This window comes from Siphateles boraxobius, unplaced genomic scaffold (assembly GCF_051911475.1).
Source record: "Siphateles boraxobius isolate OS27281-9 unplaced genomic scaffold, OSU_SipBor_1 87, whole genome shotgun sequence".
Classification (NCBI taxonomy): domain Eukaryota; kingdom Metazoa; phylum Chordata; class Actinopteri; order Cypriniformes; family Leuciscidae; genus Siphateles; species Siphateles boraxobius.
Genome location: NW_027509216.1, coordinates 762,376 through 834,464, shown reverse-complemented (window position 1 = coordinate 834,464; position 72,089 = coordinate 762,376). Strand labels below are relative to the sequence as shown.

The window sequence follows — 72,089 nt, the reverse complement described above, 5'->3', positions numbered from 1 at the left end:
TTATTAACGCGTCTCTTCCTCCATCAGTCCATTGAAATCAGGTATGTATGTACTGGTAGTTGCTAACTTAGCAACCTTGTTCATCACAAATTGATGCTATTTTTAATCTGCCTGAAGTAACGTCAACATGGTTCTTTCACTGTTTGGATGGATTGGCTAGCTAGCTCGACTGTCATTTAGGGCTGTCAACGAATTTTCTAAATTCGAATTTATATTCGAATAGTTTTAAAAACAGAATTTCGAAAGTGAAAATTAATATTCGAATGTGGAAAAACACGCCCGCGGTAGCAGAGGCGCGGCTGTCTGCTTTCCGAATGGGTGCGCTGCCTGGGATATTGCATGAAGATAGGTTAGATACGGCAGTTTCATGCACTGCAGGCTCCCACTGGTTTGATTATTTACCGTTTCATGTCAAGAAAAAGTTACATGTTTAACGTAAAGTTACCACAGCACAGCTCGCTCGGAGCGCTCAATGTCGGTTCTATATGCTGTAAAACTTCAATTAATGTTAATAATATTTGTTTCAATCACTGAATGAAGCCTGCTATATGGGACAAGAGTCGCGACCTTAAATTGCTTGCACAAAACTCTTGATCAGCACACAACATTTGTTTATTGTTGTTGTTCGTTTAAACCAGGGGTTCTCAAAGTGTTCATAGGTGTGGGCCAATTTAGTAACCCAACATTGAACTGAGGGCCGCCAAAGGGGCGGGGGAGAAAAAGAAAAAAAACTGGAAAAAAATCCCATTTGAAATAATTTTGATGACCAGATTGCATCTCTACAGTTTACATTTATTGCAATAAACACATTTTAATTCATAACTGAGGCAAAACCTGGCGAGTTTTTTTTTAACAGAAACTTTTAAAATAGAAGCTTACCAAACAAGTCATCTTCATTCATATCTATCATTGCCTGTCAGTCGCGTTTCCATTATTGCAGATTTTCGCAAATGTTTTGCGCTATTATTATAAAACATTTTTAACCCGTAACTGAAAAACGAAAAATTAACGGTTGTTGTCTTTTTAAAACGCAAAGTTGAACACCAACATTTTAATTTGAACTGGCAACAGCAACTGCTGCGCAAAAAAGTAAATATCGACAGACTTTTGCAGATTTTTGTTTAAATTAGCCTACTTTTTGCCCCTTTATTAAACATTTAAAATATTCACAAATTAATATGGAAAACATGTCGATTTTACTGGTTTTCTAAGGCCAAATTAGAACCTGGAATTTATATTTTTCCCGCAGTGCTGAATGAGAAGAGCCATATAGGCTATAGCCTGTGTCTCTGGAACCACAGCCCACAGAAAGGTGATTTATAGGTGAGTTATAGGCGAATGATAATAAATGTGTCTGAAAAAACAGCGAGGCATTTTAATTGTTTATTAATTATTGTTTTCTAAGTGTCGGCTAAAAACATATCTCTATCTCCGCTGTTAAGCAGATGCGCTTTTAGAGAGAATGCACCTTTCATACGGATTACATAATCAGAAGGTTTTGCTTTCGATTCGAATTTGTTTAAAAGTGGACATTTCAAGCTTTCGCCTACATAGGTTATATTTTGTTTCAGTTCTCGCTAGGGCTGCAACTAACGATTATTTTGATAATCGATTAATCGGACGATTATTTTTTCGATTAATCGATTAATCGGATAAAATTTAAATTAGATTTTTTTTTATTATAACTAAATAAAACCGTAAATCAGGGTATTTATGTGTAAAAGTGTACTTTAAAAAGTGCAAAAGCCACACATTGAGTTTTACTAATATCAATATTTGCATTGTTTTTAATGATAATTGCTGATGGCAAGTTGACAAACATGATTATTGTTAAAAAAATGATATCCAACATATTATGTTTTAACACAATTTTTGTTAAAACAAATTTACACAGACATGTTGTTCAGATGTGAATATCTGAACTAAAAACAAACTAAAAACATCTAAAATATATAATTCATTTAATTTTTATTTAAAATTAATTATATATAAGGAATATAAGGATAAAGAATATAATATATATTATATATATAATATATAAAAGAATATAATATAAGGATAAATTGATTAAATAAATATAGAAAGACTGAAAACAATTGTGTGAATGTAGAGCCGCAGTAGATCGCGTTTGAAAAACAATTAAAACTTAGTAGACAAATGCTATAAAAAGAGAACGGAATGGAGGTAACGTTACCCAGCAAGCTAACAGGCTTGAGTAAAGGACAGGAGAAATTATGCATAGTGCACAAGCATTCGCTGAAAACCACTGAGTACAGTGACTAAAAAACAATATTTTACTGCTGCTGTTATTAACTGCCTTTGTATTTAATGCTTCACTTTGTAAACACCGTTTTAATTTAACCTATTTCTGCGGTAGCGCTATTTTAATCCATCACTTACGTTGCGAGCGAACTGATTGCACAACTTGATGCTCGAGACAAAATACAGACATCCCGGAAGTCCCGGGAGTCCCGGGAGTCTCCCGCATATTGATTGCGGCTCCCTGATGCCCGCGAATTAGTTCAAAATCCCGAAATCTAGAGCGCGCAAGCAAGAGCGCGCATGCGAGACTGCTCCAAACCGTGTAGCGCGCACGCTCGGCAGAGCGCCTGAGGGAGAGAGACCTTGCGTGTGTGTGCGTACCAGTAAACGCTCCCCGTGACGTAAGCAGACCAACTAATCGATAATGACATTCGTTGACAACGATTTTCATAATCGATTATAATCGATTTTATCGATTAGTTGTTGCAGCCCTAGTTCTCGCGCTCCATTTCACGGAGATCATGAAAGCGCGTAGGCTAGCTACTGATTGTTTTATTTTATTTTACAAAAGCACAATGTTTTCTTGTTATTATGAGTTTACACAAATAAAAGTAGTTGCGAATAATGTATTATTATTTTCTGTATGACCAGAAATTATTTTAAGTATTTTGAGTATTTTAAGTTGTTTCCACTGTTGATAGGAAAATGCAAGTGTTCGCGCCGGCGAAAAATTTGAAAGGTAATGGAAACGCGGCTATTGATAAGCTTGTCATTAAGTCACACTGAATATTGATTACTTGGTCAACATACCCTTTTAAATTGCAATGGGATTTGTGGTGCTGTTTTCGGCCGCTAAACACCACTAAACGGATAGATTCATTTTTTCAAAGCAATGTACAGTTTTAACAGTTTTACAGATGTTTTTCAGATGTTATCGCGGGCCGCCAGAAATGTTTCCACGAGCCGCCATTGGCCCGCGGGCCGCACTTTGAGAACCTATGCCTTAAGTAAAGAGAACAAGACGCTTGAGTCCAAGCTTAACGATCTCAAGGGGCCGATCGAACCGTAATAACATCCGGATTGTCGGTATCCCAGAAGGAGCTGAAAAAGGAAGACCAACTGAGTTCGTGGCGGAGCTGATTAAGCAACTTTTCGAAGACTTTTCCGACCCCCCAATCATTGATCGTGCACACCGAGTACCGCAGCCAAAGCCTCCGGAAGGAGCCAAGTCGCGCGCAATAATCGCACGAATCCATTACTTTCAAGACAAAGAGCGCATCCTACGCCTTCGTCAGGGCCGTCAGCTTGAATACCAGGGGCGTAAGGTGCTGTTTTTCCCGGATTACACGGCTGAGGTAATGGAACAATGCCGGAGCGTCAGCGAGGTGATGCAAAAGTTAAGAGAGCTTAATGTGTTTCATACTCTGCGCTTCCTTGCCAAGCTTTGCATCACCTATAATGGAAATACTGGAATGTTTACGTCTCCCACGGACGCAAAGCTATACATAGACAAAGAACTGAGGCAAGTCGCTGGGACGGATCAAGAATAAATTCTGATGTGTAGTGCTATGGAGTTTATAGAGACTGTAAGTGCTTATTATCTTTTTTAGATAAGATTTGGTTGTGGAGTTGCATTTTTTGTTTTGTTTTACATTTCGTTCTTTTCTACTAGCCCGTTTTACTTAGCTTAGTTGTGAGTGTTAGTGTAATTTAATACTTTGCTTCAAGCAACGCGTTCTCTAGTCACTAGGGGGAGCCATAATGCTTCGTTTGGGGAAGTCATTTGAGCCATTGGGATGGATTGGGATGGGGGGGCTTAAAGTTCGAGGCTTAAGTTTTTTTTTTGTTTTTTTTTTTGGAGGGGGAATATTATTGTGGTTTTACTTTGTGTAAATGAAAGGGAACGATGAAACTAATAGAGGAAATGCTACCTTAACCTTGGCATCTTGGAACGTTAAAGGGCTTGGCCACCCCATTAAAAGAGGCAAAGTGTTTATCTATCTCAAGTCCTTGAAAGCAGATATCTTATTTCTACAGGAAACGCATATAGCTGTCGGACAAGAACATAAATTTAGAGCGAATTGGATATCTCAGGTATATCAGGCACCTTTCAACAGTAAGGCCAGGGGGGTAGCAATTTTACTTCGCAAGGGTGTCTCATTTCAGCTTGACTCGATGGCAGATATGTCATGATTTCAGGAAAACTTAGTTCCTTGCACATCACAATGTTAAATATAAATGGTCCTAATATTGATGACCCTCAATTTTTTAATAGGGTTTTTGATCTAATACCATCTGGGTGTGTAAATGTCATTATCGGCGGTGACTTCAATTGTTATTTAGATTCGATTTTAGACCGATCATCCTCAAAGCCACCTCCTAGTATAACCTCAGTACAGATCCTCAATAGGTTGATTGAGGAAAGGAACATGGTAGATATTTGGAGGTTGCAACACCCAACAGAAAGGGAATACTCATTTTACTCGCAGGTTCATAAATCTTACACTAGGATTGACCGTTTTTTGGTTACTTCTGAACTGATACACAGAATAACTGATACACGGTACCATAACATGCTGATATCAGACCATAGTCCTGTCTCACTTCAGATTAATAAAATCCTGCCACGTCAAGGTTATCACTGGCGATTCAACCCTTACCTACTTAAAGACCCAGCTTTTGAAAGCTACCTTAATGCTAAACTGGACAATTTCGTTATGAATAATGACAATGGCCAAGTCTCTGATTCAGTCTTATGGGATACTCTTAAGGCAGTCATAAGGGGTCATATTATTGCTTTTAAAACTGCTAGCAAGAGAAATAGCAATAACAGGCTTCTGAGAATTAAAAATTTACTCACAACATTAGAACAGGCATACAGAATCTCCGGATTACAACAAGATTATAATAAGATACTGAATTTAAAATGGACTGCGTTTATATAGCGCTTTAACAGACCCAATGGCCACCAAAGCACTTTACATATTTGCCTCTCATTCACACACCGGCGGCGGTGTCAGCCATGCAATGGCCATCCAGCTCGTCGGGAGCAGCCGGGGTTAGGTGTCTTGCTCACAGACACCTCGACACTTGGTCAGGTGGAACCAGGGATCAAACCACCAACCTTTCGGTTTGTAGACAACCTACATGAACCACTGAGCCACTGCCGCCCCAGAATATGAATTTGATAAGCCAGAAACTTTATTGGCGAGACAGTTAAGGGGTGTGCAAGCAAAGCAAACAATTCATCAAATAAAGTCAAACACAGCTGAGATTGTCAAGTCAAGTCATCCTCATTTATATAGCGCTTTTAACAATGTAGATGATGATTTAATGATGTTAAGAAGAGGATCTATGACATCTGGAAGCATCTCTTTCAGTAGTTTAGTTGGTATAGGGTCTAACATACATGTTGTCGATTTAGATGATTTAACGATTTTGCAAAATTCTTCCTCTCCTATAGCAACAAATGAATCAAATTTTACCTCGGGAGACCATAATGCACTCCCTGATGCAATGATGTAGTAGACGGTTGCATAGTTATAATTTTGTCCCTAATATTATCAATCTTATAAGTGTAGAAGTTCATAAAGTCATTACTGCTGTGTTTCTTGGAAACTTCTGGGCTTGAAGCTTTCTGTTTCGTTACTGTAGCCACTTTTTCAAATAAATACCTAGGATTATGTTTATTTTCTTCTAATAGGGTTGAAAAAAAAGCAGATCTAGCAGCTTTCAAAGCCTCTCTGTAAGCAATCGAGCTCTCCTTCCATGGAATCCGAAATACCTCTAGTTTTGTTTTCTTCCAGTTGCACTCCATTTTTCTGGCTGCTCTCTTAAGGCCCTGAGTGTGTTCGCTGTACCACGGCGTTGGACTATTTTCTTTTTTATCTTCTTTAAGCGCAACGGAGCAACTGTGTCTAAAGTGCTGGAAAGGAGAGAGTTAAAAGTTTCTGTGGCAATATCAAGTTCTTCTAAGCTATCTGGGATGCTGAGATGATGAAACTGATTAGGAAGATTATTGATAAAGCAATCTTTAGTGGCAGAAGTGCTAGGTCTAACATACTTGTAACATGGAGTTGGCTTTGCAGCCTTGGCTAAATGTAATTTACATGAGACTAGATAATGATCTGAGATGTCGTCGCTCTGCTGCAGAATTTCAACAGCATCAACATTGATTCCATGTGATAATATTAGATCTAGAGTATGATTACAACAATGAGTAGGTCCTGACACGAGCTGTCTAACTCCAATAGAGTTCAGAATGTCTTTAAATGCCAATCCCATTGCATCTTTTCCATTATCTACATGTATATTAAAATCACCAACAATTAGGACTTTATCTGCAGTCAACACTAATTCTGATAGAAAGTCAGCAAATTCTTTGATAAAATCTTTATGGTGCCCTGGTGGCCTGTATACAGTTGCCAGCAGAATTCTCAAACTTGATTTATCGTTTACATTATATATTTTTACATTAAGCACCAACACTTCAAAAGAAGTATATTTAAAACTAGATTTTTTAGTGGTTTTGAAAATATTACTATAAATTACAGCAACACCTCCCCCTTTGCCTTTCAGGCGAGGTTCATGTTTATAACAGTAATCATGGGGGGTGGACTCATTTAAAGTAATGTAATCGTCTGGTTTTAGCCAGGTTTCTGTCATACACAGCACATCTAGGTTATAATCTGAAATCATATCATTAACTATGAGCGCTTTTGAAGTAAGGGATCGAATATTCAGCAACCCAAGCTTTATCGTTTGCTCATCTGTATTATATCTATTTTTTATTTGTTGAATATTTTTTATTTTTTGAATATTGAAAAATTACATTTTTAACCTTAGATCGGTTTGGACGTTTTTTGGATTTCCAAATTCGGGGAACAGACACAGTCTCTATATGATGATATCTAGGTGAAAGAGGCTCTATGTGATGGGATTTATCTGACCTTGGTGACGCGAGGCCGCTAGCAGACGGTCGGTTTAGCCAGTTTGTCTGCTTCCTGACCTGAGCCCCAGATTGTCATGTTTTGTCTCTAAGACTATGAGCCAAATTACTAGAGAGAAGAGCAGCACCATCCCAGGAGGGATGAATACCATCTCTTTTCAACAGGTCAGGTTTGCCCCAAAAACTTTTCCAATTGTCTATGAATTCTATATTATTTTGCGGACACCACTTAGACAGCCAGCCATTGAGTGATGACAATCTGCTAACTATCTCATCACTCCTTCGAACAGGAATCTCAACAATGGTGACAATCAAAGAAAATATCCAGATAATCTGTTTATCAGATATTAATGCCGCAATGCATGCTGGGAGATATCGGTGAGTTTTGATTGGTGGTACCCAGCATGCACTGCAGCATGAAGCATTTCATTGATTGTCACCATTGTTGAGAGTCATACGCTGATTCTTGATGTCTAAGTAATAATGTAGAGGAAAAAGATAAATGAACTAAATGTTTTTAAAATCCTTTTCATTGTTTGTTTAACACTGTTGGATCTCATGCTGTCTAGTCACATAACTACTATAATTAATGAATAAAATAAAAATTAAAAAAACAAATTACCCTAATAATAAAAATAATAGACACTAAGATAATTATTTCAGGCCACAACATGATGATTACATCGTCAATAAACAGCCAACATCACCTGATCTCATTTTCTCTTGTTTTTTATTTTATTTTGCCATAATAAATGTGTTTTATAAACTCTTACTTACAACAGCCAGAGAATATGTAATATGTAGAGAATGTAATATTTAATGAGTCATGGGCCAAGAGCCCAACTAAAGCAAACACTAACCACTATCATGGTGACTTAAAATACAACTATTTATTTCATTAAAACGGAAATAATTTTCCATTTAGGAAAACTAAATTTGGACAATCAGCTTTTTCATTTGCAGTGGTTGAAAAATGGAACTTAATCCCACATTACATTAGAGATTGTGCAAGCCTTAGTAGTTTTAAAAAGTCCGTAAAGACTTGGCTGAAGGCGAATCAAATATGTGATCATTGACTCTTTATTGTATATTTGTATTCTGGTTTTTATGTGAGTACTGTGTGTTTATGTTGTCTTTTTCTTTTTTTCTTTTTTTCCCTTGCCCGGGGACCACAGATGTAAATTAGCCGTATAGCTAACTCTGGTACAGGGCTTGAACTGTGCATGGTCCCTGATAAATAAACTAATAAATAAAAAATAAAAAATTAAATAAAGTAAATCTGGTTAATAATTAGTGAAGCTGGTAATGTTGTTTCTGGAGTTGGTTAATCCTCCTCTGCTGAGATCTTCAGAGATTTAATGTCTTCTTTTCTCTTCAGTTGATTTCATCTAAGGCTGTGGCTGAAGTCAGTTGTAGTTTTTTTGCACAGGTCCCAAAAAGAAATTTCTGCAATGGTCACAAACTAAAAACACAAATCAAAAAAGGCACCAAGTGAGCACAGTGGCAGTTGATACATTCATGGCTGTTGCTGAAGAGGTAAAAGGAAAGTTACAAAATGTAGAAAAATCAGTTAATAATGTCTAAGAATCTATTAACAATTGCTTATAGGTAATACATTTTTATAGCTGTGTGTATGTATGTGAATATATATATATATATATATATATATATATATATATATATATATATATATATATATATCATTGCTTTAACATAGTTCTAAAATTTCATATTCATTTGCTGATATCACAACAATCGTCAGCTGTGATGCACAAAAAACAGTCACACACCTTTGCTAATTGCTAACTGTGATTGGAAGCTTCTACTGCTACTTAGAAATATATAAAAGGCCTACATAGAATTCCAGTCTTACCATTACAAAAAACAAAGTTTTCCATTAAAAAGACAAATGAAATCAATGATGAACAATGGCAAGATCTAAAAGAGGTAAGGGAGCATTGAGTAAAGACTTGTGGGAAGCTGCTGGAGGAACAGAGGAGATAAAAAAAAAAATAGTAAATGAAGACACTACTCAGAAATCCCCTATATCTGGCACACACTATCTAAACAAATATTTGGAAAAAATACTCCAAAAAATAGGCAATGGCTTTTTATTATATGGACATTGAGGATATGGAGCCATTGACGTCCATGGTATTTATTTTTTTCTAAGTCAATGGCTCCAGTTAACTGTTTGGTTACTGACATTCTTCAAAATATCTTCCTTTGTGTTCAGCAGAAGAAAGAAATTCATACAGGATTGAAACAACTTGAGGGTGAGTATACGATGACAGAATTTTCATTTTAAAGTGAACTATCCCGTTAACTTTAAAGCACAAGTGTCTTTAATGAGTGTAGGCCTACTCCATGTTATTTATCTTATATGAAAACTCCTTAACTTTGTTTGTTATAGAATATTCATGAGGTGTCATCTATAATTTACTCCAATCAAAAATATGTTTCTTGAACAGAAAGTTCAATGTATTTGTAACAGCAAGAATATATTTTGTTTGGACAATGGAGCATAAGCAATTATTACATCCATAACTTATTTTTTTTTATCCAGCCTAAATTGGGAAGTAGCACTTCAAGTGTCTCTAAAGTTCCCTGGGAATTGCATACAATTAAATATTGGCTATTTTTTAAGTTCTATAAAACTAAAGATAACATCATCTTTGATCAATTCCTCAAGCAAAATTCCCAAACCAATTGTCATTAAAAAGACAATCCTCCTTGAGGAGGAAGAAATTATTTTTGTACAAACTAAAACCTATTTATGAGTGTACAAGTGTTATTGATATGTTATTAACATTAAAATTGCATTTTAGTAAAAACTCTGGTGCCTTTTGAAATATAGCATTTGGTTTTACAGTTATAAGACTGTAACTACTTATTTCACTGTATAACGATGATATTACAAAATCCCAATACCAAGTTCACAATTGTTATTATATTAAAAAAACAGGATGGACATTAAATCAAACTTTTGATTGTTTAACTTTTGTATGTTTTCTCAAATAAAGGGATGTCATGAGCTAACTGTCTGCACTTAATTTATTTTTCCTCTATGAAAAACATCACAAAACATGTATTTCTTAATGTGAATGGTCATTACTTGTGAAATCAAGTGAATAAATAATGGACTAATTTGATAGCTTTGTCAAAATTCCTCTTTTAATATCAATTAGAAAAAAAAAACTGTAGAAAACCTGTAAAAATGTTCCAAGGGTTAGCGAATAAATTCCAGGTGGTGTGACATCATCAGGTCACATGACCAGGAAGTTATATAGATTTGCATATTTCAAAAATTCATTAAAAATAGACTAAATGACATTTTCTAAATCCAAGTCGTGTATGATGTGTTTCAGGGGTTAGTGAATAAATTCCAGGTGGTGTGACATCATCAGGTCACATGACCAGGAAGCAGAGGTGGAAAGTAACGAATTACATTTACTCGCGTTACTGTAATTGAGTAGTTTTTTTGTGTACTTCTACTTTTTTAAGTAGTTTTTAAAATCTGTAATTTTACTTTTACTTAAGTATGTTTTGTTTGAAGTGTTGTACTTCGCTACATTTTAAAACATATCCGTTACTGAGTAAAAAAAATAATACAAAAAAAAATGCTTTGGGTGAAAACATCGCGCCCCGGAAACTACAGCATTGATTGATTGAAGGGCGGGAGAACAGACGCGCTAAAATCACAAAACCATATGGAGAAGGTGACGGACAACTTAGACAGACAGTGATGCAGACCAGCTGAACGCGAAATGCTGTCGAAATCTCACTCGCACACATGTGAAGCCCTGGTCAGTAAAAGAATACTTTGGATATAGAAAAAAAATGGAATTTACAGTAGGCTATAGACTAATGCAGATGTCGCGTAAAACACGCAAACTGGTAGATGTATGGATGAATAAATCGAAAGTAAAGCTGTACAATAAATCCAATCCCGACTTGATCTGTGAATATTAAAGCACAAAAGACTGCTATGTAAATATCTAATCTGCTTGTTCTGTGTGTCTCTGTGTGAATGAGCTCTTGCTGTTTCGTCTACTTACTACTCAAGTACGCGGCGCGCTCATGCTGTTTTCAGCATCTCACAAACAATACGAGGACATGAATACATGAACATTTCCAGAGCTGCACTGAGAGAACGCCTAATGAGCATTTTCATAATTTCATAATTTGAGAAAAACCATTGTCAAATACACTCTGAAACAGGACTTAACAACCCGTCAAAATAAAAGTTCAGTTTTACTAGAAGAAATTATGACAGATATATTACTATTTTAGGCCTACAATATAATGTACTTACTTCTCATAATAATATTAACAAAAACAATAATAATACTACAATTTATTTAAACATTATTTAAGGAATATATATTATTTGTCCATGGTTTGAGTAAATCTGTTTTGTAGCACTTTGCCAAAAACTAAAAGGATAAAACGTTTGCTAAACTTTTATTTGATTACCACAGTTTTTGATAAAATATTTGTATTAAATCATAAAAAGAACAACATTCTGAATAAGAAACATTTCATAGAACTCTATTTTTAAACATTTTAATAAGTTATCAATGATAAAAAATAAGTTGTTAATCTAATTCATAATCAATTATTGAAATTAGTTGATTATATATGTTTTATTGAACAAATGTTTTTTTTATTTAATTTTTTATCTTTATTTGATTGGGACAGTGCATTTTAATGAACATAACATAGAGTACATGCATGTAAAAATGCCGGATTTTAGCCAAAGGCTAATTTCCATCCGTAGTCCCACGGGCCAGGATCATAGAACTCACAAAACATTGCAAAGTAAAATTTTACATCTACAGTCAATTCATAAATTAGCTACATCCTATATACAATATTCACACAAGACTACATTCAATTTCACAAAAACACTCATCCATATACACGTTACAACAAAACAAATAAAAAATAACAAAATTAAAACACATAAAACCTACATACTAGTGTGTGCAGCTTTGATTTGCCCATAGCCATTTTTTCAGCTGGACTTTAAACGAGCTATATCTGGATCATTCTCTTAGTGTTCGAGGAAGACTGTTCCACAGGTTCCCACCCCGGACAGACAGGACCGTCTGACCGAAGGTGGTACGCCTGTGAGGTATTATCAAGTCTCCTCTAATAGAGGCTCGTGTGGTCCTTAGAGAATTATCTTTCGATTTAATGAAGTCCTTCAGAGATGGCGGAGCGAGGGAATGAAGGACTTTATATATCAAACAGGCCATCTTTAAATTAATCATATTTTGAAAATTTAATAATCTATGTTTTTTTAGCACTTGACAGTGGTGGTGGGACAATGTTTTTTTGTCTAATGTTTTTAATGCCTTTTTATATAGACTTTCTATGGTTTTAAGTGTTGTGGGGCAAGCAAGAGACCAGGTTGTCAAACAGTAATCAAAATGAGAAACAATCATCGAATAAAAATATGTTTTAGCAGCACCCATAGATAAATTATTTCGAATGTGCCAAAAATTGGGCATGAATTTGGTAGGTTATTGATAAAAAGAGAGAATAAAACTGGCCCAAGAACAGACCCCTGCGGGACACCAACTCCAGAATCTAAACAAGGAGACTTGACACCATCTACTACTACGTACTGTTTCCTGTGGGACAGGTAGGATTTAAACCATAAAAGTGCTTGATCAGAGATGTTAAATTGAGTCAACCTGTATATTAAGATCTGATGGTTAACAGAGTCAAAGGCTTTCTTCAAATCTAAGAAGACAGACACGACACAAGGACCCTTGTCAAGCAGACCTTTTATGTTTTCTGTTAACACACACAGGGCACTATCGGTGGAGTGATGGGTCCGAAAACCAAACTGTAATGGATGTAGTGAAGGTTGGACATTTTCCAGATGAGCTGTCAACTGTCTGACTACCCACTTCTCTGCTATTTTGGATATAGCTGGAAGTATGCAGATAGGTCTATAATTAGACATGTCTGTTGTAGCACCAGATTTAAGTATTGGTGTCACTGCAGCTACTTTCCAATCTGCAGGGACTATAGAATGGTTAAAGGACATATTAAGAAGATGGGTTATTGGATGTATTAAATAATCCTTAAACTCTTTTAAAAAATGTGTATTAAGGTCAAATGCATCAAGAGCTTTTGAATTTTTCATACCAACAATAATTTTTGTTACTTCATAGTCTGAAATGTCAGTGATTTTGAATACAGGCTGATGTGGATCAGAGACATTGTCAGAACACAGAGGTGGATCAAAATGCTGCGTAATCTCTTTCACAGAATTTATAAAGAAACTGTTAAAATTGGTGGCTATGGAAGATGGATCTTTAATAATAGAGTCATTAATTTGAAGCTCCATTTCCTTATTGTTTTTTATTTAGATGTCTACCAAGCAGTTTGTTTAGATTTTGCCATACTAATTTTCCATTGCCATTTGCATTCTCTATTATTTTAATGAAAAAATTCGCTTTGGCCTGTCTCAGACTCTGTGTTACCTTATTTCACATATGGGTAAACCTTCGACGGTCTGTTGTTAGACCTGATTTTAAAAATTGCTTTAATATCAGGTCTCTAGCTGACATTACGTTTTTGCATTCTGTGTTCAGCCATGGCAAGTGGCACCTTTTTTTACGTCTATATCTCCCTCTACTCGAATGAGTTGAGATAACATCCTTCAGAGATTTAATAAATTTACTGGTACATAATTCAGGATTGTCATCATAAAAAATTGTATCCCATTCCAGAGATGTCAGGGCTATGGCCACATTTTGTCGTTGGCTGTTAGGCATTAACTCATAAGGAGACCTGCTATTTGTGGGGTTAAGGAAATCATTATTAGCCCTCGACTTTGGCAATTTCCTAGAAAAAAGTATAATATTATGGTCTGAGAGACCAGTCAGGAAATTGTATGATCTAATTATCCTTTCGGTTCTGTTGCTGAAAAGTAGATCTATTGTAGTTTTAGAGTGTTTCGTAATCCTTGTTGGTTGCTGAACAAGTTGAGAAAAATTAAGATTATCCGTTGTATGCTTTAGTGTTTTCCTATCTTTCTTACAGTCCCAATTCACATTGAAATCTCCAATTACAATAACTTCATTGGACTTGTTGTGTGTTGTATGATGTTTAAGTAGTGCCTGCAGTTGTTCATTTATTTAACTGTCATTTTAACTGATGATAATAATAACCATAATTTAATAATACAGTTTATATAAACCGTGATATTTTCTGAGACGGTTATCATACTGTGAAACTCTCATACACCCCACCCCCAATGTTAAAAAAGTTACTCAGCAACTTTTACTCAGAGTAAATTTTAAACGAGCTACTTTTTACTTTTACTTGAGTAGATTTTTAGACCGGTACTTTTACTTGTAATTAAGTAAAATTTTATTGAAGTAATAGGACTTTTACTTGAGTAGAAAATTGTTGTACTCTTTCCACCTCTGCCAGGAAGTTATATGATTTGCGTACTTCAAATATTTATTAAAAATAGACGAAATGACGTTTTCTAAATCCAAGTCGTGTATGATGTGTTCCAGTGGTTAGCAAATAAATTCCAGGTGGTGTGACATCATCAGGTCACATGACCAGGAAGTTATATAGATTTGTATATGATTTATTTCATTTAAAACATTTATTTTAATTACATATGTATAACAGATATATAAATCATATAAAAGTTACAAATAGGCTTTATCTATTTTTAATCTATTTACTTACATCAAATACATATGTAAAAGGATCACGTTTTTAATGTTTTTGTGGAATAATGCACTTACTTATCCAACTTTGTTGTCGATTTGGCACTTTTGAGACACTCCCTAACTTGAAGTGCCCAAGTGGGGAGCGTTTTGAGGACTTTTTCACTTCCAATTCTTAAAACAATTACATCATCGAATAATATTAAAATTCACTTTTGACATTATGCTTTACAAGGTGACCTAGACGAGATACAGCATCATCCGCGACTATTAAGCCATTACATATCAATTAATGCTGCAGAAAAGATCGAATGTCTAAAGAATGTCCAACATAAAACCTACTTAACCGAACCCTTTAACTGAACTGTCAAATTCATGGGTCCACTTCATAATGCTCCACAGACCATAGATATCATATAGAGACTAGATGCCCTATTGGCCGCTGTGGCGCAAGAAATGCGGCCGCCATCTTAAACCGGTCATACTCCTATTTGCGTTGCATAGCAGCAGTAGATGCCAGAGCACTGTGCAGCATATTCCTGCTCAAATCGGCGGACCATCACTCGGGGATTACTTTTCACAAGTAAGATTTAACATTTAACATTACCGTACTATTGGTTGTATTTTGTGAACAAAATATTCAATGTGTCCTGTATCGTAGCTATGTGTATGACCTTTGCAGCAAAAAAACCCGCGTGAAAATCAGTTCGGTATTCAGTGAGATATGATTAATTAAATGCGCTGACAGCTCATTGCACCTGCCAAACAGATTACACTGAGCGGAGCGGGTGACCGGTTTAAGATGGCGGCCCCACGGCTCGTCCGCGCCAATAGGCAGTAGCGGTCGATAGGGCGTTTATCAATTTATATATATATGATGTACTATGCCACAGACTGCGCTGATCAAAAGCATGATGGGAAACGAGTTGCTGACGACACAGCTTAATGCTCATTGGTTTAATCAACCGTGATGTAGTGGTTTCTTTTCAAATGTTTGATTTTAAAACACTGATATCATGTTTAAATTATGTGTGGATATTCCTAAACTCTTTGACAGTGCGATCTCTATATGGGTTATGTTATTGCTGTCATATTTATAAAAAATTTTTGATAAAAAATATATATATGTATATATTACATCCAGTTTATCATCAACGCATGAGAGTGAATCCCGCGATATCTTCCTTTGATCCACCGCGAGAAGAGAGAAATGTCTACTTGCCTCTTCATCCCTGCACGCCTACTCTCGACCATACCTGTCAAGTATCCCGTTTTGGCCGGGAAAGTCCCGTATTTAACCCTTCGGAGTCTTGGGCTATTTTGGCCGTTTTTGAGTACTTTTATTTTTTTTAAATTTTGCAACATAAAAAAATGTTTACCATACCAATGTTTGGTATAATTTTTTTCAGCACAACATCACCTATATGATCAGACAATTAGTTTTTCACTTTGATGTACTCTTATCAACATACTGGACCCAAAATCACACAAAAAACACAAAATCCGAATAGAAAAATTATAGCTTTTCTACTACAAAAAACACAAACATGCTCAATGAAGCATTTTAAAAGGTTTAAAATGTAAGCACAAGTTGTAAATGTCAACATATACAGGTACAATTCAGATATAATCAACCTATATACAAAAAAAATATGATTTACAAAAAAAAGCGTGTGTAGCCATAGGCTTTTTTTCTTTCTTTTTAGCTCAGCCACTTTTTAAAAAATGTTGTGCACACAATTATTCAGAGAGCTATATTTAAGGCCTTGCATTCCCAGAGTATGAGGGTTCGCAAATAGTGCAAATACAACATAAAAAATTTAAAATTGAGATAAAATTAAACTATATGCAGCAAAAAGCAGGTGGGGCAATAGGCGTTTTTTCTTTTCTTTTTTGCTTAGAAACTCTACAAAACAATTCATGTACAATTACACAGATATCTACATTACAGGGATTTCATTCCTTGAGTAAGAAGGGTTCCTCAATAGTGCAAATATACCATACAATAGGTAAAATGAACACAAAATCAAATTATACATACAACTATTTACAGCAAATATCAGGTGTTTTTTATTTTTATTTTTTATCTGTGCCTCTCCTCAAAACAGTTTAGCTAAATCTACTCCTAAACTACCTAAACTACTCCTAAACTACCTAAACTATCTACACTACTCCTAAACTACTCTCAAAATCTACTCAAACTCTTCCAAAAACTAGCAATAATCTCTCTCTATATATATAACGTATATATGTCTATCTTTATCAACTCCGTAAATCCTCTGCCTTTCAATTTTGCGTCTTAGCTCAGTTGGCTCCTCCTCCATTCCCTAAAATGTGCAGCCTGAATAGCAGAGTCAGCAGATTCACACATTTTTCTCCGTTTTGTTTTATGACAAAAACCGACGAAGTTATTAGAATAAATGCAACGCCTGTCGCATCCCATCTTGCGTTCTTTTACGAACGCGTCAGTATTTTTTTATATAAAGTTTAAATGATCATATCTCCGTTTTTACTTGGTCTATCAACACAAAACAAAAAGTAAAATAGAATTTCAAGCCAGCACTTTCGACAGAAGTGGACGGCAGCGCTCAACGTGACTTTGTTTTTATGCTTCGACGTCTTAAACTGGTCATGTAACTTGATCACGCCGGCGTGATCGGCGACCCCGAAGAGTTAACCCTTCTTTCCTGCCATCCTCCCGTATTAGTATTTTCCCGTAAATCTCCCGTATTTTAACCTGCGCTATTAAAAAATAATAATGGCCCGGGCGGATAAAAAAAAAAAACATTTCCAATCTGAGCTCTGTCACTAGCCACGCGATAACTGCCAACCGCAGTAGCCTACTACAGGTACTGTAGGTAGGCCTACTGTGGGTACTGTAGGTGGCAGTTGTCGCGAGGTTAGTGTGTGAGGTCAGATGATGAGTGACAACGCGGGGGAAAATAGAAAAAAATCGGAGACGGATGATGGACGCTACGACAGAGACGGAAGGCACTCCTGCCACAAAACCAAACCCCTCATGCAAATACCGCGATTACTTTTCTGAAGAGGAGCAGGGTAGGGGACAGTCACGTGTTTTGTAACTGCGACTTTAGCATCTTAAAACCTGTTAACCATTGCCAGTGCGCCGACGCACTGAAGCGTTTTTTTTTTTTTTTTTTTAAATAGTTCAAAGTTACTATCAGATTTAATGTTATTACCTTGACAAACTATACATCATTAAAAAGATATAACACTCAAGTTTCAGTATTGGACCACTATTGTATTCTCAGAAACTTTGAAGATGTTTCATACAAAATAAATTTCTAAAAGAGTAAAGAAAAGTTATGTGACATGTAAAGAAAAACTTTAAAAGAAAAGCAATATGAAATGAAAAGAATGTGTGGAATGAAAATAAAATGTAAATGTAGAGACAAGCAATGTTAAATGAACAGAAAATATGAAAATAAGCCTTTAAAATAAATGCTCTTCATATATACCCTTTTGTGTTTTCATTTAAGCTATAACACTTGTCTGAAAATGTAAGGGATAACGTTACTGGAGCTTGGTTGCGGTGGTGGAACTGCTCGCGGTGGGCGCCGGAAAATTTCCCTTATTTTCAAATCCAAAACTTGACAGGTATGCTCTCGACTACATACAGCAGAGGCACACCTTACACAGAACTGGTCACCAGTTCACAGTGAACCAGAACGTCTCAGGTTACGACTGTAACCTATGTTCCCTGAGAACAGGGAACGAGACAATACGTCAACGACGTTATGGGGAACGCCTCAGGGTTGACAGGTGTCTGAAATCACTATCAAATCACGTCAATCATATTGACCGGCGACAGCCCGTGAATCATTAGCGTGAATGATTAACGTGCGACCTGGAAGTATAAAAGGGCGCCTTGCAAACATGACAAATCACCTTATCGTCTGAAGGGACTGTACGGTAGGCAAGCCCCGAGGCATGGCAGGGAGACGTATTGTCTCGTTCCCTGTTCTCAGGGAACATAGGTTACAGTCGTAACCTGAGACGTTCCCTTTCGAAGGGAACTCAACAATACGTCAACGACGTTATGGGGAACGATATACCAACGCCGCCATGCTAAGGGGAGTGCATGCCAAGTGGCAGTGACAACTGTCAGAACCAGCAACTTCAAATGAAACGCTAGAACCACTCACCCTCAGGTCACACTGGGCTGTCAGTGACAGCATTCCCTACGGTCATAGCCCAAGCTACAGCCTCACAGAAAAACCTTCATAAACATGGTTAAATGAAAGGTCTACCTGGGCCGGCTCCGGGCCTGGAACCTCAGCTTCCAATTAGAAGGGGTCCCTTCTAGGGAATGTGGCTAGGGAACCCAAGGGAACCCCAGCCAGTCACTATTCAGGGGAACGTACTCACCCCGAAATGCCACCAGGACGGCCTGACCTGGCGCCAGTACATAGACACTTAGTCTGGCCAAATCCTGTCTGTCTGAAGACAGAGCCTCTGGACAAATGCCTTAAGTAAGGCATCCAACCCGAGGGACTGCGAAGCTGGCAGAGAACAGCTCGGCCCGGATCTCAGAGACGGGATATCCCGGAGAGTATGACTCAGCATAGTGCTTTTCAACCCTTGCTAGCGAGGGGAGTTCTCTACTCGATCCATGGATCAACCCAGTGTCTGTGTTTCAAAACACTGAGGAGGCCTGTGAAGGCCTAAGGGCTGATCTAACTGGGAGGCCTCGCGAGAGGCCTACGACCGTCTGACCAGACTCAGGAAGCCGCATGCTCATAGAGACCCTCGGTGAGGGGAGCACAAGGTCTGCCTGGTAGGCAAACCAGGCTGTAGGCAGAAAAGGTTCCGGGAGGGAACCAATAGCAGAGAATGAACACTTTAGCGAGCCAGGGCGCAAGCTCGCCTTCAGCAGCTGCCTATTAAGGCTAGCTGAAACTGATAGCAAGTGACCACTAGCTTCATAAACCCAGCACCACTAGGGAACGTTACAGGGAGGCCCGGAGAGGCCTACTACCTGATAGCCAACGTAAGTGGGAATTCACCTTCAGGGAGGCCCGTGAGGCCTACTACCTGATAACCACAGTATGTGGGGTGCTCACCTTCAGGGAGGCCCAGAGAGGCCTACCACCTGATAACCACAGTATGTGAGATGCTCACCTTCAGAGAGGCCAAGAGAGGCCTACTACCTGATAACCACAGTACGTGGGAACTCACCTTAAGGGAGGCCCGGTGAGGCCTGCTACCTTACAACCACAGTATGTGGGGAGCTCACCTTCAGGGAGGCCTGGTGAGGCCTACTACCTGGTAACCACTATCTGTGGGAACTCGCCTTCAGGGAGGCCTGGTGAGGCCTACTACCTGACCGTTCTCATTCAAGGAGGCCTGGAGGAGCCTACTACCTGATAATCACAGCATGTGGGAACTCACCTTCAGGGAGGCCTGGTGAGGCCTACTACCTGACAGCCACAATATTTGGGAGCTCACATTCAGGGAGGCCCAGAGAGGCCTACTACCTGATAACCACAGTATGTGAGATGCTCACCTTCAGAGAGGCCAAGAGAGGCCTACTACCTGATAACCACAGTACGTGGGAACTCACCTTAAGGGAGGCCCGGTGAGGCCTGCTACCTTACAACCACAGTATGTGGGGAGCTCACCTTCAGGGAGGCCTGGTGAGGCCTACTACCTGGTAACCACTATCTGTGGGAACTCGCCTTCAGGGAGGCCTGGTGAGGCCTACTACCTGACCGTTCTCATTCAAGGAGGCCTGGAGGAGCCTACTACCTGATAATCACAGCATGTGGGAACTCACCTTAAGGGAGGCCCGGTGAGGCCTGCTACCTTACAACCACAGTATGTGGGGAGCTCACCTTCAGGGAGGCCTGGTGAGGCCTACTACCTGGTAACCACTATCTGTGGGAACTCGCCTTCAGGGAGGCCTGGTGAGGCCTACTACCTGACCGTTCTCATTCAAGGAGGCCTGGAGGAGCCTACTACCTGATAATCACAGCATGTGGGAACTCACCTTCAGGGAGGCCTGGTGAGGCCTACTACCTGACAGCCACAATATTTGGGAGCTCACATTCAGGGAGGCCCAGAGAGGCCTACTACCTGATAGCCAACGTAAGTGGGAATTCGCCTTCAGGGCGGCCGGGTGAGGCCTACTAACTGATAACCATCTTAAGTGGGAATTCACCTTCAGGGAGGCCTGAGTGGCCTACTACCTGATAACCACTGGTAGCTTTGAGCCCTGAGTCAGGGTGATAGTATAAGGTGGCCTGCTAAGGCCAGTCAGCTGGGGACTCGCCTATCAGGGAGGCCTGGTTGGGCCTACTAGCTAATAGCAAGTCATATTCTGCCATAAAGTACACTGTTGGAAACCATACTACACAGCATAATTTACTAATGGGCTTCCAGTAGCGCTATAAGGTATGTCCCACAATGTTGGGACTCACCTCCGAGGAGGCCTGTTTAAGGCCTACTACCCATCAGTGAGTCAACTGCCCGAACCACCAAGGCCAACCACGTAAAGTGAGCTGGCCTACAGTGCCCTCTGGGGGGCTGTCCAATCAAGGAGGCCTGCTGAGGCCTACTACCTAATGGCGCAGCCTTCGTTGGCAGAAAAACTGTTTACACAGCGCCTACAGCATCCTGGTGCCTAATCACATTGCCCATGGCAGTGTACTCCGCAAGAAAGCTAGCACCCTTAAAACAAGGGGAGTACAACATACGCCACTCTGCCTCAACGGAGGCCCCAGTTAGTCAGGGGCCTACCATCTATGCATGGGCGTCAGCTCAGGGCAATGCTCTGGCTTCAGGGGAGCGTACTTCGACCAAAGAAGAAGTGAAGCTTACTTCATACTCGACCCGAGCCATAGTGGTGCGAGGTAGGATAAAACAGAACTGGGAGTGAAGTGCTCAGACCTACCCTGTATCACAGGGGAATACTCACACCTCACCCTGAGGTTACCAGGGTGCGGGCCTGCCAGCGGCTCTAGGGGTGACAGAAATGTATCTGTGCCCAACCTAGGGGAGTGGGGCTTGAATGAAAGCCAACCACCTACAACCTAGCGCTCGAGCAGTAGCTCAGCGAGGTGAGTGAAGCCTAAACTGGCGGCCTAAATCCGTAGGCCAGTTCTGCATGGCAGGGTCGGGCAGGAAACCCAGTCTTCCTCGTGAAGCGAAAGACGGCCTAACCCTGCTCAATAAAGACATATATACCACGGAGGCCTGTTTGAGGCCTACCATGTCCTTACAAACCATCCTCTGCACCACGCTGCATTACTCTAGTCATCCCAGAATGCAGAGAAGGGGGCGGGCCTTGGCCTAACGACTCCCACGGGAGGAGGCTGTTTATACAGGGATGCTAGAAACCAACATTCACAAAGTGAAGGGTCAGAGGAAGAAATGCTAAATTTTTTAGCAGAGCGCCTCTATTATCCCTGGCACAGCCTAGGCCAGCTACAGAGGTGGCCCTGGTGAGGGCCAGCCTGCAAGCATAGATCAATCTGAGGGCTCGGAGGAGCCACAGCCTTACTAAAGAATATAGTCTGTATTATTCCATACAAAGGGCTGCAGAATCGCTCAGCCTAATGAAACCCAAACAGAGCTCAAGGGGCGAAATACTCAGGAAGAAGTCAACGGACCCGTGGGCCGGACATAAGATCTATCTGAAGCTCTAGCGTCAGTCAACACTCTAAGTAAAAAATTCTAAGAGAGAGACCAACTACTCTACCCTGAGGTGGCTAACAGCCCGAAGGCTAACATAGTTATCGTTCTGGCCACCTAACGGGGAACTTCAGGGCCCTAATGATCCAGGAAACTTCTCTTACCTTATTACCTTTACATGACCCCATAGCTCTATACAGGGAACGAGGTCTGTAGAGAGATACATCTCGGAATTTTAATTCACAAAAAATGACTCTTAAAAGACCAGTCAGCTCACCTGCGGCGTGCGGAGTGAAGACTCGCCAGATAGTTCTTTATGACCCTGGGGTCCACCACTTTACATGCCTGAAAGAGGCGTTTCTACTAGCCAAGCCTAGGCGGGCCATTGGAACATTGTTCTTATCATAGGCCCAGCCCCAGGCCTGATGTAATGAACGTCTGGGGAGTCAGAAGAGAGGAGAGGGCTGGATTTCTTTTTAATGAAGCCCTCCGGGGAGATTATCCATCAGCGACACTGTGTGCGCTTGTGCTGGATAACCTCCCTCAGATCCTTCTTCTTGGGGGAGTCACGTCTCTTCTGCGCCCTGTTCCTCCACGGAGGGGGCGCACGAGAGGCGACACTGGCTCTCCGGGCCTGTTACGGTCCTCGGACCGTGAAGGGCCAGGCCCTCCCGCCTGCCTGGGTGTGGAACCGGATCTCAGCGGTATGCAGGATCCTGCAGCAGGTCGGCCTGGTTTGCCTGCAGCACCGCCATAGTGTGCAGGGAAGCACCAGCCTGAACCGCTGTCGTGTATGCTCTGCCATTCAAACGTGCTGTTGACTTTAGCGGTTTGGATGGCAGGGTTGGAGCTCTCAGTGTCGACGCCTGCCCAGACACGAGATAGTTCGCAAGCGACTCGTCAAATGGCCGGCATCGACACATACCCATGCTCTGCGATCCCCTCAACATCAGCGAAATTAACCCGCTGATGTCGGTGAATACGGGCAGAGTATGGGCTCTTCCATGCCCTCTCGATCTCCGTGTGAAGATCAGGAAGGAATGGAAGGCTCACCTGAGCTGGTGGTGTATGGCAGGGGAGAAACCGATCGCCAAGCCTACCGCGAGCGGTCTCTCCTCTAGCGCGTCGCCATGGCAGCTACAGCCTGTTGGCGGCGCGCTCCACAACATCCACCAGGTCTGCATACACGGGGCAGGGTGGCTGAAAGGGTTCAGGATCTACCTGATTATAAACCTCCTCAGCCATCTCCTGCTCGTCCTGAAGAGCAGCAACTGCAGGAAACCATTGGTGCCTGCAGTTCGCCCTCGTCAGCCGTCGAATCATTTGAGAGGTTTACAAGACTCTCAAGATGATCGATGAGCTCTATCTGGAAGCCCATGATGCAAGTCGCCGCTCTGCCTCGGCACGAGCGGGACCACGCGGACCAGACGTTGAACCCCCTTCACTCGAGAAGAGGGCCAGACGAGAGCGGAGCGTTTTAAGAGAAAAACGCTCACAGTTCACACAGAGGATTCCCTCGAGAACCTCTCGTGCGCGCTCTTCTCCCAGGCAGGAAAAAACACACTCGTGTGCTGTAAATTTAATTTTCTTACCGTTTCATTGAGTAGCGTTTTCAAACAGACAGTCCCTGAAGACGATGAGATGATTTGTCATGTTTGCAAGGCGCCCTTTTATACTTCCAGGTCGCACGTTAATCATTCACGCTAATGATTCACGGGCTGTCGCCGGTTAATATGATTGACGTGATTTGATAGTGATTTCAGACACCTGTCAACCCTGAGGCGTTCCCCATAACGTCGTTGACGTATTGTTGAGTTCCCTTCGAAAGGGAACTGGTGACTTTGCCTCTCTCTCTCTCTCTCTCTCTCTCTCTCTCTCTCTCTCTCTCTCTCTCTCTCTCTCTCTCTCTCTGTTTGCTTCTCTGCGCATGTGCGAGCGTTTGCGGAGTGAGTGAGAAGAGCGTGTGGTGAGTCTGAGTCTGATTTCTAACTTTTCTTTAGTTTGTTTGTTTATGTTTTTTGTGTGTTATTTTGTGTAGAGGAGTAGTTTTCTTTAGGGAAAGTTGTGGGCTTGTTTTTTGCCGGGAGGCATGGCTGCTTCAGGAGTAGTGAGGGTCTAACTCGCGTCATGGAAATAAGATTCTGTGTAAATTCAGTGTAGAGGAATGATGTGCTTTAGCGGTTGGTAATGTAGTAACGTTAGTTGGTTACACAACGCTATTGTTCCTGCATCTAAAATGAACAACGCGATTGTTTTATTTTTAAACGAAAAAGCTAATGAGGTTGCTCAATCGGGAGTCGTGATTATTAATGATGCGCTTACACATGTACCTTTTCCAGAAATATTAATTGTCAAATGTCCCTCCTTTTGTTTCCGATGCAAGTATTGCTGAAGAATACCGGTAATTGTCTTCCTTTGGTAAGATAGTCTCTCTCTTAGCTGTAAATACAAATGTAAATGTGTCTTTTCGGAAACTGCTCTAGATGAGTAAAGTTGAATTTAAAATTGAATATTTTTCATAATAACAATCATCAAAATGATACATTTACAATTGTATATACAATTAATTTTTCTTTTTCCAAAATAAGTGTTGTAGTATAACTATCAGGACAGCAGTGATGTGTAAACTGAATTTGGCAGCAATACAGTGAATTACAGTGAAGTTATTTATTTATTTTTCATAATAAAAATCATCAAAATTATGCATTTACAATTGTACATACAATTAAAAATATATTTTTCCCAAAATAAGTGTTGTAGTATAACCATCAGGACAGCAGTGATGTGTAAACTGAATTTGGCAACAATGCACTGAATTACAGTGAATTTTCATTAGTGGTCAGTTATAATCATCAAAATTAAAAGGAATGAACACTTGAAATATATCAGTCTGTGTGTAATGAATGAATAGAATATCCAAATTTCACTTTTTGAAGGGAATTACTGAAATAAATAAAGTTTTTGATGGTATTCTAATTATATGACCAGCACCTGTATATGTCACATTGGGCTTTTATTTCTCATTTTCAAAAAATAAATACATTTAGTCAGTTTTCTTGCTAAATAACAGTTCCCTTTCGTCTCTGTACTCAGGGAACAAGGGTTACATACGTAACCGAGACGTTTTTTATGTTTATTTTGTTTTCCATAACATTTTCAAAATTACAACTTTAATGGGAAGATAAATAAAAAAAACTTTTTCAGAAGTAATGCAGTTTTTGCATTTTATTTTCTTTGCCACATATTTCAAAACCACACAACTGTGACCATTCAATTTTACAACAACTCTTTTGTAACACATCAAACTTCGACCTTTTCAGGTATACGGTTTAACCAGAAATACATTTTTAGATTATTTTTCACAACTCGAAAATGTGCAAACTGAATAAAAATAAATAACTACCTCACACTGGAGGTCAACATGTTGAACATGCATTTAGTGCAATAACATTGCAAAAATGTGTATATTGTGCAATAAAACCATAAACAAACAAACAATACAATGCTCAGTGAAAATAAAAACTTGTTAAAATAGTACCAACATATGATATCAACATATTATATCTGTTTTATTCCATATGTTGCACACCTGTTTTAGTTACAGGTATGCAAAATATTTTCAAAATACATTTCATTAACAATGTTATTAATTTGACATTTTTTTGTTTACATATGTTACAATATGCTTTGAATTGAGCAGCAGAATATATATAACACTAAAATAATTGAATCATCTAAAGTATTTGAGCAGCTCATTACCATGTTTCTTAATGTGACACATACGTCACATCACAATTCCAACGACTGTTTTAAGGTTAACAGCCCGATGTGACACAAAGTCACCACAACATTTTCAAAACTTGTTTTATATCAATTTGTACAAGACGTGTTGCAAAATCAGGTCAAGTGTAATCTAAAATATTAGAATTGTTGCATGGGTTGAAACATACCTTTAGTAACAAAAACGACTCGGTTACTAACGTAACCTCGGTTCCCTGAGAGGAGGGAACGAGTATTGCGTAAGTAGCTTACGCTATGGGAAAACTCCTTTTGTCGAGAATATTGAAGTCTTTATGTAAAACGCATTGCAGCTGCACAGCTGACAGCAATGAACGAAGGCAGCTCGGTCATTGGCTGTGCTGCGGCAACTTGCTCGAACCAATGACGGGGCGACTCTGAATGCGCGACCAATGAGCGCGCTTCGCGCCCGCGCGCGTCAGAGACCGCCAAGATGGGCGTGGCCAAGAGCTATATATTGGGCGCCCCGTCATGAGAGTTCTTTAGGTTAAAACGACTGAAGCGAACTAACCAAGCACAAGCACGGCAGCTTACGCAATACTCGTTCCCTCCTCTCAGGGAACCGAGGTTACGTTAGTAACCGAGTCGTTCCCTTTCGAGAGGTCTCTCCTATTGCGTAAGTAGCTTACGCTATGGGAACACCATGCAAAACGCCGTGCGTGCTGAACTTCGCCTTATGATAGCCAGAGGCAGGTGCCTGAGCTAAAAAAGCAAAGTTATCATCCAACTAGCCGGCAGAGGCGAGCTTTATATGTGGGAAAGAATACAGAGCGGCTAGAAGGCGCTCAGTGTGACACAAGCACATACATAATCTAGATACGAACTCGTAGTTCAACTAGCATCATGCTGATAGTACATTGGAATGCAGTGTCGGGACCTGTAGGTTGTAGAACCTGATAAATGTGGACGGTGAGGCCCAGCCTGCCGCCGCACAAATATCCTCGATCGGTATCCCGCTCGACCATGCCCAGGAAGAAGCCACACTCCTGGTGGAGTGTGCTTTGACTCCCCAGGGGCATTGAAGTCCCTTAGCTTCATAAGCCAGCGCTATAGCTTCAACTATCCAGTGAGAGATTCTCTGCTTTGAAACGGCGGAACCTTTCGTACGGCCGCCAAAGCATACAAACAGTTGTTCTGTCTGTCTGAATAGGGCAGAACGCTCCAAATACACTCTGAGAGCCCTAACGGGGCAGAGTAGATTAGCGTCGTGTTCGTCTGCTGGGGACGATAGCGCAGTTAGGGAGATAACCTGTGCTCTGAAGGGAGTGGTGAGCACTTTAGGAATATACCCATGTTTCGGTCTAAGGACGACCCTGCAGTCGTTAGGTCCGAATTCTAGGCAGGCAGCGCTTGTCGAAAGCGCGTGCAGGTCGCCCACTCTCTTGACCGAGGCGAGTGCCAGCAAGAGCGCAGTCTTGAGCGAGAGCTGTTTAAGGTGCACGGTTCGGAGTGGCTCGAACGGAGGCCCTTTAAGAGCGTCTAGGACAGTAGCTAGGTCCCAGATCGGCACTGAGGGGGGGCGTGAAGGGTTCATCCTCCTAGCGCCCCTTAGGAAACGAATAATTAGGTCGTTTCTTCCCAATGGACGTTCCATTACAGGGTCGTGTGATGCTGTGATGGCCGCCACATATACTTTGAGCGTGGAGGGGGCGCGGCCCGCCTCCAGAAGCCCTTGTAGAAAAGCGAGTACGTTCGTAATCTCGCATGTTTCAGGGTTCAGGCCCTTGGCATTACACCAGACACTGAACACTTTCCATTTCTGGGCATATAAGCGTCTCGTGGAGGGCGCCCGCGCCTCAGCGATGGTTTTTAGTGCTCCGCTCGTGAGGTTCCTGGGAACCCGTTGAGGGGCCATGCATGAAGGGCCCACAGATCGGGGCGGGGATGAAATATCATCCCGTTGGCCTGACTGAGGAGGTCTGGCCTCAGTGGAATCGGCCGTGGTGCAGATTGCATTTGCATCAGATCTGGAAACCATGTTTGGTTCTTCCAGAGTGGGGCTATCAGCAGCACTGCGTTTTTCTCCTCTCTGACCCGACTGATGACCTGCGGTAGCATCGCGATCGGGGGAAAGGCATATAAGGGACGGCTCGGCCAGCTCTGGGCGAGCGCATCCATGCTTTTCGTGAAGAAAAGAGGGCAGTGCGCGTTCTCCTTGGAGGCGAAGAGGTCGATCTCCGCTTTGCCAAAGGTTTTCCATAACCAGTGAATCGTCAGCGGGTAGAGAGCCCATTCTCCTGGGAGAATTTTGTCTCTGGATAGCATGTCCGCCCCCTGGTTCAGGGCACCTGGCACATGCGCTGCTCTCAGCGAGCGCAAGTTGTGCTGGGACCATAAAATGAGTCTCCTGGCCATTGAATGCATGGAGCTCGACCTGAGTCCACCCTGGCGATTTATGTACGATACTACCGTCATGTTGTCCGTTCGGACCAAGACGTGTTCGTTTCTCAGCTGTGGGAGCAGGGCTCTGAGAGCCAAAGCGACCGCTTTCATTTCCAGACAGTTTATGTGTAGGCGCTTCTCCGGGTTTGACCAAAAGCCGGAGACAGGCCTGCCCTCGTAAAGGGCCCCCCAACCTATTTTGGAGGCATCTGTCGTTATCATCTTTCTCCTTGTGTTCACACCCAGACTCACGCCTGACTGGTACCAGTCGGCGGCTTTCCAGTGCGTCAGGGCTTTTATACAGCCGTGGTTCGCTCTGATTAAAAGGTGGCCCGAACGCCACGCGTGAGTAGGTACGCGGCTCTTGAGCCAGCGTTGGAGAGGGCGCATATGCAACAATCCTAGCTGGAGTACGGCCGATGCTGAGGCCATGAGACCGAGCATCCTCTGAAACCGCTTGACGGGGGCGAGCGCGCCCGCCCTGAATGATGTTGCAAGGCGCCGGATGGTGAGCGCGCGCTCTGATGAGAGACGCGCTGTCATTTGCATCGAGTCTAGAACTATTCCCAGGAAAGAAATCCTCTGGCTGGGAGATAGTATGCTTTTTGCAAAATTGATTCTTAGACCCAGGCCTTCTAAATGGCTGATAATCCAAGATCTGTGTGTTATTAACTGACTCTCTGATTGTGCTAGAATCAGCCAATCGTCGAGATAATTCAGTATTCGCACTCCCCTTCGCCTTAGGGGGGAAAGTGCTGCATCCATACATTTCGTGAATGTACGGGGAGCCAGGGACAGGCCGAACGGAAGTACTGTGTACTGGTACGACTGTCCCTCGAAAGCGAATCTCAGAAACGGCCTGTGATGAGGCGCTATTGGAATGTGAAAGTAAGCATCTTTCAGATCCACTGAGAGAAACCAATCTCCTGGGCGTACTTGCGCGAGGATATGCTTGGTTGTTAACATTCTGAACGAGCGAATCATTAGTGCTTTGTTCAGGTGTCTGAGATCTAGGATGGGGCGGAGACCGCCATCCTTTTTCGGGACGAGAAAATAGCGGCTGTAAAAACCTGCCTCGCTCAGAGAGGGGGGAACAGTTTCCACAGCGCCCTTTTCTATTAGTTTGCGCACCTCGGTGCGTAGAACATGTGAGCACTCTTTTCTCACTTTCGTCTCGACCACAGTCGTAAAACGTGGTGGTCTGCGAGCGAACTGGAGCGAGTATCCGTGCTTTACTATATTCAATACCCATTTCGGCATATCTGGAATATTTTCCCATGCCGCTGCGTGTACAGATATGGGCTGAATACAGGCTAGGGGCGGGCCGCTGTGACGCAGGGACCCGGCCAGCGAATCGCCTGAGCTCATAGCTCTCAGAGGCGCGGGCGCGCGCTGAGCAGCTGAGTGAATGGGCGCGTGTGTGATTACAGCAGCGCGCGCTGTGTCTGTAAAACTCGCAGCCTGGGCTGGGGTTGTGTTTGACACTGTAAGGACAGTGTTTATAAGTGGGGGTGCATAAACAGTGGTAGGCACACGCGTCACTTTTATAATGTTTCCCGCTTTTACTGGGGATGAATTTATAACTGTGTGAACAGTGCTTGTGTGTAGTGGTGCGTACATGACCGTAGGCACGTGATCTACATTCATGGGGTGCGCAGCTTGAGCTGGGAATGAATTTGGCACTGTTTTGACAGTATCTGGGAATGCACACTTTGTGGACATGTGAACCCTTAGTGACACAGGCAGAAAAAGACTCTTTTTGTGTTTTCTGTGCGTCGCCGTAAAAACGGCGTTTGTTTGCAGGTGAGCGAGCTCTGTGACTGGCCCATTGACTGCTGTATGAACATATCCAGCCGCCTGTAAGGGGACTGGGTAATGCTTGAGCTTTTGCAGAGAGAGTGGTCCGGCTTTTGCGAGACACGCACTCTCTCTTTTCATTCTTGTGGCTAGGACGGCTTTCGAGGCTCGGGGTTCAGCACAATCTTGGGCCGAGGACCCCGTCGCTCAGAAGGCGGCTTGCAGTTGTGAGAGCGCGAGCGGCGTCGAGCGTCAGCCTGAGGCGCGGGCTGAGAGGCGGTGGGGGCTGTTCTAGCCCGCTGCGGCTGCGGCGGCCTCTGTCTGCTCTGCGATGAGCTGGAGCGCTTGGGCAGGAAATGCCGCATAGCTTGTGAAGCATTCTGGGCCTCAGTGAAGCGTTCGGCGAAACCCTTAACCGCCGGTCCAAACAGCCGCGTCCTTCATCTCAGTCAGAGTCAACCACAGATGGCGCTCGAGAACAGTCAAATTAGCCATGGCACGGCCGATAGACTGGGCGGTGGCCTTCGTGGCTCGCAGGGCTATGTCAGTCGCGCTGCGTAGGTCCTTAAAGGCTTCGGGTTCGGGGCCAGACTCGTCCATAGAGCGGAGAAGCTTGGCTTGGAACACTTGAAGTACCGCCATAGAGTGAAGCGCTGATGCAGCTTGGCCGGCGGCGGCGTAGGCGCGACCGGCGAGAGCTGAAGTAGTGCGGCAGGGCTTCGAGGGGTGGGAAGCTTTGGCTTTCCATCCGGTGGTGGAGGGCGGGCAGAGATGATTGGCCACGGCCTCCTCGAGGGGCGGTGTTCCCTCGTAGCCTCTTTCCTTCGCGCCGTCCACAGAGGAGAGCGAGGAAGAAAAAGAAGGCTTTAGGCGCGCAGAGTGGGGGGCTTTCCACGACTTGGTGAGTTCGTCGTGAACTTCCGGGAAGAAGGGAGAAGGCCTTTGCCGAGGGGCCTGCTGGCGCCCCTGCAGAAACCACTCATCCAGTCGGCTCCGGGTTGGTTCTTCGGGAGAAGACCAATCGAGCCCGAGGTGTTCCACGGCCTTAGAGAGAACGCGGATAATCTCGCTATCCATGGTGGATCCCCCGCTCGCGCTAGCTAGCGTCGACGGGGCGGGGTCGAGAGTGGAGCCCGGCCAGTCGTCCGATGCAGCGTCGATTGACAAGCTGTCATCCATTCCCCCGTCGTCCTCGGACGCGCCGAAAGTCACGAGGCCCACCGCTCTGCTAGAGGGGTGTGGGTCCGGCTGGGTGAACTGAACCGGCGGTGGGGAAGGCAAGAGCGGCGGTGAAGCACGCGGAGACTGGCTCGGCGTGACGTCACTGAGCTCAGGTTCAGGAAGCCTCTGTGAGCGGCGCTTTTTCTTAGTGCGCGGCTCGAACAGAGGGATGGCGGCGATGGGCTCGCTCACTGCGAAAGCGGCGAGGCGAGCCCGCAGTGCGGAGAGACCCAGGTCGTCACATTCGGGGCATCCGCCCTTGGTCAAAGCAGCTTCTGCGTGGTCCCGGCCCAGGCAGCGAGCGCAGATGATGTGACGATCCCCGTCCGGGAGAAGGTCTCTGCACGACGCGCAGGAAGGCATTTGAAACAACGCCTTGGAAAATTTGCTCTTTTACAAGTGTCGCAGAGCGAACAGATGTAAATACTTGCGTGAGCAGTACGCCGGATGGCTCAGTAGGATCGCGTTAGAAGGCGGCTGAAGGTGCCGACGTCCTCGTAGCAAATCCCGCTGGTATGCTTTTCGACGGCGAAGCTTCAATAATCCGGAGGATCCAGCGAAGAAGGTGTTCGCTGAAGGAGATTAAATCTAAAGAACTCTCATGACGGGGCGCCCAATATATAACTCTTGGCCACGCCCATCTTGGCGGGCTCTGACGCGCGCGGGCGCGAAGCGCACTCATTGGTCGCGCATTCAGAGTCGCCCCGTCATTGGTTCGAGCAAGTTGCCGCAGCACAGCCAATGACCGAGCTGCCTTCGTTCATTGCTGTCAGCTGTGCAGCTGCAATGCGTTTTACATAAAGACTTCAATATTCTCGAGAAAAGGAGTTTTCCCATAGCGTAAGCTACTTACGCAATAGGAGAGACCTCTCGAAAGGGAACAAGTGTTTTTAAAAATTGCTGACACTGCAACATGTGCACACCAGACAGGCCACCATTTTGGAAATGTTACCATGGCAACACAAATGCACACATTGTCACATGACTGAACCTGGGTGTTCCTTAAATGTCACTTAGGGACTTCCTGGGTTGAAAGTGAGGTATAATGCTTTAAAAAGACCTTTCCAGATAATCACCAGTGTTTGTGACACGCACGTCACAGCGGGCTCTCATGGGATAAAATATTTACTTCCAAAATAAGTGTTGTAGTATAACCATCAGGAGCAGTGATGTGTAAACTGAATTTGGCAGCAATACATTGAAGTAATTGAATATTTTTCATAATAAAAATCATCAAAATTATACATTTACAATTGTACAATTAATTTTTTTTTTCAAAATAAGTGTAGTATAACCATCAGGACAGCAGTGATGTGTAAACTGAATTTGTCAACAATACAGTGAATTACAGTGAAGTTATTGAATATGTTTCATAAACATTATAAATTTACAATTGTATACAATTAAAAAATATTTTCTTCCAAAATAAGTGTTGTAGTATAACGATCAGGACAGCAGTGATGTGTAAACTGAATTTGGCAACAATGCACTGAATTACAGTGAAGTTATTGAATATGTTTATTGTTTAATAAATAAAAATCATAAAAAATATGCTAACCCATAAGAACCCGGACCAATTTCCCCTTATAGGAAAATTATGGGGCATATAAAACAGACTAAATGGACCACTAAAAACTTGTTTCTGCAGTTGTTTTTTAAATACTACCAAAGATTGTCAAATCTTGTCAAAGATCTGTAATGTTACATATATGTGACATTGGGCGTTTATGATACATTTTTAATGTTACATACAGGTGCTGGTCATATAATTAGAATATCATCAAAAAGTGGATTTATTTCAGTAAATTTCATTCAAAAAGTGAAATTTGGATACTATATTCATTCATTACACACAGACTGATATATTTCAAATGTTTATTTCATTTAATTGTGATGATTAAAACTGACAACTAATTCAGTATCTCCTAAAATTACAATATTACTTAAGACCAATACAAAATAAGTATTTTTAGAAATGTTGGCCACCTGAAAAGTATGAACATGTAAAGTATGAGTATGTACAGTACTCAATACTTAGTTGGGTCTCCTTTTGCCTGAATCACTGCAGCAATGCGGCGTGGCATGGAGTCGATCAGTCTGTGGCACTGCTCAGGTGTTATGAGCCCAGCTTGCTCTGATAGTGGCCTTCAGCTCAGTAGTTTTCATTAGTTGTCAGTTATAATCATCAAAATTAAAAGGAATGAACACTTGAAATATATCAGTCTGTGTGTAATGAATGAATAGAATATCCAAATTTCACTTTTTGAATGAAATTACTGAAATAAATAAAGTTTTTGATGATATTCTAATTATATGACCAGCACCTGTATATGTCACATTGGGCTTTTATTTCTCATTTGAAAAATAAATTTAAAAAATTTCAGTTTTCTTGCTATATAACAGTTTTTTATGTTTATTTTCTTTTCCACAACATTTTCAAAATTACAGCTTTAATGGGAAGATAAATAAAAAAAACTTTTTCAGAAGTAATACAGTTTTTGCATTTTATTTTCTTTGCCACATATTTCAAAACCACACAACTGTGACCATTCAATTTTACAACAACTCTTTTGTAACGCATCAAACTTCGACCTTTTCAGGTATACGGTTTAACCAGAAATACATTTTTAGATTATTTTTTTAACTCGAAAATGTGCAAACTGAATAAAAATAAATAACTACCTCACACTGGAGGTCAACATGTTGAACATGCATGTAGTGCAATAACATTGCAAAAATTTTTTATTTTGTGCAATAAAACTGTAAACAAACAAACAATACAATGCTCAGTGAAAATAAAAACTTGTTAAAATAGTACCAACATATGAAATCAACATATATTATATCTGTTTTATACGATATGTTGCACACCTGTTTTAGTTACATTTAAATGTTCAATTGTGTATACAATTAAAAATATATTTTCCCCAAAATAAGTGTTGTAGTATAACCATCAGGACAGCAGTGATGTGTAAACTGAATTTGGCAGCAATACAGTGAAGTTACAGTGTATTAGATTGAAGTAATTGAGTATTTTTCATAATAAAAATCATCAAAATTAGACATTAACAATTGTATATACAATTAAAAATATACATGAGAGTGAATTGCGGGAAAAACAATCAGGTAAACTTCTCTCCTCTCCAAGTTTGATGTCAGCAAAGTAAAGTTAAGTTTATGTGCATTTCTATTGTGTTTTTTCGGTCTTGCTAACCTAGCTGGGCAGGCAGGGAGTGCATCTCTTGCATCACTTTATGCCTGACAAAAGTGAGAGTAAAATACACTTATTTATTACGTTTGTTTTTGATAAACGACAAAGTGCAACGGTGTTTGTTTACTGAAGCTCGGAAAAGATACCCGCGTCGCATGTTATCATGCGTTTATATTAGAGCCCGACCGATATGGATTTTTGGGGGCCGATGCCGATACCGATATTAGGGAGTAAAAAAAGCCCGATACCGATATATCGGCCGATATTATTTATGTGTATATTATAATACAGTAGCAATATTATTTATGTGTATTATAGTACAGTATACCAGTCAAAAGTTTGGACACTTTCCTATTGGTGTGTACAAACTTTTGATGGGTACTTTACACAGTAGCTATAAACAGAATAAATATATTTTATAAACACGTTTTGCAATGATCACTCAAATGTGGTAATCAAACACTTGTGTGACACAGATATGTAATGGAGGCAGGGGGAATGATAGAATGAGAATTATACAGCTGAGCTGTAACCAAACTTTGCATGTTATATTATATTATATTATATTCTAAATACTGTTGCATAATCTTCACTAACGACGACTTTGTCTTTTAATTTAGTCATAACTTGTATCAATAAATATATAAAAAGTGTCACTGACAAAACCTTATTATCTTCTATTTTTACTCTTAATTCCTCTAATCTCTACCAGTGGAGGAAGAACTCAGATCTTTTTACTAAAGTAAAATGAATAATATCATAATGAAAACGTTTTTAATTACATATGTACAGTACTTTTATACTATTTTAAATAATTAGTAAGCAAAATGTACTAAACGTGAAACTAGGCTACTCTTAATGCAAAATGGCCCTATATAAAGTGTTATAATTATATACATTTTTGGAATATTGCTTGATGTTGTAACGTAGCGTTATCAGGCAGAATGAGCTTTAACACGGTGTCTACACCGGACGCGGCCGTTACTGCTCGCGTCGCAACAGCTGTTTACCCTAGACAAAGCAGAATCAGTTTACTGTCGGAGATCGCTCGCGCCACGCATTTTAATCAATGTTTCATCAACCAATTGCCTTAATAAATAAGAAGAAGGCCTAAATATAGCAGACAATATAATCAGGACTTCTCAGCTGCGCGCTTGCAATAGTCACAAGCTCACACAATACGTGACGGAGGCTTGTAGCAGAGAAATCAATTCTGTGAATTACACTGCGCAAATCACAAGTAGGCTACTACCCACCGGATGAAGAAGGGTTGGCTCTCAGTCTCCACAGGCTACATAAAATATTCATTTTATTTTATTTTATTTTATTTTTCGTGTTTGCATTTATGAGGAAAAAACAATGTTACAGACGCGACAGTTCAGCACTACGGACGTGAGCGCTCTGAAAGCGGCACTAAAATATGCTTTGAAACTTTCACATAGACATCAAACAGAAAGCACAAAACCTTTCGTTTCAAAGTGAATTTCGTTTTGTATTAATTGTATCTTAATTTTAATCAATGTTTCATCAGCCATTTGCCTGGATTTAATTTATAAGAAGTAAATTTAGCAGACGATAGATAATCTCGACACGGAGGCGCCTGCGGGTGAACTGGAGCTCGTCTCATGAACCGAAACTCAGCGTATAGACCTGAGAATTGAAATATATCTATATTGAAATGTCTACTTTTAAACAGAACAATTCAAAACGAAAGACAGACAGACTCATGTAATCGTATGAAATGTGCATTTCTCTCTGGCGCGCGCTCACTGAAGATCGCGAGTCAGCATCGTCAACTTCATCTTTGGCTGACACTGACTGAAAACACTTGTTTATTAATAAACAATTAAAATGTCTCCTTGCTATATTTGTTGTATTCATAATCATTATTTTTGCCAGTTCTTGTGACAGCTTTTAGGTGCTTTATTGGCAGCGCCACCCTTACATGAATCACCGTACCCGCATTTTTTAAAATATTCATTTATCGGCCATTATAAATGCCGATACCGATAGTTAGGAAAATGCCTAAAATCGGCTGATAATATCGGCCCGCCGATATATCGGTCGGGCTCTAGTTTATATGCGCGCGCACAAAATGAAACACGCATTTTTCAAGCAGAAATATATGTGGAGACCAGACATACTGTACAATATATGGGCGTGAATGATGGCACTCCTCATCAAAGTACACATTATACAGTACATACTTTTAAAACAAGACACTGATTATCTAGTCTCAGTCAATGTGTAGTTAAAAACTCTAAACAACTGCACTAATTATACAAGATGGAAAGCAATGTATTAACAATTTGACTATAGATTTATAGACTATATTGAATTTTAAATGTTGATTAGCTAGCTGGACATACTGGTCAATATGGATGCACATCCCTCAGTAAATATTAATCATAAATCAAGAATTGCTTCAACATGCATAATAAAAAAAACCTTTAACATGCTATGGCAAGCCATTTTACCTTTTATTAATTTACAGTTTATGCATTTTTTATATCAAATATTTGCAATGTGAATTCTTGATTATTTTTACTAGTAGGGCCCCTTAGTTACATTTTTATCTACCAATGTCTATTTTTGATATCAGGAATTACATGTTCACTTGTACAAAAGTTAATTTTTGATATCAATGATGTCATCATTCATAGGGATATTGATATCTGTATCACTAGTTCATTAGTTAAATATAACAAGAGCCAAGCCATAGTATAAATAGTATTTTATATTTGAAAATGTATAAAAGGAAATTGGGTCTGATGCAGCCAGTTTGTATGGGTCTGATGCAGGTTATAAAATGAGTAATCTATAATTTGCAGGTGCTATGCCTAAATTTGTCAGTAGAGGAGATGCTGGATCATCAGCCAATATTCTATAGAAATACTCTATTCAATAAATATTGTTTGTTTGAACCTCATTCTGTACTATATCGTTGTACTTATTCTTTGACTGTTTTGTTTAAAGGAGGGAGGATTGTATTGGGAGCACTGAAGTGTCAGGTGTGACTGTGTGGCAATGGCAAATGGTTTACATAGCTCACGGCGTCACGGGTCAAGTAGAGGGCCCAGAATTTTGCTTAGGGCCCCATGGAGGTCAGGATCGACACTGATTTTTCATAATAAAAATCATAAATTTACAATTGTAGGCTAGCTCACAAGTTATTAATCCGGGCAGTTTGAATCTGTTAATTTATTGTCAACGTTACTCAACTGAAGTAGTTATGTACAAGTTACAGTTTGAAAGTAGTGTCGAAAAGAGACAAATAATTGAGTTTGTGCATTCCAGTTAAAATCTAGATTTTTATTTTAATATCCTCTCACTCTGCTCTGTAAATCTGTATTTGTCATCAATACTGCTGTAATAATGTAATATGATGATCTGATATTTGTGATTCCTAATAATCCATGTGATTTGTGAGCCATATTTTGAGTTTATCTGAAATATATCAGCTTTTTTTTTGTTTTTAGGATCAGACTCACATTTAAGTATTCTTTGCTGAAACCCTAAACATGTTTTTTTTTCTTCTGAAAGATAGAAGATGAGACTTGCTTTAAAGAGACATCATTACATGCTTGATAAATATTTAAGGTTTGATGTTTGTTCTACGAAAACACTGTTTTTTTTTTCAGTTTTGAATCATGGACATCATCAATGTGACATGTGGAGAGATTGAGAGCGCTGGGGGGTTTGTGTACGTGATTCTGCCTGTTATACTGAATCACACACTCAATGGAGACTGTGAACAGAGCTGGTATACAGAGGTAACCACACACACACACACATACACGCGCACACACACACACACACACACACACACACACACACACACACACACACACACACACACACACACACACTAGTGTTTCTGTCATTTTAAAGAAACAAAAATGACATACAATGTGTGTGTGTGTGTGTGTGTGTGTGTGTGTGTGTGTGTGTGTGTGTGTGTGTCTTTTAATATTAACACTAGTTCCCTTTCAGTCGATAACGTCAGGCGTAGTTGACGTCGACTGAAATGAAATGGGTTCTCGCTAGAGAGCCTGTCTTCTTCGAGTACTATTGAACGAGCCAATGTAATTGGCGTGCGTGATTCGCATCACACACTCCGCCCCCGCGGCGCGGGTATAAATACGGAAGTGGATGCACGCACTAGTTGCCTTTCGCTTCGGAGCCGATCGTTTGATGTCTCTGAGAGTGCTGTTGTCTACAACGAGCGAGTGTGTCGGTGTTCTTCAGGAAGACTCTCCCAGTGCTGGTGTTCTACAGCGCGAGTGCAGCGGTGATCGCGAGCTTTGAGCTCTCAACTGCTGTTTTAACAGCAACAAATTTCTAAATGTTTGTGTGTGTTGATGGCTGGTTAGAGGGCGGAAAAGTGAGTGCTTCACTGTTTCAGTTCTCAGTTCAGTGTTTCCGCGGTCATTCCCCTGTGTGCTCCGGCACTGATGACTGTCCTATTTTCTGAAAGAGCAACACGGGTGCGTTTGCGTCTTTTTCAAGATGTCATTCCGCCAGTGCGTTTCTGGGTGCGGTCGTTCCCTGTCTCTCTCTGATGGTCACAACTGTTGTGTCACGTGTTTGGGCTTACAGCACGCTGAGACAGCTTTTGTGGACAGCTCATGTTTTCACTATGGGAACATGACTGTCGCAGTGTTGAGGGCGAGACTCGCCTTCGTTCGCGGAGAGCGAGTCCCCGTTACCATGCCCCACCCTCGGGTGCTGTGTGGGATGGGTGACCGGAGGATAGTGTTGGATGTCCCGCCCGGTAACCATTCCCTGTGGGCTCCTCACTCCTCCCTTCCACTGCAACCACTGGAGCCTCCTGTGTTGTCTGCTGGTCCATCTGTAATGGGTGGGCCAGCGGTTTCACTCGGGGCTCCCCTGGAGGACAGGACGCCGATTGCAGCATCGGAGGGTGAGCCTCCACCCAGGCCTCAGCATGGAGCCGGCCGCAGTAGAGACGCCCAGCCCGCTCCAGGCGCTGCCAAGCCAGGCGGCAAGCGACAGCGAAAGCATTCCGGAGCGGGCCGCCCAGGAATGGATGAGATGCTCTTGGAGTGGCACGATCACTCCCTCCCCTCGGGTGAGGGCCGGGTGGAGCCTTTGTTTGTGTGTGTGTCTGTTCCGCCGCTGGCTCCCTAAAAAAAAAAAAAAAAAGCGGAGCAAGCTGTACCCACACTTCAAAGAGAGAGCAATTTCATCTGTTCCTGGGTCCCAAGAGGGCCAGTCTGGCGGGTGTGACCCTGTATAGCCTTACACCCCTCAGCTCCCCCTTGGTCGCCAGCAGGCAGCTTGGTGCGTTCGAGGACCCGGTCATCCGCCTTCTCACGCGCCCCCTGCCGCTAGTGGAGACAGGTAAGTGTTGCACAGCACACTAACACCACTCTCTCTACTTTGCTGCCCTACCTCAGGCTCGGCTACCCCGCTCAAGTCAGTGATAATCATCACATTAGGTGTTGAGCAGACGTGCTCCTGAAAATTCAGTGATATTCATCACACCGAGTGTTGAGCAGTGCTCCTGACTTGTGCGTGCTTATCTTATCCTGCTGGCGAAGGATTTGATATAGCCGCTCCTCCAGGTACGAAGGCCAGTTGTAAACTCTTTCTTCGTGCTACTAGGTGGTGGGTCGTGACCATCTTGGCCCAAGATTGGTCTACAGCTCCGACCTGAAAGACATGTGCGTCAGATCTCTACCTTCTGCACCGCAGGCCATCCTGTGTGTTGCGTGTTAGGGTGGAGTATCAGTACAGTGTCCTTCCCTTCGAGTGCTCCAGAGCCCGTTGGGTCCTCAGGTCAACTGGAAGAGAGTAATCTCGCCCACGGGCTGAGTATCTCTTTTTCAGTTTTGGAGATGGACTTGGTCTAACACGTCTCTCCAATGAGAATGTGTTCAGCTGGTGTTTGAAGTGAGAAAGGGTCCCACTGAAAGAACTTTCAGAGGCTCCTGGGGTATATGGTAGTTGCAGCCATTGGCTCCCTCCATATGTGACCGCTTCAGCGCTAGCTTCACGATCGAGTCCCGAGGTGACCGTGGCAGAGCAGCTCACCCTGTGTGATGTTGTGGTTTTCAATCTTTCTGAAAAATAACTTCGCAGAGATCTTTGATGCCAGAAATAATTAGACTTTATTTTCGAACGCCGTCCCGTTCCATAGAACGGCGCTCTAACGCTCTCTGGCCCTCCGGCCTTCCAGTGCGCGCTCCCGAGTACATTTTGGTTCAGAGTTATATACATACTTCTTCTTCCAAAGAAGGTAACACACCCTATAGATAGTTTTGGGTAAAGGTCTTTTACCATGTGACTTCTCAGAATAGAATTTTCTGCAGCAAACAACATTCCATTCAAGGTCTTTCACATACACAGAGGAAATCCAAAGTCACAGACAGAAGAAATAATTGTGTCCAAATATATAGCAAAATTACTTGTTTTCTAAATAATAAAATCTTCTACATTCCCTCCTCTGAGGCTTATTAAGCCTCACATTCACTATCTTTTTTCCAGAGTGTAGTTTCAAAATCCAGCTCCCTCAGTTATGCTACCTAGTGACTCAACTGAGTCACCCATTCTCCTTACCAATTACTAGATTAAGCCACCACACTCCGGAGGAGCACTCGAGCCAAACATCTTCTTCCATACATTTTATTTCTTTTAGTTGTTCTTTCTTTTTTGTTTAATGGAAAAAGTAAAAAACTCGAATTCTCCCTAATCAAAATTAAACCAAAGAATAAGACAGTGTTATAAGTGTGTGTATACATTTGGTTCAGCATTGCCTGTTATTGACACAGTTATGTAGAGTATGTCAAACATAAAAGTCTCTTATACTATTGAAAGTTTTCTTGCGGTGTAGATATCCTCTAGGGTCTGGCTCATCAATCATCTTCTTCGTCCTCAATTCCTCATTTAATGGGATCAACATCCAGGGTTTGTAAATATCAATTTGGTTGCCCTCTCAAATTAGTTTTCATTATCTTTTTTCCGCATTTCCATTCGTTTAATCGTGGTTTTCCAACTAGTGATCTTAATATACAAAGTATACAACAGAATAATAACCCACTTTTAATATTGCATCTCCAAAAATATCTCTAATTGAGAAAACCTTAATTTTCCAAACTTTTCATTAAGTTTTCCTTAACTTCTGCTCTTAAGTTTTTCTTGACTCAATCGCTAAATTTTCCTCCCTGCACAATATTATTTAGTAAAAGTGCAACACTGATCACCAAACATAAGTCATTCTACTTTTTTCATATAATTGTTTTTCTCCTAATGCAGACAAAGCATTATAATAAATCTTCTGCTTATTATAGTAGTTTAATTAATGTATTATGCATTTTTGTTCTACTTGTTCCATATGACTATTAATTCAAAATATGGCTGGGTAAACATAACTATCATTTCTATCGCTTTTTATGAAAGAATATCAATTCTTAAATTCGAAGAATCCATCTTTTAGTCAGTCAATTTTAGTGAACAGAACACTTTACACCTATCTAATAAATTGCAATACATTTCGCTTACTTTCTATTTTATTACCAAATTTAAACAATAAATTCCATTTTGACCTTTTTAATCTCGCGTGTTGCTTCTCATTCTCATTGTAGCTCCTCAGTTCAAGACTAAACTGAATACATTTTCTTCGTGACACTAATTTCTAAATAAACTATCATGAATAAACTAATTATGTCTCATGTAATCACTCTAACTAAGAAAGCTTCAGAGCAATGTTACATTTATCTCATAAAAGTCATTCAATAAACTCATTAGACAATTAGAAAAATAACTCTAGCAAATAACTTTTTGCACTCTTACATATTCCTTATATGTACATTTCTTTTTCTTTATATCTAACAATCTAAAAGTTTTTCTATCAACCTTTTAAACCATTAGCATTATAACTTAATTATTATTAAAACTTCCTTGTATTCGTATGCAATTTATTTTTAATCTTTAATTCTTCTGTTTAGTTGACATATAATCTGATCTTATTTCTGATAGACTTCCAATCTAAGGATTACTTCTCTGTCAGAGATTTAATTTCTGTTCCTGCCCTCCTCTGCTGATTTCTTTGCTTTTACCCATCTATATCATGTCCACATAATCCATTACCAAGTGTTTTAATAGTTCTTCTGGTATACTGACATATGGCCTATTTTTGTCGCTGTTCTTTTCTTAACTTTGTTTTTGCACAAATTTCACAAAACTTTGCAAAAATGCATTTAATTTTAACTTCATTTTAATTTTTAATTCCTTTCCTTACTCCCCCCTTTGCGCACTGGTTTAAAACCATTGCGCATCTGGACTGAGAATATTCAAAAGTATTCATTGGTTCAACAATCTGTCCTTAATGTGAATGGCAAATATCTATTTTTGACCCCCCTCTGGTGCCATTTAGATTGTTCATAAGGGCCTGTTAGTTATTGGATTTCAATAACTTCCTCTAAGTCTATAAACTTTCTATCGAGCACTACTTGATATAATTTTAACTAATCAATTGCATATTGAATCAAATTGTATTCTTAATTTAAATCTAATATTTGTTAATACTTGCTTTAATTTCAACTGTAGCCTTAAATTAATTAAGTATACCCTTGTATTGACAAGTTACATCTGAGTACCCCTTAAAATGTATTTTAAAGATATTTTTAGTTCTAATTTTTTCCTTCATGAATTGTCTTAATTCCCATTATGCTATATTAATTGTTAACATTATTTTAGTTTCTTTTCTTAATTAGTCATTATCATTGTTTTCTATGTTGCGTAATATATTTTTACTTTCAATCATTTTTGTTATGGTGGGGTTATTATTAAGTTGCTACTGAATCTATTCAAGGGCTGAACATCCAATCATAGGAAAGTTGGTTGATGTTGACTATTGTTTGAGCTTGTACTCATCTCTGTTGATTCTCTTTTCTTTGCACAGTTCCTCTCATTACTGTGTTTCTGGTCAAGTTTGTCTTTTCTTCCATTCATGATTTGATTATTCTGTTAACCTTGTCATCAATCATTAAATCTTTCACCAGGGTGTCTCCAGTGAGTCGTCCGTTGCAATGGACTCTTTCTCTCATTGTCAGCATGTCCTTGATCCCTCACTTCAGTTGTGGGGTTTGCTGAAGTTAGTTGGTTTATTTTAAGTTGAGAGACATGAACTCAAATGTCACACTGTTGATCACTTCTTCTGAAATTACAAAGCATAGTTACTGGTTCTTTTTGTTAGACTTGTTCCAGAATCCTTCCTGGAATTGAGCTGCTGCTATCTGTAAATTAAAGCTTAATTATTTTTGTTAGTGAAAACATCATGTGATTTCAATCATCTGCTCATCTGTCCCATTGTACTTCTCGCTGTTACCTGTAGAAAGGTCATGTGGGCTGAGTGGTGTCCTTTCTGCTTTCATTAACAGCAGGACTTTAATCCATATATTCCTATTTGTTTTTCATAAATTTGACTTTTCATCATTATTTGCAACTTTTTGCATTTTTCTTACAATAAATTTCAATGTACTCTTATAATTAGTCAATTCAACTCAGTTATCTCTTTGTCTTGAGTTCCACTATCAACCCACTATTTATTAGGCATCTTGGACAATACTCAACCCACTTTGACAAAAGTTACAAGACAATATTTCATACTTTTGACAAAGATCAGCTCCATCATGATATGCTGAAAAGAAAGGCAGACGTGTTATGCTGCAAAGAAAGGCAGATATGTTATGCGCTGCGCAAATGTGGCACTGTTTTTTCTATTTTTAGTTTTCTCTTTTCATTCTTTGATTTTTCATATCGTTACTTCAGTTCCTGACCAGGAAATTTAACCAAATCCATCCATGGTCATTATTATGTTGGGCAGTATTTGCCCTGTGGGCCCACATGTTAAATTTTAAATACAGCTGTATTGGCAAAATAATTGATTTGCCTTAGTGTTTCTTCAAACATCATCTCTCACTCATTCACACTCAGTGTCTCTCTCACACACGCTGGCCAGCATACACTCTTGCAGGTTGTGCTCTAAATGTGGCATCCTATAATTTTAGCCAAGGGTTGATCAGGTCAACACAGCTATGTGAAACACTACTGAGAAGTGTCAATGATCATAAGGTTTAGTTTAACACCGTTGTTATAATCCTTTTTTTCTTTTTACAAATTCTAATAGACTAATTATTTTAGAATAATAAGCCTGCCAATTGTAATTTTTCAAATGCATTTTGTCATTTGTTTTTCTGATTTTTCCTATTCTTTTTTGTTTTTTGCTCATGAGCTGCTTTATGAAATAAATTGGAGATCTCTGCATAATCTTGGATCCATGGCCAACAACATTTCCATCTCATTATCCCAGTTTTGACAGCATTTTTTGCGATTTCATAAGCTTGGACTTTTGGAGTAATTTTCTCCAATCTATATCTCTAAAAACTTACCAAAACAAAATGGAGTGACCAGTATCATTGTTTTGCAAACAATAATAATAATTCTTTGACATTTTGTGTCTATCTTTTACTTTTCTACAGATAAATTTTTCTCATGCTTTTAGCCCTATAGTTGTTTCATATAATAGCCCTCACTATACCAAATCCAACCTCAGGTTGAACTATTTGGTGAGTTGAGCACCCACTTCTCTCTTTCAGTGTATTCTCTTTCTTTTTTATATGGCTGGACTTGAACCTACTGGAAAAGCAGAGAGGGTTAGTTTAGCAGAGAATATAAAGAATTGCTTATGAGACCAGTGAATAATCAGAATGAATTAAGTTAATATAATAATTAAATTTGAAGCAGTCTCTAGAGTGATCATTGAAGTTGCCACACCTGTGTTGCCCGTAAGGGAAGGGTTTCAGTCAGTTCTTCTGTTTTTAGATTATCAGTCTGTTAAAGCTTCATGGCTGTCGCTCTGCATGTGTCGTCAGCCTAGCTGTCACTCAAGGCTTGGTGTAAACAGGAATATAGGCTCTGTTGTTTCTCTGCCCCTTCTCAGTTTGGGCTTTGATAGATTTTGCCACAGCTTTGCATCTCAGGATTTTCCTCTTGTCCTCAGGAAAAAGTCTCCAGTGAAATAGTGAAAGTTTCACCTTTTCCAGCATTAAATCAGTCTTTCTCCATGCCAGAAAGTGGTCATCTTCAGAAGGGGAGCTGAAAGCCCCTCACCCTCTCTTCTTCTTCTCTCTGCAGTCGCCTTTGACCTTTCACCTCTTCCATTCGACACTGAAGCCATCTGAAACTTGAACACTCAGAGAGCTGCATAGATCAAATTAGTCTTTATAAATATTTGTTCCTGAGATATTAGCTCTTTATCTAAATTCCAATTTTAACCATCTTTTTCTAGTTCTTTTATACTATATAATAATCACTGGTTGACAACAGCAGTTCTCCCATTCTGTTTTTAGTAAAGCAAGTTCTTCGTTGCATGGAAAAAGCAAGCTATTTCTTCATTGCAATATGAGCAATAATCTAACTTTTGATTTTCTGAGTATAATACAATTAAATAATTTCCCTATCATAAAATCAGCCTTCAATCTTTCTCCTATATTTGCATGCTGTGCTCAAAATAATCTAACATGGTGAATCAACTTTTCCTCACCCATTTCCAACAATTCACATTTACTACAATTCTAAGATTGCTGTAAATTATTTATGACTGTTGAAACTTTGTCACTCAATCTTGTTCACTTTTAGCACACTGCAAAAGTTATTTTTTCCTTAGCACAAACTTAATTTTCTACAATAGAATCATTTTTCTCTCACTTTGTCTTCAGGGATAATGAGATACAAATTTTAGACGTCTTCAGATATAAGATATAATATATTAAGCACGTGCATTCTTATTTATTTATCCATTAATATATATCAGTCCATTTATTAATATATATTTTATACTTTAACTTATTTATACTACAATAATCTGCAAGACTAATATCTTGAAACAATTGTTTTCTTTTACTATTTCCTTTACTTTTAATACTCATTTATACATTACTTGTCTCTCAAGCACATTCACACATTCCTTGTCACCTATTTTTAACCACAGTCACAGTCAAGCAGACACACAGGACAGGATCCTACATACACACACAGAGCTATATTCTACTCACAGTGTTTCTCACTGTTTTTACAAACAATACTTCACTGAATAACTTTAAACTATCACAGACCTCTGCGATTCAATTTAGCTTACCCGAGCAGTCCATTGTCATTCCTATAACAATGCGGTAACCATAAGCTAAACTTCTAATTCCCCTATTCCATAGGATTTAACTTAACCCGAGCAGTCCCTCGCTAGTCGAGGCGGTAACTGTTAAGCCAAACATAACTTCCCCGAGCAGACTTTTGCTAAATCTTTAACAAAACGGTAACCGGAAGTTAACCTTGATCTGTACGCATGCTATACTTGTATCCGTCCAGGCCCACTTACAAGTAAACACAGATCAACACTGATATCTTATCAGTACTTATAATCCTCTGTGTACATGCTATCTTATTATCCGTCGAGGCCCTCTTAATAAGAAACACAGAATTTTGGTAACCTTTACCAGTATACTTAACTTCATCTGTGTACATGCTATCCCATTATCCGTCAAGGCCCTCTTAATAGGAAACACAGAAACCTGATACCCTTTATCAGTATACTTAAATCTATAAGAAACCTGATAACCTCTATCAGTACACTTGTCATCCTCAAGGCCCTCTTGACAAGAAAAAACAATAATTGTTATCCTTTAACAGTAAACATAAATTCTTACGTACATACGACAAAACCTTTAGCGGCACATCAGCATCCTACCAATATTCACACAATCTGCATCAGATTATATAAACACTGGCAAACACTAACGGGAGCTCCGCCGCGCTATAACACAGTACTTGACATCATCAACAACAATAGATACTTATTTCTAGAATCAAAGATCCTCTTTTCAATTTTTTAGTTCTTTAAACTTGGAGAAGCATTTTAAAGGGTCTTACCACTCTGGCTCACTGGTGACAACACATACTTTTTCAAAAGCAAAAATCTGCTCACCTCAAAGTACAGTGGCCACTGTTGTCTGTGTCGGTCACCAGAGTCGCCTTTCGTGGTTCCTTTTGCCTCAAAACCCAAGTCCCTGTTCGGGCGCCAAATGTTGTGGTTTTCAATCTTTCTGAAAAATAACTTCGCAGAGATCTTTGATGCCAGAAATAATTAGACTTTATTTTCGAACGCCGTCCCGTTCCATAGAACGGCGCTCTAACGCTCTCTGGCCCTCCGGCCTTCCAGTGCGCGCTCCCGAGTACATTTTGGTTCAGAGTTATATACATACTTCTTCTTCCAAAGAAGGTAACACACCCTATAGATAGTTTTGGGTAAAGGTCTTTTACCATGTGACTTCTCAGAATAGAATTTTCTGCAGCAAACAACATTCCATTCAAGGTCTTTCACATACACAGAGGAAATCCAAAGTCACAGACAGAAGAAATAATTGTGTCCAAATATATAGCAAAATTACTTGTTTTCTAAATAATAAAATCTTCTACAGTGACTATAGTTCATCCCGGTCTGCTGCCAAACCCTCTTCAACAGAGGGGCCATGTACAAAGGGCGTGTTTTAACGGGGGCCTGGGCGACCCCCGACTACACGGGCATTCGTGCCTCGAGTTGTTAGACATTGCGACCGTTGCGCAAGCTTCCCTTGCATGTCACAACTCACCCGTCACCTCCTCCTTGGAGTCAGAAGCTTCTGAGGACGCTTTGTTCCACTCTTCCCGCTTTACTCAATTGTGCCGCCATCGAGCCTCACGACAGTTATAGCCAGGGCAAGTGGAGACTCCATCCCCTGGGTCCAGCTGGGTCATGACCATTCCGGGGCCGCTCAGTTGCCCCCCCCCGGTTTCATCTTTCCGCCAGTGTTTGTGTAAACCGAGGGGACTACCCTTGGACAAACACTGGGTCTCAGCTGCTCCAGGGGCCCGCAGAAATGCGTTTAACCCCAGTGAGCCTTCTAAAAGTGACTGCGACTCATGGTCGCCTTGCGCCTGCTCAAGTCAGTGAAATCATCACACTTCATGTTGAGCAGAATTGCTCCTGAAACTCAGTGAAGTTCATCGCACTCAGGTGTTGAGCAGCAATGCTCCTGTAGCTCAGTGAGTTCATCACACTCAGGTGTTGAGCAGAAATGCTCCTGAAGCTCAGTGAACTTGTCACACTCAAGTGCTGAGCAGAAAATGCTCCTGAAGCCCAGTGATCTTCACATGTTGTGTTGAGCAACGCTCCTGTCTTTTTGCGCCCGTCGCTTGCACCTACGTGTTAAGTCAGGAGAGGAACAGGTCTTCATAGTTGCCCCTTATTGGCCCAACTAGACCTCGTTCCCATCGACAGCCTTCCTGACTTCCCCTGAAAACTCTTTCAGGGACGGGGCACGATGGCACCCGCGTTCTTCCCCCGGAGATTCCGGGCGGTCTTACATTTGAACGCGGAGGTTCAGGTGGCTATCACAGGGACATGTGATAGTTACCATCACTTCTGCGAGCACCCCCTAGAAATGGGTAGCGTGCTTACGCCTTTAGAAGTGGAACCTAGTCGTTGAGTGCGTCTTCTCTCCAGAGGAGATCCTGAAAGCTTTCGATCACTACAGTGCTCTCTTTCCTGCAAAATGGGTTGGAGTAGGTTGTTTTCCTTCACCCTCAAAATGATGTTGCCTCGGTGTTTAAACGACGCTCATCGTGTTGCAGAAGTGTGCAGAAGCACGTTCTGATCGTCAGGTTCCTGAGGAGCAAGGTCTTGTAAATCCTTGCGTCCCTCTTTATCCTCTTGGGCCTTGTCCCTGGTGCGACTGCACTGCAGAGACCGCCCCTGAGCCACTGCAGGCAGTGAGTTAAAAATTCTGTTATATCAGTTCTCCTGCTCGCGTGGTCTCTACTAGAGGGTAGGGACTTGCTCGCTTTCGGTCAACGTATTGTGCCTGGAGTCTGGGCCGGCTAGCTCTCACAAGCTGAGACCCCGGCTCGGATTGTGCCCAAGGCTCCTACCTCTCCCATAATAGGAGCAGGTGGTGAGCCTGCAAGCGCTGCCCTGGAGGAGGCAGATCCAGCCCTGGCTTCTCTGTCCGTTCGCTTGGACGTGTACAGAATGCAAGCCATAGACCTCAGACCAGCTCTACAAATATCTGTTGGAACTCAGCAGAGAGGGAAGGCTGTTTCCATGCAAAGTTGCACTTAGTGCTTGCCTTCATTTCGGTAAAAATCCGAGATGCAACATGTCCACTTAGGTGTTGAGCTCCTCTATGATGAGTGTAAAGTGCTCCGCCTGGGCGTTGAAGATATGCTTTGCTAAACAGATTCTAGAGTTGGGGGCTGGACGACACCTAGTTGAACCGCTGCTTCCCGTGGGCTCCCTTCTCATGAAGCCAGTTTCACCGTGAGCCCGGTTCAAGTGTCGGCTTGCTGCGCCATTCCCCTCCTATGGACTGGATACGTGCGCCTTTCTACTCCAGTTGAGTTCCCTTAAAATTGAACCCTGTTGAGTTCCTCCACACCCCTCCGACGTCGGACGTGCGGAACGTCTGGTGTTAGGCCTACCACTCGTAAGCAGTGTGGAACCTGTGTTAGGCTGGGTCCATATGTTGCAGTCCCTACGGCGACCCCATATGTGTATTCTTCCTTGATACAGCTCCCTGCGGCGAGCTCGTGTCTTCCCTCGGCAGAGTCTCTATGCCGTCACTGTCTGGTGTGTCTCCCCCGTCTTAGGCTGGAGCCACCCCAGTGACATTCCATATGTTCGACTGCCCGGTTTCCGCCCAGTTCATATGTGTATTCTCCACGTTACCTCCCTCTGGGTTGGATGTGGCTTCCGCAGCGTCCCTTCCTTCCAATGTACGGGGAACGCTTTCCCAGTGGTCCTGTAGGAACAGCAGTGACTTCCCTGGCCTAACGCGGATTGACAACAGAACCGGAAGAGAATACAATGCTGAATAAAGTCGTCGTTTTTGTTATTTTTGGATCAAAATGTATTTTTGATGCTTCAAAAAATTCTAACTAACCCACTGAGGTCACATGGACTACTTTGATGATGTCTTTAATGCCTTTCTGGACAAGGACTATATAGCATACATAGATTTTCAATGGAGGGACAAAAAGCTCTCGGACTGAATCTAAAATATCTTAAACTGTGTTCCGAAGATGAACGGATGTCTTAGGGGCTTGGAACGACATGAGGGTGACTCATTAATGACATAATTTAAATTTTTGGGTGAACTAACCCTTTAAGGTTGATTATGAATACTGAGTGAACAGTTTTGAAAAAATTACCAAAGTTTTGAGAGATGTGTCCTAGCGACTGTAAAAAAAAAAAGAAAAAAAAAGAAACTGTAATAGCAGCTGTAAATGGACAATCCACAAGGTCATAATGAGGGACAGAAGACACAGAATGATCATATGTTCCCCACATCACACTTAACTTTTCAAGCTACAAGGATATTTTACCCAAAATTGAAAATTCACTCATTAAATGGTCACCTGATGTTAAAAACAAAAACAATGTATGGTAACCTCTGCACACTCTGTGTTGTTGCAGTGCTTCAAAAATGTTTCTTTATGAAATAGCAGACACAATACCACTGATATTTTTTTGAAAAAATATCTAAATCAACGTCAAGGTTACCCCAAAATGTGATCAATTTGACACCTCTACACTGAACGGGGCTGTAAGATCCACAGAATAAGATGTTTATTCCTCTGTCTTCAGGGAACAATCAGGCGTCAAAACCAATTGGTAAAAAATATACCAAAATATGGTGACCATATTTTATGTGTTACTCTTTTGGCCACATTTTGTCCACACAGCATTAGGGAACACCTGAAAAACACGCACACACACGCGCGCACACACACACACACACACACACACACACACACACACACACACACACACACACACACACACACACACACACATTATTTGATTGTCTTTCATATGTTCAGGATCAGTGTGTAGCAGATCCAGATAATCCACACAGACTGATCTATCCTGCATCATCAGTCTCATGTGATCGTCTCGTCACGTCTCGCTGTGTGAATCTCCGTCATGAGATCGTCTGTGACACTCCAGGAGTAAATCAACTCTCAACACATCATTCTTCTGTTTTCATATTTAATCTTTCATTAACATGATTCTCTAATGTTTCAATCCTTCATTTCAGTCTCATCACAAGCATACGACCATGTACAGGGGTGAGACACACACACACATCAGTGTGTCCTGATCAAGTGGCAACATTATAATCTGAAAAATAAAGCCTACCCGAAAGTGCGAAAAACTGCAATGCATCGAAAATCCACTAGGGGCAGGTCCCAAAAGGGAGCAAATGTCCATAGACCACATGTTAAAATGTCCGGTTTCACAGCATAAATTCATGTTTTTACAGGTTGGTCCCATGGACTTTTATTGTATTTTTCGATAGGTTCCGAGTGCCTGACAACTGTGAGGGGGGTGAATTTTTTTCTAAATCGTTAGTTTAGATCGTATTTAGATATAAAATGTATGACAAATAAGGGTGTGGTTAACTTTGACTGACAGCTTGATTGACAGCTGATAACGGGCTGTGGAATTCCTGAAATTTGACATCTGACACAACACATCATACCACCTCTGTATCCTTTCTGAACTTTTGTATTGAAATATCGTGCATAAAATGGGTTGCCTTGCTATAAACTGCACTAACTGACACTGTAGGAGTACTACGCTCCATTTTTCCAGTAAGTGACATTCCACTACTATTTCAGGTAGTTAGCACACTAAAAACTAATTAGTTCAGTTTAATTAATTAAATTGTGCAAACTCGTTGCCTTAATTTAAGTAAGTAAGCATAACTTAACTACATCAAGTTCTTCTTAATCTATTTAAGTTTTGTCAACTTAATTCTATCTGTGATCTGAGGAAGTGTACTCCCAGAGTGCATTGCGGCATTAATAAATTAATTGCTTTGTTCTACCATTTTTGGCTTTATTTTACCATTAAAATTCTATTTGTATTATACTGACAAGACACAGCAAATACAATTGCAATGGTCTAATTAATTTAAAACAAACTTGTGACCATTGTTGTGGTTTGCATGCTGAATGTTGAAGTGAGTGTGTGACTCAAGCAAAATTGCAAGATATTGTAACAAATATAGAGGGGTTATAACAACCCAATTAAAAGTGTATGCCATAAGTGTTTGCAATTAAAATGTAAAAAGATCATTATTAAACATGATAGTTATGTTATACATCATAAATACATTCATTAAGAACATGAAAATAATTTAAATATAAATATATATAATATTTATTACTTCACTTCCTTTGAAATCAAATAACTGTGATTTCATGTTGCATCACTGCATCAATTGGAAGAGCATCAGAATAATATAAATGAAGTTCCAAGTGCGCAAAGGGACACTAATCACAATAATGGTGAGAAATTTTAGGTTGATTTTAGGAAATCAACATGAATTTATGAAGTCAACTTATGTGACGTTCTCCCAAAATGTTTAGTTGTATTGACAATAACATTCAAGATGACTGGAAAATGAGCGTATGCAACTAAGAAGAACGATGACTTCAGAAGTGGAAGAAATTAGTGAAAAGTCTATCAAGAATTGCCCCGAATCAAAAACCATTTGCCCTGCCGTTTTTTTTTTTTTTTTTTTTTTGCTTTGGCAAAATGGTACTCAAACCAGTCAAGTCATGTTTAATAGGGTTTTCTGAGTAATGAAGGCATAGCATGCAAACAGTACAGATTACTAATTTTTTTAAAGTAAGTTCAACACATTATCGGAGATTAAGTAAAGTTAACTAAACAATAGTTAGTAAGGACAATGTTAGATTTTACAGTTTGTGGGCAGTGGCACTGCAACAGTTAGCATTAAATCGCCTCAGATAAGTTAGCGTCCGAGGTACTTTACCTATGGTTATTAGGGGTGTCGAAATTAATCGTTTCTACGATGCACTGCGATGCAGACGAGGACGATTCGGTTTTGGTTCAGTAATAGACCAGTTATAATGTACTGACGCTTTTCTGACGTCATTTCATCGCGCGTGTGCTTTGTCGTGGTAGCCGGTAGTATACACTGGCAGAGGGAGGCGAGACGCGAGGGCGAATTAAACATTCTTTCTTACATACATTTACATACATACATTACATGCGCATGCAAGTTACATGCGCTTCTTGAGGCACACACACGCAAGGTCTCGCTCTCTCCCTCTCTGCTGTGCACGCGCTACACGGTTTGAACATACATTCACGTAGCCTTTCGGGAGAGTGGATACATTTCCCGGGACAGATTATTAAAAGATAAATCGGGACAAACCGAGACAGATGGCAACCCTTCCGCACCCGATGGTCAAATTACAATTGTGTTGTTACGCATGATTATAAATGGATGATCGTCTTCAACAGCGGACTCGGTGACGGTTGATGCGCGCGTCTCCAGGGTAACATTATACACTGATGAATGAGCGCTGCTTTTAAATGAACATTTCTTTAAAACAAAATTGATTTGACAGAATTTCATTTTCTTAATGGCATAAACAGGCTTTAGTCCCATGAAACTTAAACTGGAATGTCTCTGTTTTTGTCACTGCGACTTCCCGAACAGGCAAACACACACGCGCGCACGCACACATCACTTTTGACGTAAAATTGAGGATGCGGTGCATCGCAATATCGAATTGAACGAATCGATGGCATGATAATCGTAACCGAACCGAACCGTGAGACCAGTGAAGGTTCACACCTCTAATGGTTATAACTGACGTTTGAAACACTGTTTCTGTAAAACAGTTCTGTGAAACACGAACATCCACCCACGGGCTTCTTCCGTCGAGTCTCAACGAGGGAAGAAATGTGGGAGCGCGAGAGGCGGTTCGCCGTCCGAAAGGAGAGCTAGTCGTGAGCGCATGATATACTTTTAGGGCGGTGTAACTTTAGCTCTCTTGTGTTGTAAAGAGAGCTGGCCGCGCGAACATCTGCCCGCGCGCTTCTTCATTCAGATGGGTTGTACTCTTCAGCAGCTTTGCAGTGAATGTAGTAGCCATAGACTGTAAAAAGTAGCCTAGTCTGCCAGTCGATCTTATAACGTTACAGATAGCTGATGCTGCCACTCCTTGGCTTAAGAGGCGTGTCCACTGGCCGGCCAGTCTCACACAAAGCCCGCCCCTTTACCCATATATGGATTGGCCAGAAGGTGGGCGGGGTTAGGATTTCCCAAGATTTTCAAAAATGGCGCTGCCCATACCCCCCATAAATGGCCTCAAAACCGTTATTCAGAAAGTCTATGGGTGACGTCAGAGACGCTTTGTCCATTTTTTTTACAGTCTATGGTCCTGATTCAGATCAAATTCTGTGTTGAACTGAATCTTCTGTAAGTGAATCATGATGATTGTGAATGTGTTTTTCAGTGAGGAATGAAACTACAGCGACTCCAAACTCAGGTGATAAACGTGTGTCTAATTCACTAATAAAACACTGATTCAGACTCAATCCAGTGTGAATGTTTACTGTCATATTGGCTGATATTTGTGATCATTGTGTGTTTTACAGATGTGAAAGAAGTGACTCCTCCTCTCCAGCTCTCAGGTAAAACATCAAGAGCTTTAAACCTCAACTCTGATATTGATTTATCATTCTTACAGATCAGCTGATATCATTGCTTCATTAATTCATTTATTGATTTAATCAGCTGATTTTATTTGTATATCACTTGAATAGATCAGTTGTGGTGGCTTTTGGCTGTTTACCTTGTTCTTCTCATCATCTTCCTGATGTGTTTGATTCAGCGTAAAAGGATCTTCAGGTGAGTCGTAATCAATCTAAAGAATCATTTCAGTCAGTAAATCTCAGGAGCTCATGTCATCATGAATCACATTTCCCTTCATCTTCAGATTACCGAATGCAAAACAGTGGAATCATGACAGTCTGAATAAATAAACTCAAACCCTGTGATGGATGTGATATGTAATAATCATATTCAATCTGTTGTCAGATTTTTTCCGAAGGAAGTGCGGTTCATCTGTCAGTGTGAGAATGATTCAGAAAACAGGTGAGTGATTCTGTAGATGAACAACACTGAGATCATGGGTTTGATTCACACAGAATGAATGAACGAATCAAATTAGCTCTTTGAATGCAGTGATAGTCATTTAGACAAACAAATAAACAAAATGGAGTGAATCTCAAAGACTTAATAAATAAATAAATAACATTTAAGATTTGAAACAAGCATTTGATGTTTTAACTTTCACACAGATCTGATGTGAATGAATCTTCATCTGCTGTAAGTGAATCTTTAGCACTATGAATCTTAATTTGCTAAAACTGAATATGTTTCTCTCAGGGATCCCGAATCTGCTGTCCAAATGAAGATCAGATCTGATGCTCGTGATTCACTGAATCAATCTGAATCTGAACAGTTAAACGACTCCTTGTCCAGACGATGATCAGTTTAAATCAACTCAGGTCATGATTTACTCAAACTCAGGGCTCAACATCCCTTTAATCTTGTACACCATTTAAGGAATTTCTGTTCTTAAAGACTCGATCTGAAACCTTGTTGTGTTTCTGCTAAACAAACAATGCTTCTTGAAATCAAATCTTTGTTTTTATATTGATACACAGAGCATAACCACAACGTACCAAACCTTCTAACAACGTTTTGACAGCATGGCCAAAAGGTTGCTATAACTAACGTTGTGTGGTGAAGGTTGTTTACGCCGTTGTCACAATGTTGACATTGAACCACTATTCAGGGCCATTGCTTAAGGTTGTGCCTCGGGTGTCTGTACAAGTCACCGTTATGTATATAGCGCGTTTTACAATACAGATTGTTTCAAAGCAGCTTTACAGAGATAACAGGAAAATAATGTTGTAATAATATTGTTAAATATAAAATTAAATGTCCCCAACTAAGCAAGCCAAAAGCCAATGGCGACAAAGAAGAAGAAAGGCGAAAAATGCGACAGTGGCGAGGAACCATTGTCACGCCGGTGTGGAGACGAGTTTTCCAAACTTCCTTTTGATATGAAACAATGTCTAAATTTTTTAAGAAATTTAAACAATAAATAATAATAAACAATAAACGTTTTGTGGCTCTTCAATGTGTCGTGTCAGATCGCTGTAGAGCAGTGGTTTTCAAACCCTGTTGCGCATTGTTGATATGCAGCCATTTTATTTTTTTCCCATGATATGATGAAAATATTCGGTACCGTGACATTATTAGCCCGTAATGATTTTATTTTATGCTGAACATGAGCAAAACCAAAGTCAAAAAGCATTTATGATTTTTTCACAAGAAAAAGAGGGTCAGAGACCGAGACCCCTGAAGCAGCAGAAAACGCGGTCAGCCATCAAACCCTGCCGCAAACAGCGGAGATCAGCAGGGAAGACAATGAAGGCGATGCATGTCAACAGAGTAGCAATACTTACACTGCAAAGAAAAAGCAGAAACCCGGAGTAAGGCCATATAAAGATGATTTTTTGAAGTTTGGGTTTGTCAACTGTTCGGACGCAGTCCATGCAGCAATACCAATGTGTGTAATATGCGGTGAAAAGTTGGCAAATGAAAGTTTGAAACCAGCGAAGTTGGAAAGACATTTAAGTACACGCCATGCAGATCTTGCAGACAAACCGCTATCTTTTTTTCAGAGGAAGTCTCAAGAAATTCAGTCATCAGCTCAGTTACTCAGCAGAAGTGTGACACACAATCACAAATTGCACTTGGCATCTTATAAAGTCTCATATCGTGTTGCCAAAGAAAAAGCGCCACATACAATTGCAGAGAGATTAATATTGCCTGCTGCACTGGACATAGTTAATACAGTTCTTGATGAAAAGGCATCTGAAAAGCTAAAATTAATTCCTCTTTGTGGCAATACGGTGTCACGTCGAATTGTGGATATTGCCCAGAATTTAGAAGAACAGCTCATAGCGAGACTGAAGTCAGCGAGGGATTTTGCTATTCAGCTGGACGAGAGCACTGACGTTGCATCAAGCGCTACATTACTGGTTTATGTTCGGTACATTTGGCAAGGTGAATTTCTTGAAGATCTTCTGTGCTGCCTAACATTGCCTTCTAGCACTTCAGGAGCACATATTTTTGAACAATTAAATGCTTTCGTAACAAAATGCGGTCTTGATTGGGCCAATTGCAAAGGCATCACCAGCGACGGCGCGGCCAACCTCACTGGCAAAAATAGCGGAGTTGTCAGAAGGATTAAGGATGCAGCAGGACGGAAGATTGTTTGGTATCATTGTTTTATTCATCGTGAAGCTTTGGCATCAAAAGGAATCCCACCTGAGCTTGAAGTAGTGATGAGAGACACTGTCAAAGTTGTGAACTACATTAAAGGCAGTGCTCTTAATAGCTTCTTTTCGAAGCCCTGTGTATTGAAATGGGAGCCGAGCACAAACATTTACTCTTCCATACAGACGTGAGATGGCTGTCGAAGGGCAGGGTGCTCAGCCGAGTGTACGAATTGAGGGATGAAATACAAGCTTTTCTTACTGAAAAACTGTCACCTCTCGCAAGCTCATTCAGTGATGAGAAATGGCTTTTAACCCTGTCATATCTTGCTGACATATTTTCTGTTCCAAACGAACTGAATCTAAAACTACAAGGACGGGATGACAACATTTTCAGACATTGCGAACAAATTCAGGCCTTCCAGAAATCACTCGAACTCTGGCAGCTGCGACTCAAAACCTCAAGCTACTATATGTTCCCGACAATGATGAAACGCATTGAAGAAAACGACGTGCCCAAGGAATCGGTCGCTGGCCTGACTCGTCTCATTCAATCACATCTTGATGCACTGATGGGGAAATTTGCTCGCTACTTTCTCCAGGAGAAGTTTGATGAATTAAAAGACAAGCGATGGGTGAAAAATACCTTTGACTTTGAAGCTCCAGATTCAATTGCTGAACTGAATTTAACTCCTTGTGAAGAATCAGAAATGCTCCAACTAACCAGTGACAGCACTTTGAAAACCCGTCACAAAACAGAAAAATTGTCTTCGTTCTGGATTGGCCTCTTCACCGAGTACCCCATGCTGAGCAAAGCAAGCATTTCTTTGCTACTACCCTTCACCACTACATATATGTGTGAAACTGTATTCTCAGTTCTAACCAAAATGAAGGCGAAACAACGAAACAAACTGAATGCTTCTCCTGACATGCGTGTTGCCCTCTCGTCCTGCGAACCGGCTTGGGACCAGATTATGCAGAATAAGCAGGCCCACCCTTCTCATTAATATATATACACAAAACACGCACGTTCGCTCCATCCGCAACACACACACGTTCGCTCCATTGGCAGCAACACACAAATACTCGTCGTACCTTCCGCAACACACTCTCGTTGGCTCCATTGGCAGCAACACACACATTTCAGATATATTTGTTTTCCTTAAAATTGTAATTAACACTGACTTTATTCTCATTTGAATTATAAATATGTTTGCTTTTAAAATGTGTGTGATTTTGGTTGGGTGACAGTTGTATGTTAAGTTTGACAAGAGTTTACATTTTGACAAAAGCACAATGTTGTGTTTTATTGCGAGTGTACACAAATATAAATAAACACTTTGCAGTTTGAATGATGTCCTGTATGAACAAAGTGACAGAGTATGCTTTTGTTTCCAGTGCCGCGCCACACACACACACACACACACACACACACACACACACACACACACACACACACACACCCATAAATACACCATTCCATCGCAGCCTGTTCATTTTAGCCGAAATAAAATATGCTAATAAAAGAGTCAACCTAATATAAAAATCACACTGCTCTGTTTTAAATAGTCAGTATACAATTCGTACCATTCAGCGTAAGCACCGCTCAACTGATGTTTCCAAACACATTTTTGCGCATGTGAGAAGGATGATTTATTTCCTGTCGATATTGCAATGTGAGTGAAGTTGCTACAAAGCCTATAATAAAGAATAGTTTACGATCAAATAAATCGTGAATGTTGAAACATTTTGATTCTAATGAGAGAGTAACGTGAGCATAATGGCCCTTACTTTTACTTTCGCTTTACATTATTTCGTTTTGGCTTGTTTATAGTTATAATTTTATTCTTGTTCTGTTCTGAATATTACATTTAAAGAGCTTGTTGTGGAATATGTTTTGTGTATTTTTTAAGCATGCAGCAAACAATATTAATTGGTTAAAATTCTTGTATGTAGGCCTAGCTTGATCAAATTATTTCAGAATCGACTTTGCGTCAAGGATCAGCAAGTGCAAGTGCATCATCAAAAGTGGTAAAAAAAAAGTGCTGAGCTGATTTTTTTTTCTGCACACAAGCCTATGGGTCGCGTCAAAAAAAAAAAAGGGTCCCTCTTGAAAAAGTTTGACACCCCTGCTGTAGAGCCTCTTAAATCTGCTCATGAACCGATCATATCTTCCTTCTAGTTAATTTCTAGCATCAAATAAACATGAATGAACAAGAAGGAATGTTGTTTTAACCGCGGAAAGACGTTTTTCAAGTTCAAATCCTTCAACGTTAATCTACTAACTCTCCTGACTGCTTTGTCAAACAAAAATGGCGGATGGCGGATTATGATTGGTCAGATCGCCTGTCAATCAAACTCCCTGCAAAGGGTCAATTATTATACCTTGTTGTTATCTATTATTTCACAATAACCAAGTGACATAACGTCTGGTAAGATTCACCCCTCATGCTTTCTCACCATTAAGTTCTTCATCTTTTGCCTTGCTCTCTAATTGTGGCTTACTGCCACTTGATGGTCAACTCTCTCTCATAGGCAAAATGTAACATTTTCCAAGGCCAATCAGCTCTTTCCAGAGGCAAGACACCTCCACGTGACACCTCTTAACAATGGTCTTATTCTTTCACATTGTAATGGAAATTTCTTATGTAATGGAAATTTCTTTTGAATGTATCTTTTGAAACTTATATCTGCTTGTGTGTTTTACAAAACATAGATGTGTTGAGGAAGTTGCAGGATGCATTAATATTCTTTGCAAATAGTTCAATAGTGTCTTCTTTGCAAAGAGGTCAAAGGGACAGTGCAAGGGGACAGAATGATTAGTTTTTCTTAGCAATAGATAATTTAGAGTGCATCAAGAGCGAGACATGTTTGGTTAGGTGTTTCTTAAAGTGACATTTGTGCTGACTGTGGAGATGCATTGATAAGGGTAGGGGAACTGAAAACTGTCCACGTGCAGGGGCCTTAGTCCAAAGATCTTCAGAGGAGGGGTGATCTTTTGGGTATATAAACTCTGTGAAAAGAGAAGACTTTTGCCCTTCTCATGTCAGACTCTGTCTGTGTGTGAACTGCCTTTCTTGCAAGAAATAAATACTAACACTTATAACTTTCGAGATCTTCATTTGTTCTTCAACTGTTGTATAAGGTGTTGAAAGAATTTCCACGACAACATCTTCTGGTGTTTACCAGAAAATCCCTGACTATGCAAAAACTGCTCAGCGGCTGCACAAACTTCTCATCTTGACCTGTGTAGTCACATTCACATCAGCCATAAGGCCTTAGAAACACATCTGGCTTTTATTGTATTCAAATTAATTCCACAATTGTTTTCTATAGAATAGATAAAATATTTCAACAATACCCCTCCACCACAATCCACTTTCATGGAAATGGATCCTCCAGACATTGCAACACCCAACTAAAACCCTGTGCAAAAAACCCACAACAACCCCGACCCCGGCCTCCTGCTCCCACCGTCTACTCCACACACACACAGTTTCACAGTCCTCCTCCAAGAACACAGGTGCGCTTTAAATTTACGATTTAATTTAATTAATCATTTGTTGGTTTTTAATTTATTTATCGGGCCGCCTCCATTACAACTGTGATATTCATTGGGATATTCTGGGTCCAGTATGCTTGCACCATGAAAGATGTTTGTTTTTAGGTGTTGCTTGCACCATCCCTTCTTTATGTTCTTTTCAGCATGGCCTCGTACGCCTGATTCCCTGTGAATGAATTCCTTAACATTAGTTCAGCTGCCTTTGTGAAGGGGAAGGGTTTGTCAGATGTCATCAATTGGATTTCGCCAGTTTGCAATATTCTTTTGAAGAGTTGGTTTGAGTTCATTAGTATAGACTAATGAACTCAAACCAACTCTAGAGAGACAAGGAAAGAGTGTTTAATGCTTTTGTTTGTTTTATTTGGATCCCCATTACTTCAGCATAAGCTAAAAGCTATTCTTCCTGGAGTCCTGCAATCTTCCATGTGACAATACAGTTTATTACATCACATTACACACCATACGCACAGGACGTCACACAACATTTAAAATACATATTGTAATATTAACGCCATTAATAACCAGAAAATAATAAAACATAATAAAAAATAAAATAAAAAATAACATTAAAAAAAATGTCGCTACTCCGAATAGATCTATATCAAGAATAAGCTAACTAAGTCCTACAACAGTATCTCCTTAAAGTAATTGAATATTAACTATCTAATTATCTTCAAAGGTAATATTTCTAAAAGAGAAGTTTTGAAATCATACAGAGTTTTGTTGTTTAATAGTATTTGGGAGAGAATCACACACTCCTCTGTACCTAACTGAACATTGAATTGATTTGGTTTTCACTCTAGGTAAAATAAAACTACCTCCTACTGCATGCCTCGTTGGATAATGATGTGTATTAATACTAACGGATAGTTTTGTATATAAAGTAAAAAGTGTTTTAGTTGTTATAACATTATATAAAAATACCATTAGTGAATACACCAATCTATTTTTAACTTTAAACCATGAAAGGCTTTCATGCATTTTGTCAACATTTGATCTAAACCCACATGAGAGAGCCACACGTGCAGCTTTATTCTGAATCACTTGTAGTTTTTTTATATTAGTTGATGAAGTATTAGACCATACCACAGAGCAATAATCAAGGTGTGAAAAAAACAAAGCATGAAGTACTTGTTTAATGATCTGTGGTGTAAAATGTTTTGCACACCTTTTAATAACAGACAAGGTATTACCCATTTTAGTTAACAGTTTCTGTACATGTCTGTCCCAACATAATCTATTATCAATCACCACTCCCAAAAGTTTAACCTCTTCTCTTTGCTCAACAGAATTTTGGACAGCATTAAACAGTCTTTGTAAACTCACATTTTTGTGGTTTTATGCCGCTTCAGATTTGGTTTCTGTGCCGCCTTTGCCATCAGAGAGCAGCATTAGATCAGGTTTCTAATTAGCACAAAACAGACAAAACAAAACCAATAAAAATGTCTTGTTTAAACATTTCTTAATTAGGGATTAATTACTTCCAAGACTAGGGGCCTCATTTATAAACGTTGCGTACGCACAAAAGAAGGCGTACGCCGCTCTCTACGCAATAATTGGTATTTATAAAAATCAAACTTGACGGTAAAATGTGCGGTCCTTCACGCAAGCTCTGACCCAGGCGTACGCACAAAAACGGGTGAAATGAGAAATGGCGACACCGTCGGCAGATGGAAGAAACACGTGAAAGTGTGTGAAACTGTAGACCGTTGTGTAAAATAAATGGCAATACTGCCTCTCATAAATAAAACGAAGACTTCACAAAGCAAGTCTTACAATTAACAGCATACATAACACCCGTTTAATCGATCTGCAACAGAAATGCAAATTAACACATAGGGCCTATTTGCAAAAAGAAAAGTGAAATATGTTCTGCAATAATATTGGCAAGTTATACAATTCATCCTCATAAATAAGATGGTAAACAGAACGAAATAATGTACAAAACTAATATTCTCGCCAATGTGTCCGTTTGACGGAGCAGATATAGATGCAATTAGAATAGTCAGTCAGATAGATAGATAGATAGATAGATAGATAGATAGATAGATAGATAGATAGATGGATAGATAGATTGATAGAATATTTGTCCACTGAAAGTTGTTTTAGTAAAAATGTCTTCATCAGCTACGGAATCATGGTATTCATGCATATGCCATTAGTTTGTTTTATTTTAGTTAAAATAACGTATGACGTATGTCTCAACCATTCAGAAAGCTGCTAGAAATTACATTTGCGCTGAACTATTTCCCATTTCCAAGTAGATTATAACCGACATCTGTAGCTTGTCAGATGCAATTAAATGGATGGAAATAAAATGCCCCATCACAATGCGTAATGACGCACAATGGCTGATCTTGCGCTCTAGAAGATGTGGAAAATGGAAGGATTCGGAGTGAACGCATCTTCAGACAGCAAGAAAACTTGCTGGCAAATGAGACAAATGTCCGACCATTTCTTTTTTATTTCGCAACAGTCCGATGTTGTGAGGCTACAGCATTTACTGCGTCTGCAACCATTTGCCACTCAAGTGCCTTTTTGACATTAGTAATGCCCACACTGTGCCCTCCAAACAACATTTTTCTCCTCTTTTCCACCTCGCCAACGATAACTTCTACTTCACATTGAGTGAAGTTACGTTTTTTTGATTTCCTCTCTGTGTTTACCGTGCTTTCGCAATCGATGAATATTAACTTGTGGGCTTTTCACGGACTATTTATGGGCAACTATGGGCGTGACATGAAGCCGTAAAAGCTGCGCTACATTTAGAATTGATTGTGATTTATTAAGGGAAAAATGCGTAGGATGTGCGTGCGCAAGGTTTTATAAATCCGAATATTTCTGTGCGTACGCACGTCCTATGTTTCATTCGTACGCCACTTCTGACGCAAATCCTACGCAAAGTTTTATAAATGAGGCCCTAGGAGTCAACTTAATGTTGAGTTAGCTATGAAAGAGGAGGAGAAAAACATGAAGCAGCACTGTCCAGTTTAGGGTCCTGTCATGTCCGTGTCTGAAATAAAAAATAAAAAACAAATAGAAAAAATATTGTTTTCAATTATTTGAGTTTATTTGTGAGAAACGCTGCAAAGCAAAAACTTCTCTGCAGGCAAGTCTATATCTGTCATTGTTGACCTCAACTATGGGAATCTCTGGGTCTTTGTCATCTTCTACTTCAGGATCTGGCCAGCAACACTTTTTGATGTAATTGTGAAATACTGCTGTTGCAATTATCACAATACAGCATCTTCTTGGTTCAAAGCTCAATGTTTTTGACATTGGAAACAGATCTTCCAATACACCAAACATGCGCCTCTATCCCTTACAGAACAAAAAGGGAATATACTGCAAAATATAATGCACTATATTACATCAATTGGATGTCGCCAGTTTTCACCAGTTTTTTTATTGTGAAATATGTTTTTTTAATTTGCAGGTGTTTTTTCTATTTAAATGCTTTTTTTTTTTCTATTTGCATGCGTTTTTTACTATTTGCATGCTTTTTCTTCAGTTGCAGCACGTTGAGCTCTCTCGGCCACCGTAAAGGAGGAATAGGTGACAGAGATGAGAGCTTTGGTTCAAGCAGACAAATTATGTCAGCTGCATTTTGTTTGAACTGAGGGAAAGCAGTCACGAAAGTTAATTTCATCAAAATAATTCAGTGGGTTGCTCCTGTCTATTATTGCTCTTCTGTCTGGTCTTGATGGTGCTTTTTCATTATCATTGAAATAGTCTAAGTAATCCATTTTCCTCTGTTGCCAAGGTCAACTTGGAGGCCAACATTATTTAATCTGAAGTTAAACCTGCCTCTGGCCTGGTTTAAATTGTTCCTTTACTTAAACCTAGATCAGGTCTGATCCTCCTTTTGGAAATCAGACTAATCAAGATTATGTAAAGTCTGAAACTACTTAATACTATCTCTGAGCAATGCTGTTTCAATTAGCTATTAAATGTGCATTTTTTTCTTAGACTAATGTTAATTCCTGTCAGGCAATCCACCCCTAGAATAGAAAAAAACATCTCGGGTTACGACTGTAACCCTTGTTTCCTAAGAAGGGAACGAGACACTGTGTCGATGACGACACTATAGGGAGTAACTATAGGGAGTACCCTCTTAGGGTAACGCGTCTTAGGTATGTATGAAACTAATCCAATCCTATTGGCTTTGTGTGATGACATAACGGGTGGGCATACACGGAAGCTTCAAAGGGACGCTGGCACACAATATCTTTAGCTTTGCGATGAAGCAAGCCGCTCCCAGGCAGTTCCCTTCTCAGGAAACAAGGGTTACAGTCGTAACCTGAATCATTCCCTTTGAGGGAACTCGCACTGCGTCGATGACGACACTATAGGGAACAAAATACCTACTATGCCACAACGAAACCTGCCTGTCCCAGTGTGAAGCTGTTTCAGGCACAACTAGGACGAGAGCACTCGTGAGCCGGATGTAGAGAGGAGGTCCAGACTATAAAATCTCATGAATGTGTGTGGAGTGGCCCCGCCAGCCGCATCGCATACCTCATAAATAGGTGCCCCTGAAAGGAGGGCTCTAGAGAACGCCATGCCTCTGGTTCAGTGAGCCCTCATGGCCAAAGGTGAAGGCAAACTGCGCACCTGATAGCACAGGGATATAGCCTGAACTATCCAGTTGCTGATGGTCTGTTTAGGAGAGGTTTCTTGGGTGACCCGAAACACAGCAGCACCTGGTCCGCTTCCCTCCACTGAAACGACTTCTGAACATAGATGTTAAGTGCTCTGGCAGGGCAGAGCAAACAAAGTCTTCCATCTTTCGCCGTCACATGAGTTGGCGGATGAAATGCCTGCAGAACCGTCCACCTCGCCATATTATACGGCACCTTAGGGACATAGCCCGGTCTGGGGTGCAAGATGGCCTTAATTCTCCCAGGAGAAAACTCCAGGCACTGCAGAGATATGGAGAGCGCCTGAAAATCTCCTACCTTCTTAAGAGAGGTAATTGCAAGGAGAAAGACCACCTTAAGTGACAGGTTCTTGGCCTCAGCCAAGTCCAGAGGTTTGAAGGGGGGCTCAACCAGCCCTTTGAGAACCACTGCCAGGTCCGATGTGGGAACTCTGGTCCTAGTCGCAGGTCTCATTCTCCAGAACCCACGGAGGAAACATACGACAAGCTGATGTCTCCCCAGAGGCCCATCACTCAAAGGAGTGTGGAAAGCCACAAGGGCCACGTACACCTTCAGTGTGGACGGGGTAAGAACAGCAGAGAAGTGGTCTTGGAGGAACTCCAGCACTGAAGCCACCGGGCAGTTAACTGGGTCTAGGCTTGGCTTGCTATACCAAGTGGGGAAAACATTCCACTTTAGGCCGCACAGCTCTGGAGCTGAGTATGGTCTCGACTACTCCTGCTGACAGGCCAGTCTCTAGGTACTGTGCCCCCTCAGGGGCCAGCCCCATATCTTCCACAGCTCTGGGCGAGGGTGGAATATTGAGCCCTCTGCCTGCAACAGCAGGTCCCTCCTGATGGGAATCTGCCATGAGGGGCCTGCCAGGAGTGAAATCATGTCAAGTCAAGTCAAGTCAACTTTATTTATACAGATTTTTGTTTGCTTTTTTTTTAGCTTTTTACTATACATAGCTTTAAACATAGTTTTGTCAGGGTGTGAAGAAATATAGATCTGAGTATCATCAGCATAACAGTGAAAACTAATGCCATACTTCCTAATGATATCTCCTTAGGGTAGTATGTACAGAGTGAACAGCAACAATCCTAGTCAATTTTCATTTTCCTTCAGTACTAGTCTGGGATTGTGCTGTAGACTTTGGTTTTCTCCGATAAATTTTTTTACGGGCCAATCAGCGAACAGAGGGAGTGGCTGAGAACGATGATGTTGTGTGTTGTTTTGAGTTGTAGTTCAGTAATGGCAGCGGAGAAAGATGCGAGGGAAGCCATTCGGTCCGTTGTGGCAACACTGCCGAATATCAGTAATTTAAAGCCGGAGCAAGAACAGTCTTTGCTTAGTTTTGTTGGTGGCCATGATGTTGTGGCCCTCCTCCCCACGGGGTTCGGGAAAAGTTTGATTTTCCAGCTCGCTGCGTTAGTGGTGAATGAGTTGGCTAAGGCGAACGCTAGGGATGCAAAGCCGATAGTTGTTGTCGTCTCGCTCTTGTTGCACTAATGGAGGACCAAGTGAAGGAGGCAGAAAAGTTGGGAGTTCGTGCTGGGCAGCTTGGCGTGCACGATGACCGGGACATTTTGGATAGACGCTTGAGCCTGGTGTTTCGGAAGCCCCGAGTCCTGGCTGCTAAACAACAAATGGTGACGAATGTTATCCTCGACCATAAACCAAGATAACCTTGTTGGCATCGTCGTGGACGAGGTCCACGTTACATACAAATGGTAAGTTAAAACTTAAAATGGTTAAACAACATAAGGCTATTTTTGCATACTCGATAGCTTAGGATAATATTGTCATTTGTCATTTGAAAATGTGATATAAGATTCATGAGGAATATTGTACTCTCCATTTGGTTTCACTCAGGGGTGAGGCTTCCAAAGGAGAGTCGGCATCCGAGACAGTTTTGCCAAGCTTGGAGAGCTGCGATCTGTCACCAAGGAGGGTGAGCTGAATGCACTGCCCTCTGTGTTGCTCCTACCTAACCTGTTGTGGAATATCTCATTTGATTCTCATTTGTTATAATCATGCTATTATATCATCAATATTCAGTCTATGGATAATCTTTTGTTGCAAGGATTAGTTACTGTCCCTGTAATGAAACAGAATTGCGTGATTACCTGGATTTAGTGCATTAATGTTCATAGTGCTGTTCATTAAGTTCTCCCTGCCATAGCCTATAACACAAACACTTGTCATTGTTTGTTACGTTATACAATTGGGCAAGTGTTTATCTTGTAATTTTTTCATACTCCCAGGTACACCTGTTTTGGCGCTGACTGCCGTAGCTGAGATCAAGTCCAGAAACAGAGTCATCAGATTACTCCATATGGACAATGCCGTTCAAATCATCGCTAGTCCCAACAAGACAAACATCCGTCTTGGATTGTGCAAGGTGCACAGCCATCACATGAACTGCCTAGACTGGATAGTTCAACATGTAAAAAACAATGGCTCAACCATGCAACCTGTATTAATTTACTGTCAAACGCTTAAATTAGTGGGTAGAGTTTTCTCATACTAAAGGCAGAACTGCAAGGACATGATTGGGTAGGCTGTGATCCGGACTGTAGAAGTGACAACCTCCTCATTGGCATGCCTCACAGCCAAACTCTCCCCCAAAACAAGGAGAGAGTGTTGGCTTCATTGAGGGGGCAATGGAAGAGCCGTGTAGTTGTTGCAACTACAGATTTGGGGATGGGGTTGAATTTCCCTAATGTTTCACATGTGGTAATGTACGGGGCTCCAGGGGACCTAGAGGCAATTTTACAACAGGTTGGCAGGGCTGGAAGGCATGGTCAGCCATCACATGCCATCCTCGCCAACACCGGACAGTATTACAAGGTGATGAAGAGGTAAAACAACTGCTGGCTCTTGGAAAAAACACATGTTTTAGAAAATCTCTCTATGCAGATTTGGAAGCAGAACCAAGCCATGTAGAGCCACGCCATCTCTGTTGTACATACTGTCAGACTGTTTGCTCTTGCTCATCTGGCACATGTACAGAACCCACGCCAAATTATGAACTGATTGAAGATGAACCAATTAATCTGAGATGTAGGCATGTGGATGCAAATGACAAACCTTTGGTTGCAGATTTGCTGAATGACTACAGTGGTAGTTTAATCAATTCCTCTAATCGACTATACACCCCACATGCAGTTTGCACTGGATTCAGTCAGCAACTGGTGGATGCAGTGTTGGACCATTGTCAATACAGATTTGACCAGTCATACATTACTGCTAACCTTCCTGTGTTTAGATTGGACCATGCGAAGGAGATTTTAATTATCATTGTAATGGCTATCTTAATGGTTCGCAATTACTGACTTAAACTAAGCTTACTTCTCTTATTATAACCACATAGTATGAACGACATAAGACAGTTTTACGCGTTGAGTTGGCATCGGAGAGAACCAACGACGGTAAAACAACCGTGTTGCTCCGCCGTCCACACTCGTTTAATGATTTCTTTCCTTACAGCTTCAAAATAAGAGCCCCAATACAACTTTGCATCAATATACCAGAATAAACACAAAATATAACAATAACAAATATTAATAACATAAACAAACTTTCTACTAATAAATGGCGCTTACATTCCGGCCCCTAATTGTTAATTCTACAAAATAACAATTACATATTTAATATTAAAGCGTCATTTCTCTCAAATTAAGGATTCATCAACTGAACAAGCAAAAACTTGTACTTAACCTTCTCAACCTTAACAGCATATTTCAAATCTGCATTCAATTGAACTCAAAAATGCACTTTTAGCATGTATCAACATCTTGCCTTATACTTAGTTTACTCATCCATCTCAAGCAACACACATAATTTATGTATTGGCCTTTCCAAAATGCTAGACTTAGTTTTGACAAATACACGTCTCACAAATCCCTTTGAATCAAAAAGTGTCCGTTCAACCTTTCCCATCAACCAGGAACTTCTTGGAGCACTGTCATCAACTATAAGGACAACATCTCCTGGTTTCAGATTTCTCCTTGTTACGGTCCACTTTTGCCTCTCTTGCAACAGTGGCAAATACTCTTTAGACCACCGCTTCCAGAAGATATCAGACAGGTACTGCACCTGTTTCCACCTCCTCTTGCCATACAAGTCCGCCCTGTCAAACAGTCCTGGTGGCAGCACAGGTTGGCCTTTAAGGAGAAGAAAATGATTAGGTGAGAGTGCCTCCAAATCATTTGGGTCACTTGACACTCGTGTTATTGGCCTGCCATTAACAATTGCTTCGACTTCACACATCAATGTATGAAGACATTCGTCGTCGAGAGGCTGCTCTTTCAGAATGTGGTTGAGGATTTTTCTCACAGAGCGTATTTGCCTCTCCCAGATGCCGCCAAAATGTGAGCCTGTTGGCGGGTTGAACATCCAGGTAATGCCCTTTTGTATAAACATTTCTGAGATGGCTGAGTGATTCCATCTGTGAATTGCTTCACGCATTTCTTTCTCTGCTCCCACCAGATTCGTTCCATTGTCTGATCTCACAACAGACACTTGACCTCTCCTAGCAACAAATCTCCTGAATGCGTTTATGCATGAATCCGTTTCAAGTGTGTTGGCAACTTCAATGTGAATTGCTCGAACAGTGAGACAGGTGAACGATACAACATACCTTTTTACTGTACTTCGCCCACGTTTCACTTCGAAGGGTCCAAAATAGTCAATGCCTACATTAGTGAATGGTGGCTTGTCAGGCGTTAGGCGATCTGGTGGCAAATTTGCCATCCTCTGTTCTCCAGGTTTTGCTGAAATCCTTTTACATGGTACACACTTCGACAATATTTTCCTAACAGCAGAGTTTGCTTGCGGGATCCAGAATCTCTCTCTCAGCCGGGATAGCATGTAATTTCTCCCACAATGTCCTGTTTCTTTGTGAATATGTCTGAGGATCAACGTGGAGACATGGTGATCTTTAGGAAGTATCACAGGATGTTTAGCATCTGTAGGCAGTGCAGACTGAAGCAATCTTCCACCAACACGTAAAATCCCGTCTTGTACAACAGGATCAAGCTTGACAATGTGACTGCTTCCTTTGAGTTTGTCACCTCTCTGAAGAGCCTTAAGTTCATCACTAAAACATTGATTTTGACAAAACCTGATAATCTCAACTTCTGCCATAACAACATCCTCAGTGGTGAGCAAAGACCCCTTGACAGTTAACTTGAACTGTTGCATTTTGTGTGTAACGATTTCAGTTTTCTTCTCAGGACTTAAATGATGACTTAATTGTGACGTGATAAGCTTGCGGTGTACGCTCAAATTTTGAAGCAGTTTTTTAACCTTCATCATCCATGAAACTGCCCTTTTTAAACAATGCCACTTTGAATGATAACAGATTAACTTGTTAAGTGAATTCTCATGCAGGTTGGTGGCAGTTACACACACTGATTTCTTCACTTCAGCATCATCTTTCTGTATGTCTTTCATGTCTGGTGAAACTGGCCAGTGCTTCCTGTCTTTTGTCAAAAACTCTGGCCCACCAATCCAATTTTGACACATTTTGAATGTTTCTGCAGGCATTCCTCGTGACGCATGGTCAGCGGGATTCAACTCTGTATTAACATACATCCACTGACTTGGCTCTGTGTTGTCTCTAATGAGTGACACTCGGTTTGCAACAAATGTTTTAAATCTCAGATT

The 72,089-nt window shown here is 40.8% G+C and overlaps 1 protein-coding gene across 4 annotated transcripts; it reads left to right on the top strand.

Moving 5' to 3' along the window:
• Positions 1-24,494: 24,494 nt before the first annotated feature.
• LOC143731507 (uncharacterized) lies at positions 24,495-56,574 on the top strand. Of its 4 annotated transcripts, XM_077222464.1 has the most exons (9): positions 24,495-24,535; positions 38,620-38,751; positions 51,917-52,045; positions 52,135-52,165; positions 55,376-55,408; positions 55,518-55,553; positions 55,686-55,770; positions 55,960-56,016; positions 56,311-56,574. In XM_077222464.1, exons 2-9 carry the CDS (start codon positions 38,629-38,631, stop codon positions 56,411-56,413), a joined length of 597 nt encoding a protein of 198 aa, XP_077078579.1. In that variant the 5' UTR covers positions 24,495-24,535; positions 38,620-38,628; the 3' UTR covers positions 56,414-56,574. The 4 variants fall into 4 exon arrangements, with proteins under 4 accessions (XP_077078579.1, XP_077078578.1, XP_077078580.1 ...); XM_077222463.1 differs by lacking the exon at positions 24,495-24,535 and having other exon boundaries at positions 38,355-38,751; XM_077222465.1 differs by lacking the exons at positions 24,495-24,535; positions 55,960-56,016; positions 56,311-56,574 and adding an exon at positions 55,859-55,941 and having other exon boundaries at positions 38,355-38,751.
• The last annotated feature ends 15,515 nt before the right edge of the window (positions 56,575-72,089 follow it).

Coding starts and splice junctions, on each gene's coding strand:
- LOC143731507 (XM_077222464.1), top strand. CDS start 38,629: ATGGACATCATCAATGTGACATGTGGAGAGATTGAGAGCGCTGGGGGG. Junction 52,046..52,134: donor TCGTCTGTGACACTCCAGGA/GTAAATCAACTC, acceptor CCTTCATTTCAG/TCTCATCACAAGCATACGAC. Junction 56,017..56,310: donor GAGAATGATTCAGAAAACAG/GTGAGTGATTCT, acceptor TGTTTCTCTCAG/GGATCCCGAATCTGCTGTCC.